The 72089-nt window shown below is 42.3% G+C and overlaps 3 protein-coding genes across 6 annotated transcripts in view; 1 reads left to right on the forward strand and 2 right to left on the reverse strand.

Moving 5' to 3' along the window:
- The first annotated feature begins 6567 nt into the window (after positions 1–6567).
- ankrd33ba (ankyrin repeat domain 33ba) lies at positions 6568–23825 on the forward strand. The gene is made up of 6 exons (XM_012863937.3): positions 6568–7419; positions 18416–18545; positions 18921–19061; positions 20582–20723; positions 21229–21427; positions 22372–23825. The coding sequence occupies exons 1-6, from the start codon at positions 6967–6969 to the stop codon at positions 22912–22914; spliced, it is 1608 nt and encodes a 535-aa protein (XP_012719391.2). The 5' UTR covers positions 6568–6966; the 3' UTR covers positions 22915–23825.
- A 6462-nt stretch (positions 23826–30287) lies between these two features.
- On the reverse strand, positions 30288–47821 carry LOC105927248 (death-associated protein). Its single transcript, XM_012863918.3, has 4 exons — positions 47612–47821; positions 45898–45997; positions 37948–37990; positions 30288–31916 (listed from the first exon to the last, which is right to left on the reverse strand). The coding sequence occupies exons 1-4, from the start codon at positions 47664–47666 to the stop codon at positions 31797–31799; spliced, it is 318 nt and encodes a 105-aa protein (XP_012719372.2). The 5' UTR covers positions 47667–47821; the 3' UTR covers positions 30288–31796.
- A 20039-nt stretch (positions 47822–67860) lies between these two features.
- Positions 67861–72089, reverse strand: part of ctnnd2a (catenin (cadherin-associated protein), delta 2a) — a 210485-nt gene continuing 206256 nt past the window's right edge. For 3 of the 4 annotated variants that reach the window (XM_036124884.1, XM_036124881.1, XM_036124880.1), the window contains 3 exons: positions 69935–70066; positions 69128–69204; positions 67861–68321 (listed from right to left, as the gene is read on the reverse strand). In XM_036124884.1, the coding sequence (XP_035980777.1) occupies positions 67893–68321; positions 69128–69204; positions 69935–70066 (638 nt within the window). In that variant the 3' untranslated portion in view covers positions 67861–67892. The remainder of the gene's footprint in view (positions 68322–69127; positions 69205–69934; positions 70067–72089) is intronic. The other variant, XM_036124883.1, reaches the window with a different exon arrangement.

The raw sequence follows: 72089 nt of genomic DNA on the forward strand, positions 1-72089 counted from the left end.
TATGATCCTCTTAAACAATATATTAATCACTAATACAAATCTTGTGTTACCTCGCAGATAGCTTGTGGAATGTCACACCTGTTAATGAAGTTGCTTTAACCAAGGTTGCATTTTGCTGATTTTTTTTACCCCCCACACATCAAAAGAAGACTTAATTAAAGGCCATTTCCACCTGATTAAAATTTTTTAATTACAACTTGTGGCCTATAGAATGTCTCCTTTTCAGCTGCCAAACAGATGATTTCTGTAGCCTTGAATTTAAATGTTACTCTTAGCTTTGGAGTAGTTGGTGTTCTCTGTGTTGGCCTCACTTACCAATCTAAAAAAAAAAAAAAACAATGCCAAGAGTTTCTAATTTGAGCTTATATAATCACTTTAGCTATCACTTTAGAAAGAAAGGGTGAAAAAAGCTGCATTTCCTGTTGAATCTCAGACAGAGGAGCTTCTGTTGCAGGCTCTTAGATAAACAAATGATTTTGGTCACATTTTTCTCTTCATCACGCATGCAAACACAAACCTAACAGATCTGTGCTTGTGTCCGAGGGAGACTCATAGAAGATCTTTGTGCTGCGTGCCTGCTACATGCCGCGGAGGAGAGCACGGTGTGTTTGTGTGGATGTTTTGGTAGTTTGTGGTTTCGGGGGGGGGGGGGGGGGAAAGATGCATGACTGAGAGAGTGGAGGCCTACAGGAGCTTGTCTAAATCCTGTGGAAATGTTATGCTATGCTCATGAGATGAGAGCAGCCTCTCTGCTGAGATATGCATTTCTGATCAACCAACTGGTTTAAAATGTTTAATGGACCACGTTGATAGATAGATAGATAGATAGATAGATAGATAGATAGATAGATAGATAGATAGAGATAGATAGATAGATAGATAGATAGATAGATAGATAGATAGATAGATAGATAGATAGATAGATAGATAGATAGATAGATAGATAGATAGATAGATAGATAGATAGATAGATAGATAGATAGATAGATAGATAGATAGATAGATAGATAGATAGATAGATAGATAGATAGATAGATAGATAGATAGATAGATAGATAGATAGATAGATAGATAGATAGATAGATAGATAGATAGATAGATAGAATTGTAATACAATTTGGCCTCATTTTTAATAATCGCTTTGAGTGGGGCAGGGAATATATCAGACACTCCACCCATGTGTGAGTAATGTGCAAAGGGGCCATTCTGTGCTTAGCTCACCCTGTAATGGAACAAACACACATAAATCCACTAATTCAGAAAAGAATAAACGTTCTGTGTCTGACTATTTGTCATGCACATCTTGATCTTTAATATTTCAATCAAAAACAGTAGAAACGCATAACGTTTCTAAGCGACCAAAGTCAGCAGCAATACAGAGTGAAAGTGGAATCCTGTTACGGCAGGTCAAATGTCAAGAAGACGAGAGGAGGACTGAAGACAAACAGGTTAGGAGTTAAATTCCGGCAGAGGAGACAGCTGATCTTGAGAAAATCTTCCGAAAAGTTGAGACTGTAAAAATAAATAAATTCTCTACTCGCTCTCAAAACACCAACATCTATACCCCCAAACCCCCCCCCCCAAAAAAAAAGTAAGCTGCTAAGATGAATAGTGTCCAGTTCTTGTCACCTGCAATGCCATAAAGTGATTTGACCAGTAAAAGACCAGAAAACATCCTCACTACCTGCTCAACTCGACCCACCCCAGTTTGCTTATAGGCCAAACAGAACTGCAGATGAAACAATAGCTTTTAGGCATTTTACCGCACTCTCCCTTCTCCCAAATGGATGAGAAGTCGTTCAGTATGTGCAGAAGCTTTGGCTTGATTTTAGCTGCGCTTTAAACACCACAGTTCCACTGACACCCATCATAAAGCATCAGACAGTCATAACTGAAAATCCTCAGGGATTTGTGCTGAGCTCACTGTGTCAGACACAGGGCTGGTGCTTTCACCCAGTGGTCATTGGGTGAGAGGCCGGGTACACCCTGGACAGGCTGCTAACAGTCTGCCACACACACACCTATGGACAATTTAGAGAGACCGATTAGCCTAACAGTCATGTTTTTGGGCTGCGGGAGGAAGCTGGAGTACCCAGGGAGAACCCACGCATGCACAGGGAGAACATGCAAACTCCATGCAAAAAGTGTGAATTGAACCTATGACCTTCTTGTTGCAAGGCTCCAGAGCTAGCAACCGCTCTCATCCTCCCTTTTATCCGATGCTTCTAATCCAGCTCAAAAAAATTGCCTTCAGAAGACGCCTAGACAGAGTCCGGTTGTGTAAGTTAGTAGAAATTCAGCTTTTCTATGAAGCCCTTGGAGATTTGTTAGAGAACATAAGTGATCAAAGAACATTATGAAGGCCAAGGAGCACAGCAGATAAAGGTCAAAAGATAAAGTGGAGAGCACGACTGCAAACCTACCAAGACATAGCCGTCTACTTAAGCTGACAAGCCTGGCAAGGAAACTGTACAACAAGAGAAACAGCTAAGAGGCCCATAGTGAATCTGGAGGGGGTAGTCCACAGCTCATGTGGGAGAATCTATTGGTAGGACAATAATTAGTTATGGAAGAGTGTCCAAAGAAAGAAACCATAGGAGGTTCTAATTGCTGTTTGCTACAAACCGCGCAGAAGACACAGCAAACATGTGGAAAATGGTATTCTTGTCAAGTTAGACCAAAATAAAATCTTCTGACCTTTAAACAAGACGCTATGTGTGTTAGAAGACTAGAACGTATTGTGACCCTAAAAACGCCTCCATATCGGTGGCAATCACATGGCGTGTTGTTTCTGCAGCAGGGACAGGAAAGATGGTCGTACTTTATGGCAAGACAAATGGAGCTGATCCTGGGAATAAACCTTGAAACTGAGGTGGAGTTTTTACCTTTTGGCATGACAATGACCTGAAGTATACAGCCAGAGCAACAGTGGAATAGTTAGACTAAAAGAATCTTCAAACGTTAGTTTATAGTATTATACCCATATCTGTCTTTTACATCTTGCAACACTGCTTACCCGCTCATGCACAGGGAGAAGATGCAAACCCCATGCAGAAAGACCCAGGGCCGGGAGTCGAACCCAGGACCTCTTGCTGCAAGGTAACAGCAATTAAGACCCAGTGCAGCCCCTACATTTAGCTGATGACACTATCGTTTTTACATCGTGGCGTTCAACAGACATAAACCAGGGCAACAACTTGCAGGAAAGCTGTTTGCCATAAGGAGTCAGCGGTAGAGAAAGTAAGTTAGCTGCTTTGGTTCTCAGGTATTTACATCAGCGAGGCCCTGAGCTGGCCACATCACATCAACGTGATGGCCAAATATAGCAAGACCAAGGCTTTTTTCTCAGCGGCGAAGGAAAAGGTTCAGAATGTACTCCCGAATATCGATTCATTTCTACAGGTGCATCGTTGAGAGCATTCTGGCAGGCTGTATCGCAACCTTGTTTGGTAGCGGTAACAATCTAGATTACAAAGCCTTGTAGAGGATGGTTTGATCAGCCTGCCTTTCTGTACCTCTTCAAGTGCAGAACTCTGCCTGCACAATCCTTGGGTATTTTCTTTAAAATTCACACTGGGTGGCCTTTAAATGTAAATTCAAACACCTAATCCACGTGTACTGCAGGCACCATTATTGCAGTAGTAGCAGTAAAAATAATAATAGCAGTGGTACTTCGACTTCGCTGCCCGTTATAGTCATTAACGGGCAGCGTTTTTCAAATACTTTATTTTCCCCATTAACCCATGATTGCCTTTTTCTACTATATTCCAAATTCAGCTATGTGATATAGAGCCGTTCTAATATTGAAGTAGTGATGTTCTATGGATGTAAATCTCCATTTACTTCCATAATGTTCGACTGTTGCTTGTGCATGTCAATTAATCACATCATTGACTGTGTGATACTTCATGCAACACATAAACAAGACTTTGAAATGTGTCTTAAAGCACATTGTGGGAAATGTACAACTAAGAGGGTCCGGAACCACATCTGAATATCAACTCAACATCTGCTACGCTGAAGTGTTCTTGACTGCAGCGAAAATTTCCCTACAGCATTGTTGCAAGCACGGGCTCGGTACTAGAGTGAAAATGCAAGAGCTAAAGAGCTCTTAAATCTAATCAGCTTCCGGTATTAATCAGCATTCAGCATATTCATTCATATTGGGGCCAGCAAAATGGGGCCCTCAAGCCTCAGCAAGTGTTCGACAAGTATATTAGCGTTCCCGATTAATTGCTGCTATTTTATAGACTTACAAAAAGAAAAGAAAAAACAAGCAGGTATATTGCTACCTTAGTGTATTACCATCTACCAGTTTCTATGGACTCCCATTTGCAGTTTCTGTTTTGAGTTTAATCTAGAAGTGCTGGAGTGCAGACTTTGACAACAGAGTAGATTATTTTAGTAGGTTATAGAGGTAGGGAGGGTGACCTCACCTTCCTCGAAACACAACCAATCACAACACACCTTCCCTTGCCCTCCTGTCAGTATTCAGCATTTTCGTTTCAAAGAACATCAAATAAGCACGTAGATTTAAGCATAAATACACACTGCTAATATCACTACATACTAAAACTAACCTTTAAGATAGTAAAAAAATAATGTTTTGCATCAAATCCGCAGTTTCCACCATCTTTTTTATAAACTAAACCATCATTTTTTAAGGGGGTAGAGTCCAAATGCCTATGAATGACTTATATATTACCACGTTCTCCTGTGAATCTTAAAGACGTCTTCTGCGTATGTCTCAGAGAGAGTTAGCGTCACAGCAGCCATCAGAGACCATAGAGAGTAAGATCTGCAGCAGAGTGGAGCTCCAGGGGGCAGTTGAATGTAAAATCATGGGTGTAAACTGTACTGTCTTTTATATCAAATCTAGGGAACGTTGCATTCATACTGTTATTTACTTGCAAGCCAGAGATCTTTAGCATTGATTTGGTTGAGCCCTACGTAAGTAACAGAAATGTGGCCACAACAGAGATACAACTCTGGAAAACCTTTTTGGGAAACCGGTTGAAGGTCTACTAGGTACCATATGAGATCAGATGTTAACCTCACATGAAAGCAAGAAAATTACCCCGAGACATCCAGTGCAGACCGACGCCCAGTGGGCTAAAAATATTAAAATCCGAACTAATAACGACATCTGTACAGTCAAATGTGACACAACACTTATTAGTTTGCTATCTGGTGCTACCGGGGGACCCAATTCATGTCACGTTTTGCTAACTTCTATATAAAACGCTCTTTGGATCACCCCAGATGAATGCTTTTGCTTACAACAGGAAAATTGTATTTTTCCAACAGGTAGTTTTACAGTTTACTCCATAATGTGTCACCGCCTTCATAGTCTCCGTTACTTGAAAATTCCTGGTGGGTGAAAATATGAGAGAGTTGGGAAAAAAAATATGCCTTTACGGAGTTTTAAAAGAAGTTACCTCGAAATTGTGCTAAACATGACCAGAGAAAATCTAACTTGTTATTGCCTCACCTGAAACCAGTTGACCTCATTGGCCTTTGGACCAATGAGGTCAGCTGTTGCTATGTTTTGAGGCCATATGACTTCCTGGCTTGGTACACACAGGCTAGGTGTTCGTGTCCAACTATATCTTTTAGAACTGACCTTCAGGCCACTATTTTATTTATTGTATTGGGGGGGTCATGAGTACAGCTAGTGTGTTAAAATTCACACTTTGACCGATAAAGTCATAAAGTCATTATAGAAAAGCAATATTATTGAGTTTTATTCATCAAGTATGAACTAGGCTACCCAAAATCATTGTTTTCTATATTTTCAGTCGGATCAAGTTTCAGTGGAGCATTAAACTCAAAATAGAAATCTCTATATATTCCAACACAAATACATTATCCGTACTTGTTAAACGGTCTAATTCAGGTTAATGGGGTTTTCGTTTGGACGAACTCTGTGGTTCGTCTTGCACAGGGTTTCCCACGCTTCACCTAGACTGCTTCTAGCCCAGCAGTTTTGTCTGACTTAAGTCGTTTCAAGATTCGATTTAAATAGATTTAAGGGGAAGGCTTCATTTTAAAATATCCTACAAGACCATTTATATCCTCCAGTCCTAAACAAAGCACTCGTGTCAGCGAAAGAAAAAAAAACGCATATCAAATGTATAAAGTTATACCAGAAAATATGTGAAGCAAACAAACAAATAAACTGAACACATGGAGCTGCCAAATTAAAAACAAACAAACAAGTCTTAAGACTAGAATACTCTAAAAATACATGCTTGACAGCAGGGTTTGTCGGGTCTAACCGAATTATCTCTTACTAGAAGACAAACCACACACACACACACACACACACACACACACACACACACACACACACACACACACACACACACACACACACTCTCTCTCTCTCTCTCTCTAGAGAGAGAGAGAGAGTGTGAGAGAGAGAGAGGTCCCAGTTGCGTCTAATCGGATTAGGCGACTATGGGTTAACAGGCTGGCGGCTCTCTCCGTCCTGCATGGGACACATCTTGTGCTCTGGACTTTTACTTTCTGCTCAAAAAAGATTCTTCTTTTTTTTTTCTTTTCCTTCAAGAAGAAGAAAAAAACACATAGATCCCAACCGGTCATCTAGTGTGCTCTCGAAGTACAAGTTTGAAAGAAAAAAAGAAGAAGCGTGCTTTCGCTTTGAGGAGGAGAGACAGGAAACTAAGTTGGAGGGACATTCGCCTCTCCCTCTGTGCCGCCGCAGCATCAAACTCATCTGCGAAGATGATTAAACGGGTTGATTCAATCAAGGCGCAACTTTTTTATTATTATTAGTGTAATGCAAGTGAAAGCCAAAATTTAAGACTTTGTGTATTGAGGCTGTAGTGGGGCGATAGAAGTTAAGTTTTTTTTTTATTATTATTATTTTTTATGGTTATGCCCTGCCACCGTGTGCCAGCCTGCACTCCACCCGGCGGACAGCGCCCTGGGCTCCGGGGTTAGATGGTGCTGATCACGGAGGACAGGGATGGAGGAGGCGCCTCGTCGCTCCGCGTCAAACAGCTGCCGCCGCAGCAGAAAAAAGTTGGGGCCAACGTCGGCTTCGGACACCCGACGATAACCGAGGAGCCCCTGTCCAACTCCGAGGAGGACTACCTGGGCTCCTGCGGCGACGAGGACGGCGAAGACGACGACGAGGGCAGCGAGGAAGACGGCGATGAGTTCGAGGAGGTGGACTTTGAGGACTTGGAGGACTGCCGGAGCATCGCGTCGGACGACTCCTTCTACCCGCCGGACGACGTGTTCGCGGACTCGGAGCGCAGCCCGTCCCCGGAGAGCCCCGAGCCGCTGTCCTTCTTCAGGGCGTGCTGCACCAACAACGCGGCCGTCGTCCGGATAATGATACGACACGGCGTGAAGGAAGAGGAGGTCAAGGAGACTGACCGCAACCACAGGGTATGAAGCGCGACACGCAGGCGTCCGCGCACACGCTGCGGGACAACAGGTTGCAGAGGCTTTGGTTGCTTCCTGTCTTTTTTTTTTTTTTAAGTTTTGCATTCAGAAGTGGAGTTTAGTCCACAAAACTCTTTATTTACGTTCAAACCTGACCTTAAAGTGCAGCATGTGTGGTTAAGGAGCATCAGGTTGCATGCCATGCTTACCTGACTCCGCCAGATAGATTTGCTCCGCATATCCATCTGGAAACCTTCCGTTGAAGTAATTTTGGGAAGGGGCGAAACTACTGGTTAGCTGATTGGCCTATGTTGGTGATAGACGGGCCAAATGAACCAATCAGATTCGTCGTCGCTCGTAACAGAGCGACGACGAAAACACAACCACAAGCCAAGCTACTCTTGCTGCTGCAGGTAAAGGCTCGTTAGCTCAGCAAAGAAACACTCTGTAATTCCGATAAAACTTGCTCGATAGCCACACTAACGCTAGTTTCATCGGCTGAAGCCGCCATGTTCTTTAGACTGAACTGTCGCGCATCTCGTTGCGTCACACCTCAACCCGCCTCAAAGCCAACGCTGATTGGACGTTCGTTTGGTTAACGGCTCCAAATTTTCTTTAACGGAGAGTAGCCAGACTGATCTGCGAGTGAAACCTTGAAAGCTCGCGAGATCAGGATGGTCTCACGAGGCTAATGCCATGCCTAAAGTGTCTACACCTACCTTAACTAAGGGTGAGTCAAGTCATGGGTTGGGTTACTGATATCAACCAGGGTTTTAAAACGCTACTCATCCCAAAACCCCTGAACTTTTTGCATCACTCTGCTGGTGCGGTTTTAAAGGCCTTTTATGGAGATGCAGGAGAACATCTATAGTTTTCTTCTTATTGCTATATGCAGCTCAAAGCACCACAGTGCCCATCCCACACTTTGTTGCTGCGCACTGTTCTTAAGCTGGTCTAAAATAAAAATGACCATACTTTACTTGTTCCTTGCATGCCAGACAGAAAAATTCTGTCGTTTTCTTTTCTTTTTTTTCCCCCTTTTACATATATTCAGAGTTGCAGAAAACATTAACAGTAAAAAGAAAAGACGGCCAAGCATCACTCTTATTGTTACGGTACCGTTTTTTTACAACCGCAAGTTGGCAAGTTTAGAACAGGTTTCGGGTGGTTTAAGCAACAAATATCAGCGTCTTAGATTTACATGGTTCTATATACAGTAGAATGGAAAGAAAGCATCATATAATGTTTAAAAAAAAAAGCACTTAAAAAGTCAAATTATGGAAAAAAAGGAATACATTCTTGAGGGGAAAAATCATACCTTAGCCGCCGGTGGTTATATTACCACATCGCCGTTTATAGGCACCTTATTTCAGCACAAGCTACATGTCTAATCTTCACACCCTCTGCCTCTCCTTTCACCTCCATTAAATCATAGTCTTTCAACAACACCTTGAGGTGCCCAGGCTTGCCCTGCTTACCCAAAGGTTCATCTCATGTCAAGGATCTTCAGAGCTCCAACTTTTCTTGGCCATCCTGCCTCTCACTCCTAGGCTTCATGTGCACTTAGCAAGTTACCACTGAAATCAGTTGGTGGGTGTTCTTTACTTTTGCTAAACTCAAAAATGTTATACATAACTTTATTCTAATGCATCGTTTATGTTTTGAATTCTTAAAACAGAAAAAAACTGTTAAACGACATTTCATTATTTTTGTTCAAGGCTATCATTCCCTTGAATCTCATGAAGGCTCAGGCCTGGTTGTGACTAACTTTCACTGGAGGTATTAAGTTTATTCATAAGAGTTAGTGACTAAAGTAGCACTTCCTCTTTTAAGCTGTCAAGAAAAAACCTGGTTCTCATGTTATGCTCTATGTTTTTTATGCCATGTGGATATTTTTATTTGATTACCGTACTTTAGATCTGAACAGTTTACCCCTTGACAGTCTATTAACTATTAAAAAAAAACTTTTTGCGTTGATGGTGAGTGCGTGTAGGGCAGCTCATTTCAGGGAAAGGAGTCAAACTCACACACTTGAAAAGTGTGTTTCCCATTTTTAGCCTTGACCTAACATCCTCTATATGAGCTGTGGGTTTTCATGCAAACATAATGTGCTCATTGGACTTAACTGCTTAATTAGCATTTGTGTGATTCACATAATGTATAGTAGCTTTTGGGTGAGCACATTATCCATGGCATGGTAGCATTAGAATGCTCAAGAGCAATTTGACAATTTGACCAGTCATGCATTTTAATGCCATAAATCCCACAGTAGTGGTGGACCGGTTTCAGTTGCTGCACACTACATTAGGAAGTCACAATTTTATTAATATCAAGCATTACAAATGCATGCATATATACAGTATAAAGTGCATTGTATCTTAAAAAGTAACCAAATGTACCTCTTCTAATCATCTTATATATAGATCACAACTATATCAGATTTTTCCTTGTCTATTTAAGGTCCATGGTGATGAAATAATAAACTAGAATAGTGAATATTTTACAGGTGGCATCTGAAGTACCCGACAAAAAGCCACATTTCTGGGTAGAATCTTGTACCAGTGGCTGTAATTAACAATGTTCAATTTCTATGCTAAATACTATTTTTCCATTCTTCTCGTTAAACTATTTTTCCCTCCTCTAAGCTATCTCCTTTTGATCCAAGTGCATACATTTGGACCAGTCAGCATCCTTTCCCTATTGTTATCTGTTTGATTTAGTTTTAACAACAACTATATAACAAGTGCTTCCATATTATATGGGGGAAGTGTTGGCCGAGTGGTTAGAGAGGCGTGCTTGCACTCAGAGAAGGATGCAAGTAGCCGGTTCGATCCCCAGTGCTGGCACTCTGGGTCCCTGAGCAAGGCCCTTAACCCAAGATTGCTCCCCGGGCGCCGCACAGAGGCAGCCCACTGCTCCCCAAGGGTGATGGGTTAAAAGCAGAGAACACATTTCGTTGTTTTGTACTTGTACAATGACAATAGAGTTGAATTCTATTCTATTCTATATTTACGAGCTTTAAATAAATCAGTTTATTGACGCTTATGATTGAAGTTTCTTGATATGTGTGCAAGAAAGACTCGTTGTATGATTGCTGGCTCCTCTTTTTCTAACTGTCTTCAGAGCGTTTTCAGATGGTACTTTTCTGCGTTTCAGAATTAAGTTTTAACATCATAGTTTATGGTAGCTTATGTCCACATACTGTCATCATTACTGTTTATCAAAGATAAAAAAATAAGCCTGCTGCACAGTTGCTGTTCTGTCCATAAAATAATGCAAGTACACCTGATATAGTTTCTGGCATATCCTGGACAAGCCCCCACAAAGGGATGCTATAACACTGATGATTAAAACTGTCATCCAACTACACCTCCTATTATATTCAACATATATCTTAAGAAGAGTAGAAAAACACAATGTGAAGTTTAGGATTATTAGAAATCTTATATTTACTGCACCTGAATGATTTCATCTTTCACAATTTACTTTGACATTTGGCATCAACATTTAGCTGATCACAAGTGGACAACGCAAAGAAGTTACGTTTGCATGTGGCAAATGTAACTTGGTATCTCAAAAAACATAAGTGAGCAGGTACTGCTACCAAAGGTACTAAAGTACCTTTCTCTCTGACATTGCATTGTTCCAACCAGCATCTGCAGTGCAATATATTTGAATACACAGAGCCAAAACTAACCATTTCCTTGTTCTTGCCACCCCGAGAACAAGAACAAATTTCTTGCAGACTTTGTGGCAAGCTTTAGCCTAACTGCCAGTCTTTAATGTAGAAACACACACATATATATATATATATATATATATATATATATATATATATATATATATATATATATATATATATATATATATATATATATATATATGCCGGCACACTGACACAGAAAGCTATCAGCTTTAATTAGGCCACAAGTCTGGCAGCTTCTCTGTTTCTCTCACCCCGCATCCTACACACACAAATGTCTATCAGTACACGCTAATGTTTTTTTCTAATGCTTTGAAATCAGGTGACTTATGCTGACTCATACGAAAACCGACACAGTAGGCCTGAGCTGCGAACACTCAGACTACAACAGGCGACAAACGAAAACCACAGCTTGTGATGTGAACTTGAAGATCAGCTGACCAAGCCACAAAACAACCAACTGGCAAAATGGAAGAGAGACAAATGAGGCAAATGCAAACAGAGGGTGAAATCTGGCACAGACGGAAGCAAGCACAATGCTCCGAGCAAATACAGACAAGTGGAAAAATCAAAGCAACAGTCATGCACATTAGATTTGATATGACCGTGCAAAAGCTCCGCTGCAGAGAGAAAGACATTTAACGGGGAGGTATTGACGGAAACGTGGCCCAGTGCATCTGTGTCAGTAGTGCTGCTGAGCTGTGTGATTGAGGACAACAAAGGCTGTGTGTCCATTTCCCTGCATGTGTGTGCCGGCTCCTGAACAGTAAGATGGCCTGTAATACAAATGCAACATTTTAGTCACTTCTGCAGAGTTGCAAGTTCTCGGCCTGAGTATAGCTCCTGACTATTGCTTGATATTCAAAAACTAAATAAGAAGTGTGAGGAAGTCCTTAATGAAAAAATAAAACTATAACAAGGAAGATGTTAGAGGGGTTTGCTGTAGAAGCCTGCAGGGCCAGCAGCTTGCTTCCTCCAGACTGCAGGTTCACAACAAAAGAAAATTTGCAGGGTTTCCAAATATTTTTTTTCCCCCTTTGCTCATATTCTTCTGCATCAAACAATGTGGTTTAACTGACACCTCTTCATTTACAACTTGCCATGTTTTCCTATAAGTAGCAGTACAAGACAGGTGGACGTCGGTTCTATGCATTATTCAAACTTTTAATTAACCTGTAAGTTCAACTCGGGTCTGAACTTACAAATAACACCCAAAATTCAGATCTAAACCACTGTGAGAGAGCCAATTAAAATCAAGCAATGCTTCTGTCTAGGCTAGAACCTCTGTGTTTATAATAATAATTGAACTTTATTGAAGGAAAATATGGTGCTGTACCAGTTTTAGATGACATTAGTATTGGTTCACCCTTTTTTTTTGCAGCTAGTTTAGTGATCCCACATGAAATGTGGATACACAGACCCATCCCTCCCCCTCTCTCCGTGTCATTCGGACTGATAGAACTAAGCCTTTCTATTCTAAGCTCTGGATATTCCCCAGATTACTTAGTGTGTGTGTTTGCGACTTTGTGTGTGCGTGTCTTTTGAGGGTGGGGAGGTGGGGTAATTAGTTTGACCCATATTTGTATTCAATGCATGCATTTGTGGTAGCAAAAAAATCTTCACTCTGTGTTGAAGGTTTACATCATACTATAATTAGAATTAAAAGAAATCTCCAAGGGGAATATATCATTATTTTCATACTTTGACAGTGCCAGGTGATGATAAAATATCTGTAATGCTAGGCAGTATTGTGCTACTTTGCACACAACTTTATTCTTGCACATTTAATCTTTAATGGGACTATTCCAGAGGCATTAACGTGTAGACTCAATTCAGGGTCGCCACCACTTAGTTTCTACTGTGATTTTGAATTGACCTTAGGTAAAACTGCTTATTTTCATTCTCTTTGTTCTAACCTTGTGATAGATTGCTGACGTGAACAAGATGTACCCTGTGTATTACCCTGTGTATTGCCCTGTGGCGGCTGTGAGAGGCTGTGTTCGGGATCAGTGCTGAAACATACCCATGGGAGGATGCTTTAAAACTTCTGCAGTCTAAATCCACTAAATCTAAGGGTTGCAATCCCCTTGAAAACTGCTGTGAGTAATGATAAAAACAACATTAATAATCATGAGAAAAATGCTGGTGAAGATTCTCAGTCATCCAGGTCATGGTCATTCCAAAAGAAGTTAAAAACAAAGCAACTGGACTTGTTTTCCGTAGTTGAAGACGTTTCGCTTCCTCTCCAGGAAGTTTTCTCAATTCAAAAAGTCTGGAGTAATGTGCAGTAACAAGCTTTATACTGCTGCCAACAAAGGCCTTGTAATGGCTTAGATAACATGCAAATACAACCGAGACAGGTCCACCCCATAGTAATGGGCTGCCCATTACTATGGGGTGGACCTGAAGCGAAACGACATGCATATATCTTCCTAGTATATGCATGTCTTAAGATCCTACTTCAAAATGCTGGTGAAGATTCTCAGTCATACAGGTCATGGTCTTCAACTACGGAAAACAAGTCCAGTTGCTTTGTTTTTTACTTTTTTCGGAAATCCTACTTCTTGTAGTGGTCTTCTCTATCCATGCCTTGTAATGTAACAGTGGTAAATATGCCACTAACACTTTAGTTTTAGTTTCATGAAATCAAACAGCATGCTCCCAAATCTTTGTCCCATGATGAATTTGCAAACTGATTTGGAGTAATTACGTTTTCCGTGCTGAGTAGCCTTTCAGCTCATGTCTTTAAAGCAGATAACTACGAATTTAACTCTTCCTTGTTCCAGACAGAGTTGCCAAGTCTGGTTATTTTAAGCGACTTTGGGCGTCTATTTTTTCTAAAGTCGCTTGTAAATTTCGTGAATTGCGGGTTGCATTTTTTTTGGGCTTGTTTCTGAAAGTGAAGTTGCTTATTTGGGCTCTGAAATAAGTGACGATAAACACGTTGGAGACCTGCTTGCACTGCCGCGCTACAGACACGTTATATTACCAAATAAAGTACCCTGGAGTTACCGTGTCGGCACGTTCAAGAAGCTGTGGAAAATGGTTATCTTTCAAGGATTGTAGGCTCCTGCCTCAGTTGCAGGTAAAGTGTAATCACCTGGAAATTTTAAACACTTTTCCAGTCTTCCAAAAAAAAGTGTGCATGCACGTGGATATAAACAGCATACAAAAAAATATGACAATATTATTGTTGTTGGTGTGCACAGAAAGATCACGATTAGATGATTAGATCAGGATTAGATGTGTGTGTGTGTGTGTGAGAGAGAGAGTGAAATAACAATAATTAACGAACAAACGATAATTAATACATAACATCACGTATTTCGGCATGAAAAAACATATTTATTTATACATTGTGTATGTGTCTATGCAAACGGATTGTACTTGTATAGCGCTTTAACTAGTCTTGACAACCTCCAAAGCGCTTCACACAACAGTTCAGTCATTCACCCATTCACACACACACACATTCACACCCTGACAGTGGTGAGCTATGTTAGTAGCCACAGCTGCCCTGGGGCAGACTGACAGAGGCGAGGCTGCCATGCACCGGCGCCACCGGGCCCTCTGACCACCACCAGCAGGCAATGTGGGTGAAGTGTCTTGCCCAAGGACACAACGACAGTCAGTGCAGGGGATCGAACCGGCAACCCGCCAATTGCAAGACAAACTCCCTAACCTCTATGCCACGTCGTCCCGATCTGGGAACACCTGCCCTCCGACACGTCTCGCGTGACTTCAACCTACTATTCCTGTTGGAGCAGAGTTCTTCCGTGTCAACATTGGCATTGTAACCATAAGTAAATACTTATATATTTTGGACCCATCAAAATTCATAAAACTATTATTTATATTTTATTTATGTATTTTTCAGTAAAACCAATACTTTTATTCTGCACCACTCTAGACGTTCTGTGGATGGTTTTATTGAAAAAGGTGTAGCTATAACCTTTAAATGTCTTGCTTTGCTGTATGTAATGCCACTCTCTAAGCCAGGGGTCACCAACCTTTTTAAAACTGAGAGCAACTTCATTGGTGTTGTGTCATACAAGGGGCTACCAGTACTGACCTTTGAACTACAAGAGTTCAAAGGTCAGAGTTCACCTGACCTTTCATGTTTTGTTATAGATATTGTCATTTTTAAATCTATATAATTGCAAGTGTCAATAAACAGGAAGAGTAACTGAATTAAGTAAAGTTTTAGATGCAACTCACTGGGGGATTGTGCTTTTTTGTTTTTTTTTAGAACAGGCTCGTAGGCACCACATGTGGTCCTCGGGGGCTAGCATCTTAAGCCAGCATTTTCAACCTTTTCTGGGATCTATTCACACATTTTGCACCACAACACATACAGTTTATCTATTGGACACATAACCTATCTCCTTCCTGAACTTTATGTTGGATGAACATTTCCATGGTGATAATACTTGCGTATAATCCTTTGAACCGATGAACGTGGCACCTTCAGGCTTCTGGAAACGGTCCCCAAGGATGAACCAGATGGTTCACTGGCTCCTGCTGCTCACACAAGGAAGCAGCATGTGTGAGGTGTTGCTGTAAAATACACCCACAGGTGTACTTTCTTTCTTCTTCTTTTTTTATACTTAAATGTTGTCAACCAGAAGCTTTGTGTAATTAGTGTAATAAGTCTTAGAGTATGTGAAATAAAATTAAAAATCATTTGTTATTTGTCTAGCATTCAGTAAATAGAAATAATTTTGGTAATCCTAGCTGACTTAAGACATGATTGAATATATCTGGTTTAAACTGTATTTTTGGATTACTAGCTAATGTCTCGGCTTATATTTTTCTTCAGAGAAAGGTTTAATTATGCTGGGGTTTTTTTTTTGGAGTGTTGTCTCCAGCTGTGTTCAGTATGGCAAAAACAAATTGTGACTGGAGGTGGAAGCGTTTTTTAGAAAAGGAAGGTAACATACTTGCATGTGTGTTTATGAGAAAGAGAGAGTCTCGCAGGCAGAAAGAGAACCAAGGCAGACGACGGAGATTGCTCCAGACATCCTGCAGGGCATGCTGTTTAAGCACATCGCCGTCCGGCTGGAGGACTGCCAACGCGGCGTGTTGGTGTGTGTTGCTGAGAAAGTATGAAAGGGAGTAAGACAAGAGAGCGTCTAAACAGAATTATTTGAAATTGTGCCAGCGTAGGTAAACGTCTTCCAAGCTGTGCAGCACTCGGTCCACCGAGTCTGGGTGAGTCCCTGCCCTCAGGCTGACAACATTACAGTTTCTTACATCATCTTGCTGGCCGACATCCTCGCTTGTTTACAGTTAAGGTTGCATGGCAGGTGAACCATACTTAACGTGTTGTCCTAAAATAAATCTGGAGGGCGTGTTTGAAGTGTTTCATTCGGACACTCGGTGCCGTCTGCTGAACATAACCGCAAAGGTAGTCTCCCACACATTTCTAACGATTTATCAGAAGCCCTTATATTTACAGACGCTCTGACCTTTTTACACATGCTGTCCTGTTACAGCCATCGACAATTGGTGTATTTTATTGGGGTTTGATGCGATAGACCAACAACAGTTATCACACATTTGCAAAAATAATCCATGACTTCCTTTTTTTATTATTATTATTGAAATCTAAAAATGTGGGGCATGCGTTTGCTTGGAGGAAGTTGGGGCAGAGAATCACTGTCCGGCAGGATAACAATCCCCAACATTCAACTAGAGCTACAATGTAATGTTTAAGATCAAGGCATATTAAAGTGATAGACTGGGCCAGTGGAATAAAAGTGCTAAATTCAGTTCATGATCTCTAGTAAGACTCGAACTTTCTCTTTACAGCTTGTTTACATCTGTACACGGCAGTAAACGGCTGAACCTCAGCTGTTTTACAAAGAAGAGCGTGTAAAAAAAAAAAATGCAGTCTCTTGGTGGGCAAACCTGTTAATACGTACCTCTAAAGACCAGCAGCTCTTGTTTCAGTTTAGTACAAAGTATTAACTCAAAGGACCCGATTACGAAAGTTGGAATCCATTTGTTGAGAAAAAACTGTGGAAAAGCATGTGTTACTTTCTGCTAATCTGTCACATAAGATTCCAAGAAAATATGTTGAGCTTTGCGGCTGTAAGGTGATAAGACATAAAAGTACTTGTCTGAATTTAGTTTAAATTTAGTGCATTTCTGATGTGGATATGTGTCTATACAAACTAGGCACTAAAGTGTTTCCTTTTAGTGCCTTAAATTCAGACACGGGGACACTGTGGGCATCGGCCTAAGCTGAAAACAGTAGCGAGTCTGCTGGGGGAATATTAAAGGTGTTTCTGACAACCTAGATAAAGTTTGTACTTGCACGGTTTAAAACCCTTGCTGCATGGTCTGAACAGAGGCCTCATTGACTCATTCCTCAGTCAAGTCAGGGTTTTTCATAATCAAGCAGTTTCCAATCTGCTTGATTCATTTTTCTTTCAAGGTGGCGACTACAGCTCTCTGATTATCTGCAGTCACGGCCTTTACCAAGATATGACGTTGTAAGGCTGTCAACATGGTATATATATATATATATATATATATATATATATATATATATTATATATTCTTTTTTTAGCTAATCACTGCATTCATTACCTTCTACTTTCAAACCGTGCGATTGTTGTGCAGAGCCGTGAGTCATGAGGCAAAAGTCCTTCTGGGTGTAAGATTCCAGGTGAAAATTACACTGCAGGTTCCTGTATAAAAGGGTATGAAAGTATGTGTTTCAAGGGTAAAAGCACAAAACTCTGTAGGGTGTCCGCTAAGAAACCACTCTGGCGTTCTGCTTGTTTCTCTGCATTTGTCGGAAGTGCCCCCCCCCCCCCCCGGCCGCCCTCCAGAAAGTGCAGAACTTTTACAGGAGTTTCCCTGGTTACCGTGCTCAGAAAGTCTCCCTCAAAAACAAACATTCGCACATTTCGTCCACACACACACGTGTAAAAGGACACCCAGCCACGAAAACACATCATAAAAGTACACGTCAACACGGGGTGACGAGACAGCTTGTTTTTCCATTGACCCCAGGCTCTCCTGATGAAAACACGACACGCGCCAGCTTTAACCAGAGGCATTTATTTCCTGTAGGTGCACCAAAAAGGTCCGCTTGTCTTCCGTGATCGCCCTCTTGCTCGCGTTTTCTCAACGCTTCTCCTTGAAAGTCAGCACTGAACTGTGTTTTCCTTTACCTCCAGAAAATATATATATTTTTTTTTTGCTGATCACACACTTCCAACGTTCCTCCCTCATCTTTCCACCTCCTGTGTCTTCCTCCTCTCCTGCCGCTTTCTGCCGCCTCAGATAGGGCTGCTGGTGGCGTGCTACCAGGGTTTCGTGGACGTCGTCATAGCGCTGTCTCAGTGTCCGTACCTGGACGTCAACTGGCAGGACAGCGAGGGAAACACGGCCCTCATCACCGCGGCGCAAGCAGGTAGCACATAGACACGAACACACACACACACACACACACACAAATGGTGGGCTTCACATTAAGGAGAGTTTACACACACATACACACGCACGAACACGTACTGTCGGGCTGCGTCACAGCTCTGTCTGACACATGCTCGCACAAATGCAACAAATGGCCACTCTGGCACTGATGCTGACGCAGACAAACGCGCCGGCTAGTCTGCTTCAGAAGCGCTCGGGCTAGAGCAGACGTGACGAGTAGGTTCTTCTTTCCGCAAAGCCCTGCTGACAAATGCGATCTCTGGTTTCTAAGCCTCCTTAGGAGACATTAAAGTCTGAGAGCTTGTATCTGTTGAACTAAACCTGCCGTTTTCTTTCCCCCCTGGTGTTAAAGGTCACATCACGATCACCAACTATCTGCTGAACTACTACTCCGGGCTGGACGTCGAAAGGAGGAACTGTCTGGGCTTTACCGCTCTGATGAAAGCGGCCATGCAGGGCAGGGTGGATTGCGTGCGCTCGCTCATGATGGCGGGTGAGTAGTACGTGAAGTTACAGCAGGTGCGCAGAACATGCGTGTACCGCACCATCCGTATTTGCGTAGCTATACACACAGACACGCATTACACACGCTGGTCAAGGCCGCTGCGAAAGGCCTTCATCGTGACATTAAGCTGAGCTGAGTTAAATGTTTTTGTGGCTTTTGTTTCCTGCAGACTGCGTTTTTGAGATTGTCAAACCATTAGTTATGATCAGAAACCTTTCTCAGACGCCTCAGAACACATATCAAAGTATTTCCTAAAGGGTACGGTCTTATTCTGCTTCTCCAAAGCTCAGTAAGCTTCTGAAATGGTCCGTCGTTACTTCAGCTGTAGCTCTCAGACCAGGGGTCTCCAACCTTTTTCAGTCCACTACCCCCTTGAGTAATGGAGTGCCTTTTAAGTGATAAGCTACATCTACACTTTCTTTTTTTATTCCCCCTGAATGACTCGACTTCTGCTTTAAGTCGGAAAGATATTTTTTTTATAGATAGGTTTTCAGTGACATGGGGGGGGGGAATCTGATAACTTTAAACCATTACACAGGGAATTTGCCAGAAAATACCCGTTTGTGGGAACATTTTGCTGCCTAGATTTGATTTTAGTCTACTACTTGTTAACTATAAAATAAGGTTTTTGAAGGTTGACGCTTAACATGAGTCATATGTCTCACAATACTATTTTCTTTCTTTCTTTTCAGTTTTAGAACACTGAATACAAACCATTTTGTTTCATAGCTCTGGCTCTATCACAATATATCCGAAATTTATTGTTATCCAATGTCAGGGACCGCAATGAATTGCCTGGAATGCAATGAGTGTTAGCTAATTCTTAAATCCCCCTGCATGCAGGCTCTAAAAGCCTTGGTGACATTTGTTGTTTGATGTGACACAAAATGTTTGAGAAGGTAAAAAGGCGTCGACAAGAAACTACAGCTAAGTTGTTCCATTGCCAAAACTTCACAAGTTGGACAGAGGCAGCTTTTTCATTCAATCTATGTGTTTGAGGTGGAAATGATTTTTAGTAGCTGAATAGACTACTCATCAGCTGGGGTCTATGTTTGCTCAGATCCTAAAGCAGAAAGACATCAACACTTATATTTCCTCTTTTTTATCGTAAGCTATATCGTTATCGCAATAATTACTGCCATTATCGCATATCGTAACTCTTCCTAATAGCGTGCATATCTGGCTCTATGTTTAGTGTTGAAGGAGAAACTCCATCCATCCAAGTGGCTGGTCTCTATCTAGCCTCCAAAATGTTTATTTCCAGTACTCTCCTGTATTTAGCTCCATTCGTCATCTTACCATCCAGGCATGACGGTGCCACCGTCGTGTTTCCCTGTGGGGAGGGTTTGTTCAGGCTGATGTGCGGTGTTAGGTTTCCGCAACACAAATGAAATGCGCCGAAGTTTGTGGTCGCAGTGTGGCAAAGTTCAAGGAGCATGGTCTAATTCGCAATGCGCTGCACTGCGTATTGTCCACTAACTTGTCCCTTCTTCCTCTACGTCCACCAGGAGCTTCCCTGGATGCCAGGGACTTTGGTCGGAACCTGACTCCCAGGGAATGGGCCTTGTTCACGGGTCGTTACGAAACTGCCTGGGTGATGACGCGTCTCATGGATCGGCCCTATCCCTTCCAGTACTGTGATACATACAGGTAAGACTCGGACTCGCTGCCTCTGTCAAATGTCGAAAAACTTCTCCCCTTTCGTGGATGCAAGATGAGCAGAGTACACCCAGGCAAGAAACTGCCTGGTTGTACCAAAAAAAAACCTGTGTGGACTCGATGCAAATCAGTTCTTCCCTCAAGGAGCTGACTTAATGTGTTGCAGAAGCTTCACCATCAGCATCTTTAGTTGTTTTTATTTTTTTTTAAGAACATCATCAATCCACACCATATGCTTATGGGTAAACGATTGCAATTGCAGAGTTTTAAAGTAGATTCAACCAGACAGATCTCTGCTACTTTATTTTCCAACTGCTTGTGCCGCATTTGCTTAAGGCATGACCCAGAAGGCAAAAAATATAGAACAGAACTAATCCCCAACCATAAGTAAACAATAAAATATAGGGGGGGAAATGTTGTTTAATACATTGCTGTTTAAATGTAAGTCATTTTGTGTGCATGTTATTTGGATTTGAATAAAATATACTCCCTTCAGTCTAGAGTGGCCCCCGCTGGCGTCCCTTGTTGCCAGAGCCCAGGAGCCCCGCGGCTGTCTCAAGCGCCTCTCGGACACGGTGCGTAACGTCTTCAACATCGCAAACGTCACCAACCCGGAGGACGAAGGCGTTATCGACCACCTGGTGTCTGTTACTACTGCCATGAGAAGCCCTTTCATCGCTGTGGCGTGCCGTACCGTAAGTGTTTAAACTGTGAGAGTATCTCATCTACGTCTCCATTTTGTGCTTTTTTACAGAGTATCTAACAATCTTTACTGTATTACATTCTTCCCATTACTCAAAGAAATGACAGAAATTGTAAATTTAAAGGCGAAAACAAGCAAGAAGTAGACCGTTGTTGAAAGAAAGCTATAAAATGTCCTATTTAAAGTTTTCTTCAAGCCATGTAGCGGACGCAGCAAGATTGTTCAGACGAGATCCAACCTGATTTAGATTGAGCTGTTATACTTGCGACAAAATGTGCTTCTGTTGACTCAGTGGGGTTAATAAAGGTTCTTGCCACGCTTTTCACGTTTTTAAACGTACACAGTCGTGCAAGCCACGTGTCGCGTTCCTTCTGCGACACATTGATGCATGGATACTTTGTGCTGGGCTGTCAAATAAGAGCCCAAATAGAGTGCACCGAAGTTTGTTGTTGTAATGTCACGAAATGAGAAAAAGGGCAGTTGATACTTTTGCAAGGCGCTTTAAAAAAAAAAAAGGGTGAAAAGTGGAGCTATTAACTAATGATGAGGAAGCATATATAGCATGCCTTTAAATTGCTGTTTTCCCTCTGCCTGTTTAAAGAATTGAAGTAATTAGAGTTTAAAGAATAAGTGCTGCATTCATTTATCGTTTTTTTTTCTTTTCTTTTGTTTTATCAATAATTTATCTGTTCTTGTAAATGACAGGATAGAATTAATTCTATCGTTATCCGATAAGCAGTTTATCCATGCAGGATTACCGGTACTGCAAAAGGCAAAAGAGTAATGAGCCTCGTTTCCATAAAACAAAAAATAGTACATCCAGAATTATGACTATTGCTGTTGCGGTGGTGCAGAGTTATTCTAATAGTGTAATACCTCTATTTCTACCAATCAGAAAATGCTCTGTTTTATTTTTTTTTATTTTTTTACCCCCAGGTGTGTCCTGACAGTCCTCCGAGCGTGGGCAAACGTCACTACGCAGTCCCAGAGATCGTCCGCAAGCAGCGTGCCAAAGAGCTCCTGAGCGCCAACCCCGACAGGGTGGACGGCCACCTCAAACTTTTCGAAAACTCTCGGGTCACCCTGGTGGCCAAGAACTCGGACAAACGCCGGTCGAGCCTTCAGGTCCAGAAAGCGGCGCCTCGACACAGGAGCTCTAGCCTGGTTGCCCAGAGCCAGGCGCTGGAGCTGCGACGGACCAGCCTGCTGCCGCTGCACATGGTGCTGCGGAGGAGCAGCGTCAGGCCGGGCCTGAGCATCCCCAAGGTGAGGATCTCAAAGGCCCCCTCTACCACCTACGAACCGGAGCCGATCAGGAGGAAAAGCAGCGCCAAGGACGCGGCCGGGGTGAACCTGCTGCAGATCCCCAAGTGGCGCTACAAGGAGCTGAAAGAAGAGCGAAAGAGGGCAGAGGAAGCGGAGAGGAAGAGGCTGGAGGCTGTTACTAGGAAACACATCACAGCGGGGAAGAGGAAATGATTACACGTACCTCAGGGAAGTTCTTCGAAGTTCTCACAACTACAGCGGGACGGGTCAGGAAGCTAGAGCGGTTTGGATGGACTACGTCGGATCAAACAGGCTGTTCATCGAGACAATTCACACTACTTATGAGAGCTTTATCACGCGGTGGGGAGTCAGAGACTTACCCAGAGGAGCGGACACTTTATTTATTTTCTAATATTTATTGCTTTTTAATGGATGGCCAACACTTTGTTTTGCTGAGCTCCGATGCTCACTTCAGCGGTGCACTTTTAGTTGGGTACACTGCGCAAGCGAAGCCTTGAAGAGGCGAAAACCCTGTTGCTGCCGCAGCAACGCGAGAAGCACATTCATCTCCTTCTGCCTCGGAGGAGGAATCGTCTGGATGACAATATTCTGGAATCACGTCTTTGAAACATTTACTGATAGGCGTCCCGTATTGGCTGAGAATATTAAACACGAATATGGGATCTAAATGCATTTGCAACATAGATATAATTTTTAGAATGCTTACTGCTTTAAAGCCTTAGTCTGAATGTATTTTGAATACATACATATATATATATAGAGAGATATATACATAGATATATTTTTTATACTAGAGATTTGATTGCTTTTGGAATGTATTTTTATTCTACGAGGACTTTGTTCAGCAAACCTGTTTGTAAACAATTGTGAATTTTTTTTCTAGTTTTTTGACATTTGAGTCCAAGACAGAAATACAGAAGAAAAACCCCCAACAACTTTAAAACAGTAAGATCAGAAGAAAAATGTTCACATTCCTCAAGTTTACAAGACAAAACCAAATGGATGTCGCTGATAAACTATTATGCAATGACAGATGCTGTATGTGAAATTGGTGTCTATACAGGGTATGGATGATGTGAAATAAACACCTGCGCTCCCTTTGATTGGCTCTAATACATGTTGCATTTGAAAGGAAAGAAAAGGAAACCTTTAGCGTCGATTAGAGTGCGATTATCCAATTCTGGCAAGAAAAACAGGACAGCGAGTGTCTGAAAGTTACACACACCCGTGACGCACATGAATGTCAGAATCATTTTGGCCTTTTAACGATTCGTTTGAACTGTTCTTTTTCTTCAGGGAGGAATGATGTTCCAACGTACAATTTCAATGAATTCCAAAAACAACACTTAAGAGCACCAGTTTGTATTTATGCTGGATTTTCCCTAACCCAAATAGGTTTAAAATTATACGTACAGGCTCAATTATACACACATACCCTCAACTAAATCACCTCCAGTGGCTTTCAGAGAAACCACACACCTTCTGTGATCATCAACAAGGTTCTGGTATGTGTCTGGCTGGTTATCTGACCACTCTTATTCATCTGAAATAGTAGAGCTTGCCTGAATTAGCTTGTTACCCAGCACAGAATTAACCTTAAAGCGAAGTTCCTAATTTTTCTCAATTCGGTTGAGGTCAAAGGTTTTACGAACGCTCGTTTCAGCCTGCTTCATCCATTCCAGAACTGAGTTTATTGTTTTGGATCACTGCGTTGTTGGAACAACCAAATGTGTGCAAATTTCAGTCTGGCTGTTGAATAGATGTGAGATTGAAGAATTAGGTGGCCGTCTTTCATTTTCCTTTTCCCCACCAGTTTGTGTAACGTACCAGCACCACTGGCAGAAAAACAGACCCTTAGCATGATGAAACCACCACTTTTCTTGACTGCTGGGACAGTCAAGAACCCTTTACTCCCTCAAAGGTTCTTCCTGTTATTGTGACCAAATTGTCTCCATGTACCGTAAAATCTTTCTCCAGAGGGCACATGGTTTGTCTATGTGAGGAGCAACAAAATAGTTAAGCTTGAAACTTCTGTTTTTGAGCAGGGTTAGCATTTGACTATGCTTTAATTGGGACATGTGCTTTTCAGTCACGTGGGACATATGCTATTACTTTTTTACATTGAAATAATTCGGCTGTGGTCTATATAAAGTGGAACTGTACTGCTTTGGTCTGAATTCCTCATTAATTTACCTTCATATTCCCGCCTTTTACCCCTGCTCAGAGTTGGGTCTGAGAACAGCACGCGTTGGTGCCGTCTCTTTAAATCTAAAGGAGGCTGTTCACACTCCGCCCCCCCCTCCAGGTCGTAGAGATTTCCGCTCCAGCCTGTGCGGCCCTTTTCGTAGTATGCTGATGGACGGTGTGATGAAAACCGAACATTTTGACTTATCAACTTGTAGCTTTGGCCTCCTTCAGCTTGGATTACAAAATCGCTCTTAGGAATAGAAATGGCGGATACGTGAAATCAGTAAGCCTGACGTCCACGATCTTGTTTTGCAAGAAACGTGACAGAAACTGAAAGGAAATCCAAAAAGAATATAACGATACCTACGCGGCTCTGGGGTCGGTACTACACAGGGACCAACAGGGGCTAGCGCCCCTGTAGAAATGGTCCTGGCCCCTGTTAATGGCCCCTGTACTAAAGACATAACATTAAACACTTATTACGATTATATGCCTTGGCGAAGAAATCATAACTGATTGGTCACTTTGACCAATTTTATTTTTTACCTTTACAGTTTTACTATAACAAGGATTTAAAAATTAGCTTTAGCCATATGGAGCTGGGATCACAGTTTTCATCTGCTAGATCTGAAACCTGCAGTTCCAGAGCCACAAGTGGCCCACTTAATATTATTAAACAATTAAATATTGCCCTGTTTTATTGTTTAATTGTTTTATTCTGTGCCCCGATGTAAAAAACACTGGCCCCACCTTGGCCCCCCTGATAAATTTGGCCTAGAATCGCCACTGCTGCTCCTGGACAGATTACATTAAAAATATTTGCACTCCTACTCCAACTACACAACAACATGTTTTTAAGGGCTAAAAATGTGGATTTTGCATTATATGTCCCCTTTAAGGTAGCATCTGGGCAAGGAAACCAATATGCTTAACGACAAATATATAGGTTTGGGTCTGTGTATCTATTCGACCCAATATGTATAATTCTGAACCCGTGTGTATTCGAGAAAATGTTGAAATGTGTCAAAATTAACATGTGACTCTTTGTTAGGGTCAATTCTGACATATGGCGCTTCTGATGAAGAGCAGCCAAGCCATTACACAGCAAGGGGTCACTTTCCCGTTGGAACGCCGAAACGGAATAATGGGGCGAAAATAAGCTTGATTTAAACACACATAGCCACGAGGAGAGCTGCAATATAACATCGGCTGGAGTTTTGAGAGCACAATTTCACGGTCCTTACTCCTCACGGCGATTGCGGCTTAAGTGCCATCCGAGAGCGTGTGTCTAATATACATGGTGATGAGTTGCTAAGGGGTTACAAGGCCCTTCCGCACAGCCAAATGGTTTCATCAAACAAACTTCATTGAGTTCAGAGTGGCAGCGTGCTTAAGACACTGCCCAAAGGAAATCAGCTGAACGTGACAAAAGATGATTCATTTGCAGAATTAACCAGAATTCACGAAAAGAAGACGTTCTTTACGGAAACGTGACACGCTCTGTGCCATAGTGGCCAGTAAGGACAAGAAATTGTGAGGCGTACGACTTTAACTGACCATGAGTCAAAGCTCCATTCATTTACAGATGAACTGTGATGGGCTTATTGGTACTTTGTCAGTTTTTTTTCTTCTTTTTCTGTGGCTTTCCCCTTTTCTTTTGAGCACAATGCAGAGAAATAAACTCACGACTGTGTGACTCCCACGTTCGTGAGTGAGGCAAAACCTATTAGCCTGTGAACGCATTGGATAATATTTAGGTCATGTTGTCTCGAACAGCTGTTGGCTTAGATTGCAGCCTGGGATTATACGGCACCACCGGCTTGGTCAGCGATCCATCTCCTGTCCTTTCCCCCCCCCCTCTCTGCTCTTATTCCCACCCTCCCACTTCAACCCAAATCTCTCGGTGAAGTCTCGACGTAGCAAAATAGACCTTCCTCTGAACTTGTGACGGCTGTTATGTCACACTGCGGTGGTTCAGGCTGGGGTTTAAACAGGGTGGCCTGATTCTACTGTAGTTGGACACAAACTGAGGGCTTTTGTCCAGGCTTTAAAACTCAAGGGGGGGACGAGGGATCCTCTTTTGGCGCCCCCTGCTGGTTTGTTTAGGTGGAAAGCATTTTCTTTGGATTAAGAAGGAGACACTCGATTTCAAACTTTTGTGCTGTTACAGCCACAAACGTGCAATTTTTTTTGTGGGACATCCAACGCAGCGCTGCGCATATATGCTTTTAAACCCATGGCGCATAAGAATGTGAAAGGTTTGGTAAGCTTAAGTATTCAAACCCCTCTTTTCTCTGATACTTCTAAATAAAATGAATAAAGTTATTCAGTGTCAGCATAAATGAAGCTGTTTTGTAAAGGTGTCAGAGATTCGTGCAAAAACAGCATCATCCTGTCCCGTTTCCAGTTGGCCAAGGCCACGGAAAGGAACGAGATTCAAAGTTTATCCAGGTCAAATGTTACGTTTAGTGAAAAAAAAGTAACATTACTCTGATCAGACTATCTACAAACTGAAGCAGGATGCTGGATTCGTCGTACTGCGGGGATTGGTGTTCTTCAATAGAGAAAGGGAAAGGGAAGCTGGTCAGAGTTGATGGGAAAACGGACCTCAGGATGGGGTGGAGGTTCACCTTTCAGCAGAACCAGCCCAAGCATACAGCCACAATATAACAGTAACAATGTTGAAAACAAGGCACATGCAATGTGCATTAGCATGGCCTAGTCAAAGTCCAGATGTAAATCCAATGAAGAGTCTGCGGTAAGACTTGTAACTTTTTACACAACATCCAAACCCACTCAACTTCAGCAATTTTAGAAAGATGGTCATACAATTGAGTCTCTAGATGTGCAAAGACACCGCAATAAATGACTGGAAGCTGCAAGTGCGGCGCAACGTAGCTCTACCAAACATTGTTTCATGGGGGCTGATTACATTGCAGAATGCAAGCCAAGATTTTACTTTTTAAAAAATAAGGAATCATGTATCCATTGCTTTCCTCTTCTCAAGTGTACACCACTTTGTGTTGTGAACATAAAATCCCAGATGAAGTTTGTGGTTGTAAACGGGCAAAATGAGGGGAAAAGTTCCTGTGGTGTGAATCATTTTGCAGGGAGCTAGGTTACTGTATGTTTCGAGTCTTTCAAATGAGCCGTCTTTGACCTGTTATTATAAAACAATCACTGTTCATTTAAATTAAATATGTCCCTCAATGTCCAATTATCAAGGACAATGTAAATACCCTCATCTAGTTTGGGTAAATATGCGATGATTACAGAAAACGCTGAAGATGAATATAAATCCACGGGGGTATAATCAAACAAAAGTGATGGGGAAATATTTAATTGTCAGAGTATCCGATAATATGCTTTACTTTTACAAAAAATGAATAGTAAATTCTGTTTATACCATCCTTAAATTTATAATTATTTAAAAGAAATTCCTCTTAGAAAAAGAAAATGCATTAATTACATCACACTGCTGAGGTTGGGAGGGTTGATTAATTACAGCGATGCAATCAGAGACGAAGTAGATCTTTCCTAATGAATTGCAGTATGAATAAATGATTGTCTTGCAGTGCAATCAGCATGGGGGGAAGAAAAAAAAAAGAAGTGGATCTAAAATTGAAAGAAATGCAAGCCGTGCGGAGAAAAAGCAAAGGACACTTGGATGAGCGCGGCCCTCTCACTCAAAAGAAAATCTTCCCCTCCGCGTCTTAGAAGATAAAAATCCGGCTTTGCAGCCTCTGAACGGCTGCGGCGCTCCAGGTGTCGCAAGCCCTGGCCCGAGGCCGGGGATATTATCGGTTCAGACGGTTCTGCTAAAACTGGAGCCAAAATGTCACCATAACTTTGACATTTTATCCCAGGTGCCTTATCAAAGTAACAAGCAAATTCGGGGGAATGGTTTATTTATTTATTTATTTTAAATCGCCTGATCCAACTGAATATATTTGCTTCCACCTCAGCCAGGGGAGTAAAGTGAAGCACTTGTGGACACTTTCCAGTCCAGAGAGGAGCAGCCTGGACCAGCTGAAGCCGGTTTTTTGATGATCCTGAGCAACACATGGCCAGCAGCTGGTGGCGTAGACTCTGGACTAATGTAATAAAGTGGCTCTAAATGAAAATGACTTGGAGCTGAGGCTAATTTGAATTGCACTTTAACTTTGTAGCTTTTTTTTTTTTTTTTTATAGCTTTTAGATCGTCGGAGGGAGGGAAAATGTGACATAGCCGGTTTTCTCTGCAGACACATTATCAGTGGCGGTTCTAGACCAAATTTACCAGGGGGGCCAAGGTGGGGCCAGTGTTTTTTCACAGGGGCACAGAACAAAAAAAATTAAAAACAATAAAATGGCAATATTTAACTGTGTAATAATATTAAGTGAGCCACTTGTGGCTCTGGAACTGTAGGTTTCAGACCCCTGATCTAGAAGTTGAAAACTTTGCCCCCTGCTCAATACGGCTAAAGCTAAACGTGAAACATCTGAAGTTTTATATTCTTTTTAGAGTAAAGCTGTATAGGTAACAAATAATATTGGTCAAAGTGACCAATCAGTTATGGTTTCTTTGCCATTGCAAATAATTATGAAAAGTTTATTTAACATCATGCTTTTAGTACAGGGGCCATAACAGGGGCCAGGGCCATTTCTACAGGGGCATGGGCCCCTGTTGGCCCCTGTCTAGAACCGCCCCTGCACATTATCAAACCATTTCACCAGAGAAAGATCTTACCCCTATTTGCACCGTTCAACCGTTTTTAAAAAAGTGATTCCCCATATTCTGAAATGCAGAGAACAAAAACTTTGCATCGCGCTGTCCTCGTCTGACTCTTTTCCTCCAGTAGGGAGTAACGGGGCCTGGCGGAGGATGAGACAGTCGAGGAGATTGCGTCTGCTTTATTGGGGAGTTTGGGGGTGCAGACTGAGGCTCGCCCCAGCTAAGCCTGCGACTGGCTGCTTTATTGGCCTAACGTAAGCTGACAGAACACCTGCTTGCAGATTCTTGTGTAAAGATGGATTACATGCACCAACACCTGGTGCACACTGTGTGTGTGTGTGTGTGTGTGTGTGGAGGGGGGGAAAAAAACAGCTCCGGGAGAGATGATTCTGTTTCATTTCACAGCGCCACCTGAGCCCTAATCCCCGAGTGCAGGGTGCCAATTCACCACAGGACGCCCTGATGCTCCGGGTGAGAAACCTGAAATGATACATCTACTAGGACTCGGCGCTGTCTCTCCCAAGGACAAAACGCTCCAACCTTATCCAGCATCTGGACTTTTCTTTTTTTTTTTTTTATGTGCTAAATGTTGTGAACTGGGCCTGAATTAAAGTTTCTTTTTTTTAATCCCATATTGCAGATAAATAAAAACAAGGAGGTCTCATTCAAGATATTCCAAACCTTTATTTACTACGACAACCACACCTACAACCCAAGTCCACTTCAATGACTCAAGATATTAACACCTAGAGTGATTCACTTAAAAAAAAAAGAAAGAAAAAAAGCACAGAACAAAAATGAAACCTCTTCAACTTAATTACATGAACGCATAATGATTCTTCGCGGTAAGACGGATTCTTCTCTCCTGGAAACCTGAACATTAGTGTTGCATCAGCTGACATGCTATAAGAAGATGAGTAATTAAGGAAAGTGGTGGCGATATGTTTTTTTTTTTTTTTTCCTGCTGCAGATATGAGAGAAAAAAAAAATCCCTATATTCCAGCCCAAACAAATGCGTTACATTCTTGGCAAACCCATGCATGGAATGTTGTGTGATTCACCTAATGTGAGCACATCGTTACCTTCACCCGACACTTAATGCCTCTATGTGACCAATCGCTCCTCTCACGCTTGGACCAAATACTTCTGTTTCCCAGAAGTAGTTGTCTTCAGGTTTTGTCACTTTTTTTTTTGGTATCATTTCCATTGCGCCACAGATAAAACGGATATTATTTGACAGCCTGGAATAGAGAGTTAAAACCCATTTCTAAAATAGAAAGCAATAGGTAAGTGGGAATAAAGTGAATGGCTTTGTCGTGGTCTGAAAGCTACTTATGCTAAGATATCAGAGATCATGCTTGTTATTATTTTTCCTAACACAGAAGCAGTATATAGCATCAATATAGACTTTTTTTTTTAACTGTACTTTTTCTTGCTGCTAAATTTAGCGATCTATTAAAGCATCTCGGATTATTTCTTGCATTAAAATGGCACAAAGGAAAAAAAAAACTGAACATTTGCACAATATTTGCACATGCTGATTGGTTAATACTGTCTATTATACAGTAATTAGACTTTCTGCGGTTCAGGTTTACCGTTGATTGCACTGGTAGACTGACAACAAGCCGATTTGAACGGATCTCTGCTGCTAAACTGCGACGACGACGCGCTGGAGAAATTGGTCTGCTCGACGGGGGGGTTTATTACAGGAAAAGTCTGGCGCGGAGGCTCGTCACACAAACCGGGTGTTGCTTTGCTTGGCCTGTCAGATAGGTCGGCTGTGATTGGCTGCTTTAGCTCACGGGGAGCTAAGCCTGCGATCGGTTTCCCTGCTGCTGGAAAAGCGCTGTTTATTTCAAGTTAAGACTGCGGAGCCATTGAACAATCGCTGTGCCAGAGAAGTCACGAAAGTGCAGGAACAGTAGTGCGGCGCCGACGCAGCGGGGGGGGGGGTGCCGGCGGGTTGGACAACAGTTGCACTGACATGTAGTAGCGTCGACTGCTGAAACATTTCTCAAACATGTAAAGCAAGAAGCAAACAAACAAAAACAAATTACTGGTATCATTAAGCAGAGGTCTGTGCCCCGGGTTGGGAACCATCTTCATCCTACGTGTTCCATTGGGAAGGCTGGCTGGTGGAGTAAAGCAGAGCTGCTGGAGCCCGCCGGCGCGCTCACTTGCGGGGCTGGTGGATGTGCTGGTTGATGTGCTGCGCGGGGGGCAGCTTGGGGACACCAGGCTGGGGCTTCTGGTGGGCCACCTGTGCGGCTGCAGGCGTGAAGTCCTTATCGCCCTGGGGGGGGGAACACAGTCGGTCAGTGACGCACTGAGATAGTAATAACCAGATGCGTGAAAGGTGTATAGCCACAAAAACAGTTTGATCATGATTAAATAAAGGTTACATACACCAAGCGTCCATCCTGTTGATGGTCCTTTTTGAGGCCAAATATAGCCCCACAGTGGGCGTGATGAGCAGATATAAACAAACGTGGCTACTACTATTACTAACAAAGTGAGCTAGAAACAAAGCATAAACCACCAAAATAACAACTAATACGCCAGCAGTATGTGATAATCTTTCATAAAAACATTGTATGCAACCAGAGTGAGCTACTGACTTACACGTTTTTAAAAAGTAAAATAAGTGTGGCTATGCACCTTCAAGCTTACAGTTTATAGAAACGTGTAAAGGCAAAAAAGGTGAAAGGAGTTCTTGCCACTCCTTGGGGTGGAAAGACATGTGTCTGAATACCTCTAGGGAGTTTTGTCTCGACCACAGAGACTCTGTTAAAGTGAAAGAGATTTAACGCAACTTTAATTCTCTACAGGAGTAGCGGGTACATCTCTCCAAAAGATGATGTGTGATAGTCTGTAAGAAAACAAAAGGAGCGCTGTTGGCCTCTTTAGCTGAAGGCCTCCCTCCATTAGTTTATACCAGTGCTTCTTAAATAGGTGGAGGGGGAAGGAACGCAAGAACAGCCTTTCCTTTTCCCTGTCCAGAAGATAGAGGCCTTCTAAATTATTCTAAATGTGACAACAGCACCCCCTGCTGTTTGGTCTGTACATGAGGTCAGTACTATGATGAATTCTATTAATAAACACCAAAAAAAAAGTACAAACTTAATGTAACTGAAGTTTGTCTTTGATATTAATGGCTTGATACCACTTTTGCCATAAGAGGTTCATAGCTAGTTAAAAGTTGACTGCAGGTACGAGTCGGGCTAAAAGCCATTTATATTGTTTTTAATATTCAAATTTTTAATCAAACGCCTGCAAACACTCAACTCATCTCACCTTTTTAGTAGACGTATGCCCTTCCTTTAATATTAAAAAAAGTGTGGCAATGTTGAAACATTCTTTGTTACAAACCATTGTTATGTTATACATAAACCTATACTGTATGTTCTACATTTTACAAGGGATTCTGGGTAATGTTCAGAAATGCGACTTTAATGCATTAAAACAGAAAACGAGAAAAGTAAAATTTTTGACCCATTTTGTTGGGGTGGAGTGAGTGAAAACCTTCCCTTCACCAAAAGGGGGGAGCAACAGAAAACTGGCTTAGACTGGTGTTCGTGACTCCACCAATGGCAGAGTAGAACAAAGCCATGACTGGTCAATAATTATTGACCAGTATTTGACACCAATCTCACTGCTTTTTAAACCAGGATTTGGAGTACACTTGGGTTAGATCAGATGTCATTCCCAGACCCAAGCTCTGACTACAGAGGTAAATGGAAAAACACCTCAGTTTAATCTGAGGTTGGACCTGTTTTGGTTGAATTTGCATGTTATCTAAGCCATTACAGGGCATTTGTTGGCCGGTACTATAAAGCTTGCAACTCCACATTACTCCAGACATTTTGAATTGAGAAAGCTTCCTCGATAGGAAGCAAAATGTCTTCAAACTTTGGAAAAGAGTCAGGTTGTTTTGTTTTTTAACTTTTTTGGAATGACCATGACCTGGATGACTGAGAATCTTCACCAGCATATTTTGGGTGTTATTGGAATTTCTCCTCTCGTTTGAATAAAAAGATGAACGGGCCTGAAAAACTTGGTTTTGGCAATTGGTTCCTTTTAGCTAAAGAATCACAGTTTATTTGTTCATATTTCTCATACATAGTGATTACGTCTATTTCTCCTTAGTAACACTAAAACTAGTTAAGGTACTTGCAGCTTGGTACCACAGCTCGAAATCTATAGACACGGATAGAGCAAGATGCAGTGTGAAAAATGTTTTATGGATGGATGAAAAATAACTAGGGCTTGCAATTTTTTTTTTCAAACAGTAAGTAACATAGAATCCGGCCTTCCGTCTCAAACTATGGGCGTCATGGTTTGGATGCTTTCTGTATGCATCAGGATCACAGCAGCTTTTGTCCTGCTGCTCGGAAACAATAAACTCAAAGTACACCAGAGGGCTTAACGGGAAAAGACTGAACTGAATCTCGATAAAAAAAAAAAAAAAAGATCATACCAGGTTAATAACGTTCAGAAGTCACTCTGTTAGTGAGCAGAGGCCAAATCTAATTATTTATCTTAATTTGAAATCAATGTCATGTATGAACTTGAACTGGCGAAGCAGTCCACGCGAGGAACCCACCCAGCCCGTCCAAATCTAAATTCAAGAACAGGAAAGGGTCAAATATGCTTTCCCTCACTCCCACCCCCCAATATAGACAGCATGGCTAAGCTCTCAGCAGGACACTTACACATAAAGCTCACATGAGAGCTGGCTTCAGTATTTTGGACGTCTCCAACTGTTATGTTAATGGTCTTAAAGGGCTCAAACCGACTCCATAAGACACCCATTTGCACTTTATTTCTAACCTTGGCAGCGGAGAACACTTATTGGCTATTACTGACATTAAATAAAATAAAAAAAAAACAGCGCTGTGCAAGACTTTGCATGTCAGTGAACTGCACTATTATAGACAAAACATCCCCTGCAGGAATGTGGAGGGTTCTTGAGAGGGTGCTTTGTTAAACGTCCTCCGTGTGTCAACATAAGCACTTATTTAGAGGTCTGCTTGCCAGCAGGCAGTAGGTGTGCCGTTTGACCCACTTTTAAATCTCTTCCCTAAAACACACACACACAACTCTGGCGGAGCTCCCCAAAGAGCACGAGGAGCACAATCTGCTCAGCAACTGCAACCTCTATTGTTTTGGAGTAAAGTTCCTGATTTGTTTTTCATCGAAGCAGGAACTTGATTGGTGATCGGGATTTCGGTTGGATTCAATTTTATTTATATAGCGCCAATTCACAACAGATGTCATCTCAAGGCGCTTTACAAAGTCAGATTCAATTAAATCATACAGACAGAATGGTCAAAAAGTTTCCTCTCTAAGGTAACCCAGCAGGTTTCATCAAGTCTTGACAAGCAGCATTCACTCCTCCTCCGAGAGTGTAGAGTCACAGTGGACAGTCGTCTGCATTGTCGACAGCTTTGCAGCAATCCCTCATACTGAGCATGCATGAGGCGACAGTGGAGAGGAAAACTCCCCTTTAACGGGGAGGAAAAACCTCCAGCAGAACCAGGCTCAGTGTGAACGGTCATCTGCCTCGACCCACTGGGGGTTAGAGAAGACAGAGCAGAGACACGTTTTCATGATTTCCTATGACACAGATTGAAGAAAAAGAGATGTAAGAAAACTGCAGAGATTTTAAACTTTCTGGCCAAAATGCTACCTTTGTTCCAGTCCTGTGTACTGCCATCACATGATATACATCTAAAAGTATTCTACCACTGCTGAACTTTTAATATTATTTTAATCAAACATCTGCAAACACTTAACTCTTCTCTGAGCCTTTTTAGTTGACATATGCCCTTCCTTTCATATGCAAGTGTTGGGTTTGGCCTACCAGTGTGGCGGTGCTGTAGTTTTACTCTGTAGGTGTTCACGTAGCGCTTCCCGTGAGTATGTGCAAGTTCTCCTTCAATTAGAGGTAAGACTGCGTTGACCACCGACTGCGCTTCTACTTTTGTCGGATGCTCAAAGCTTTCTTTTTAACTCTCTCTTAGCGGCTGATGCCGGGAAGTAGGTGGGAACAAAACAAATTAAACGCACCGAATGAATACAAATCTTTCAACTGGAAGGGATTTCAGTTAAAGTGTTTGAATGTATTAATATATATATATATATATATATATATATATATATATATATATATATATATATATATATATATATATATATATATATGAATAAGTGACAGAAACACATTTCCTGAACATTTCAGAGCTGTGCAACCCAAAGGGAAAAGACTCAGCATTCACACACACACGCATGGCGGCGGACCTTTCCAAACACGTACGCTGAAGTGTTTCACTTAGCTCCTAAAAGGCTTTCCTGGGGCTTTGTGCACGGCTAGCCAGCAGGTTTGATGGCAGCGATATGGGGCGAATGGGAAAGGCTCGGGGAGGATTGAGGGATAAATGGGATGCCTGCCACATTCTGATATCGCCGCGATCTCCCGCAAACAATCCGCCTTGGTCGGACGGAGGAGCGCGCGGAAGGCGGGGACCGGAGCCATCCTGGCTGTCAAGGACGCTCCCGCACAAAACGAAGCAATACAAACCTTTACCGTTAAAAAAGAAACAAACAGCAGCCAAACAATACAAACAAAGACTGGCTGAGTTGCTTTTTAAAGCGTGTTTACACCATGGGTAGGAGGAAGGCGGCAAGGTTTAACATTCACACTAAACGCCACTGCAGAAAACGGACGGATGGATGGATGGATGGCATTGCGGAAAACCAAAATGAACTTTGGGGTTTCTTCAAGAAAAGAAATTGGTGCTGTTAGAAGATTAGTGATCCCATCCCATCTTCATTTTATCACATTCTTTGCCCCATATAAACACTGATAATCTCTACACTTCCCTTAAAGCTCCTCCTTTTTCCCGTCACGATCCATCCAAAGCCTTTGGGCTTGCCTGGGTTCCTGTACAGCTCCTCCTGCATTAAAACTATCAGGTGAATGAAGCCCACAGAAAAGCCCACTGGCGATAAATGTGCATTTCATTCATTTCATTTTTGACCACATGGCATCTAATAGAGCTCAGACATTAAAAAGAAGAAGCCGAAGCTGCTGGCATGACGGCAAAAATATCAGATTCTTACAATTTTATAACCTTGATTAAAAATAAGGTTTAAGGAAAATTGACATTAACATACGACAGGATCTGACTGCATTAAAAAAAAGAAACTATTAGAATTTCTGCTGCTAAAATAATCTCAGATGTCGCTTCATATAGTTAAAATAACACTATTGATACATTTTTATTTTATTTTGATACATAGACTTACAAAAAGCAGAGTGAGCATGCTTATTGTGGAGAATGTTTTTTTTTGTCAGTCTGCTCTGACTAGACTAACCATTACAGCAAGCCAATATACGCTTGGATTTTTGCTGCTTTTTGCAACTAGAATTATTTTCAAAGCAGCCAAACGTGTCTTTTAGGTTTGGGGAAAGCATTTCAGCCCTTTTTCATGCGGCTGATCAAGAAAGCTACAGCAACAGGTAGGGGAGGGGCACTGCTGGATTTACCTTTTGCTGCATACAGCTGGTAAGGAATCCAGCCAGCAGTATCTCTTTAAAAACTGCTTTAAGCTGCAGAAAGGGTGTGAAGGGAAAGTCTTAGCGGTTAAACTGGTCCAAGCCTACACAGAACCATCTTTTAAAGTCCACAAACGTCTGTAACCGTGTCCGGTTTCATCCACAGCACCAGGTTAGACTGACACTGGGCCACTGATAATGATCTGCGCTAATACATATTTCTGTCCTGGTCTCCAATAGTCTCTCTTTACTCAAAGTGCAAACTCTCTCCTCCTTGTCCATCACCCTGAGTCTCCCGTTGCTCTTTGAGGCAGCCGTCAGATTCTCATCCTTGAACCTGTAAAGTCAGGTATTATCAGCATGTTCAACCCAGATGTAAGAAAATCCACATTTATCCAAATAGTTCCTGACATGATATCCACAGCGACCTACCAAGTCTAATATTTTCAGCCGGTAAACTATTAGATATTCTGTTAATGCTTCTCGTTTACCGCTAAAAAGCGCTGCAAAGTAGGCCAATCCCCGTTTTTCCAACATCCATACATAGCAGGAATCGTGCAAGCTTTAAAATATAATTTAAAAAGTTTCATCGCAATTCCTGATCCTAACACCTTACATGTTGATGATTTTAAACAGGAGTCACTGCTCAGTAAAAGTCTCTTCCAATCATTTTTGCTCACCGTGAACATCTCTTTACCTCCTTTATGTAAATTAAACCCAAATGCTGTCAGATTAAATTTTGGCGCTTTTGTTGTCACAGTCTTACCTTTGTCACGACTCCGGAAACAATCACAGGGGCCTTTGGAGGACTGAAAAGCAGAAGAAGAAGAGAGATTTTATTAATGAAAGTGCTTTCAGAAGGAGGACATATAGGTTTGAAGGTTCCAGGAAAAAAAAAAAAAAAAAAAAAAAAAACGATCCAAACACTAGCGGGCCCATCGGCTGGATGCAGAAAACCCCACAGTGACGCGGTGCCAAAACACGGACATCCCAAGCTGTCAAAACACCTGCAGTTTCACCCTCTCTGGCAGCACACACACACACACACACTCAGACACACACACACACACACAGCGGATGGACCTGCCAGCAGCTTAAATAGCCCCCATTCATTCTGGCCAAACACTGCTTCTCACAGGCTGCAGACGGAGAGCAGGACAGGAGAAGCAGTGGAAGACCAACGGCATCGGCGGGGAAGGAGAATTAAGCCGGTGGACGGTGATGGAAGGGGGCGGAGGATCGAAGACGAACAGTCAGGGAAGGAAAGAAGGGATGTGAAGGGGGTAAACGCGGGTCGGGGGCAGATGCAGGAGGCAGCAGAGAGGACAGGGAGAGGGCAGGGAGGACGGCGAGCCAAATGCTTTTATAATAACTGGCCGTCAGGAGATGGAACAGGCTGAAGGGGCGGGTGGGGCGGCGTTCGCTCGCACACACACACACACACACACACACACACACACACACACACACACACACACACCGAGGGAAAGGATGGAGGCCGGGAAAAAGATGAGGAAGAGGAAGGCGGAACCTGGAGTGAGTATCGACCTTGGCGTGACAAACGAGCGCAGTTTGCCGTTACGGCAGCCACCTTCAAAACTCCACTCAAAGACATTAAGTACTGCAGCAAACATCTGCAACAAATGTTTTGCCTATTAACATCATCGTTCTGTAAAAAAAAAAAAAAAAAAAAAAAAAGCTTCAACATCTCTGACTCTCAGGCATCTGCTGTGGAATCAACTTCTTTAAAATCACTCTGTATTTCTTGTACGGTTAAGCGTTTTCCTCATATTGGTCTAGCGTGGATCCCTGCAATTAAAGTCTTTGCACAGAAAGAAACTCAAAAAAAAAAAAACACGTCTCATGGTACTTGTCTTAATGAGAATATTTACCTCCTGGTATAAAAACGGAATCCTTGCATATGCTTGAATTTCACAAACCTTGCGCTGGCTTGACACTCAAAAGCTAACGTTGAGAGTCTCTCCATTAGCAAGTCAATTAACTAACTACACGGCGTTTCAGCAGGTCGAGTGTTCCCTTAGCCTGCTGGGCGTTGAGCGCGTAAAATAAAAATCCCAGGTTGGAACGTTTTTAGGCTAAGGCAGCTACATCAGCCGCTGCCGGAAAAATAAGCGCACATTTGCCAATTTACTCTGTTTATGCGAACAAACGTGTCGGCGGGGGCAAAAGGAACATGCTCGCATTGCAGATGTGACAGCCGAGTGAAAAAGGCGGTATTTTCACACCGATCAAGGTGTAAGGAGACAATCTCAACTGCGGTACATTGTCCGGAAAGCCTGAAAACAAGCCAGAGAAGCAGTGGGTGCGTACTTGAAACTATATTTGGGGAATAAAAATTTCAAATAATGCTTTCCAGTTCTTTTTCACTTCCTTACTGAGTCAATATGATACAAAGGATACCAGGGAGGGAGAAGGCAGGCAGAGAAAGTTGCAGTGACCGCAACCTCTGCTGTGGGTTTGTGATCCCAGGGAGACGTGGCAGCTTTTCTAAAAAAAAAAAAGGGTGCCAGCCTGCAGGGGGCAGCAGAGAGCCGTGCAGTATCCATTAGGAGTTGCACTGTCACAGTGGATGAGGACGAGTTTACGACAAAAGAAGAAAAAAAAGAAAAGAAAAAAGAGAGAGAGCTACACAAAGCAAATCTAAAGCAACAAGACAAAAAAAAAAAAAAAAAAAAAAAAAAAAAAAAAAAAAAAAAAAAAAAAAAAAAAGGTAAAATGATCACCGGTTTATTTGTTAGGCATTCATCTCCCTCTGCTCTTAGCTCTCAGAGCCCCACCCACCCCTCCCCATCTCTCTCTGCTTCAGCAGAGCAGGAAGTTTGTTGCCGTGGGCGAGGTGATGGTTGCCCTGGAAACAGATGCCTGTTGCTTGTCCTCCTTTCTCTTCTCCTCCCCCCCCCCCCACCCCCCTGCCACTTTTCTTTCCCCAAACCAAACATTGTACCATAGCTGCTGCATGCCGTGCAGGCCTGCTTTTTGTTCTTCAGAGTCCAAAAGCACAGGATAGAAAAAAAAAAAACACCAGATTGCAATCCGTTTGCCCCCGAACGAACGACACCAGATTTGTCTGATTAGCTCTTGGGCCTCGTCTCTAGTCTACAGGCAAAACTGTACAGGAAAGTGAAGAGGCGCTTTGGCAGCAGATCTACCGCTGCCGTATTTGAGGAACAAATTCAGCTGACAGCCAGTAAGCAGGCTACCTCTCCTGGGTCTCCAGTATGCGTTTCCCCGCGCCTCTTTAACCCATCTCCTCCATCACTTACCTGCCGTGTTTATCTCTACCGTATTTTCACGCCGCTCCCTGTGCCATCATAATAATCCTCCCCCTCACCTTAATCCCTCATCTAGCCGCCGCTCCCTCTGCGGCCTGTCCGTCCGTCTCGGTTAGATTGGTTACAGCAGGTGTTCCCCTGACTACGCCGCCTCGCTGGCAGCTTTCAGCGCAGAATTTACAGTACAGCCACCTGCTAGGAGCCCCCCCCCCCCTCACTGATCAGTGCATTACAGAGACGTTGCACATGTGTTTCAATGACCGAGATGACAGGCAAAGTGGTGAATTTATGTGAATTTATGTTTCCGACAGGTCATTTTCAGTTAAAAATCTAATTTTTTTGTCTTTTTTTTTTTAAAATCAATAAGAGGTTATCAGGGAAATAGATGCGTAAGAAGGAGCCTCCCCTGTGATTATGACCCACTGCATATTTAATTTATCTACGCGGCTCAGGGAGGGGTGTCTCTCCTGGGCTGGGAGCTCTGAGCAGATCTGCTAGGAGGAAATTAAAAAAGGCAGAAGCTGAGCTGGCTGCGTTCACCGACAGCCCCGCTAAAGGTGAGGAGACGTTCTTAAAATGGATCGATCTCTCGTGGCAGCAGAATATTCTCACAATAAATACTGAGAAACAAAAAAATCAACCTTTGATTTGTGTCATTTAGTCCCTACCAAATAAATGTAGCTGGAGTTTCTACCAACTCCTTATTAGTAATTCACGACTTTCTGTTACCCTGGGGTATAAATATGTTGTTGTTTTAGGCATGTTACTAATTTACCCTACTATTCTTATTTTTTGTTTTGTTTTATATTTTTACCTTTGTGTGTATCAACATGCATCCATTTGTGTTTCACTTTGCAGCTGGGACCTGTGAGTTTCCTCACTGAGGGACGATAAAAGCTCATTCCTATTCTATTCTTTTCCACTCAGCAAAAATATAAGCGCAACACTTTTGGTTTTGCTCCCATTTTTTATGAGATGAACTCAGATCTAAAACTTTTTCCACATACACATAATCACCATTTTCCATTGAGCATGTTTTGGGTGCTCTGGATTGGCGTATACGACAGTGTGTACCAGTTCCTGCCAATATCCAGAAACTACGCACAGCCATCGGAGAGGAGTGGACCAACATTCCACAGACAACCTGATCAGCTCTATGCAAAGGAGATGTGTTGCACTGCGTGAGGCAAATGGTGGTCACACCAGATACTGAGTCCCCAGATCGCCAGCAAACCCAAATAAAACAAAACTGCACCTTTCAGAGTGGCCTTTTATTGTGGGCAGTCTAAGGCACACCTGTGCACTAATCATGGTGCTTAATCAGCATCTTGATATGGCACGCCTGTGAGGTGGGATGGATTATCTCAGCAAAGGAGAAGTGCTCATTGTCACAGATTTAGACTGGTTGGTGAACAATATTTGAGGGAAATGGTGATATTGTGTATGTGGAAAAAGTTTTAGATCTTAGAGTTCATCTCATAAAAAATGGGAGCAAAACCAAAAGTGTTGTGCTTATATTTTTGCTGAGTGGAAAAGAATAGAATAAGAATGAGCTTTTATCGTCCCTCAGTGAGGAAACTCACGGGTCCCAGCTGCAAAGTGAAACACAAATGGATGCATGTCGATACACACAAAGGTAAAAATATAAAACAAAAACAAAAAATAAGAATAGTAGGGTAAATTAGTAACACGCAAAAAAAGTTTATATTTTTGTTGAGTATAGATGCCAACTATATGACAACTGGTTGTTTGAGAGAGATGCTGGGGGGAAAAAAAAGGTAAAAGTGGAGTTTTTAGAGAGTACAGGGTCTTTGACTGGTACTTTGTGCTGTGGTTTAGCTGCGACACGGGCCGAATATTACGCCAACAACACTGCTGGTGGGTGTGGCATACAGCAAAAGGACGAATATGAAAGCACCTCGTGCCCACTGTTGTGTGTAGCTATGGGTTTTGTGATGGTAAGGGAGCGTTCTTCTTCCAAAAGCCAAGGCAGCCTTGTAAGAAAGCATGTCAACACAAACTCTACGAGAACATTTAGATTTAAAAAAAAAAAAAGTCTAATGGACCAAATACACACACAAAAAAAACTGTCTTCCATGGCCGTAGCAGTCCACAGGCGTAAATCCTGTAGAAAACTCAGGAGAGGAGAACACAGGAGAAGAACCAGGGTTCTGGAGCATCTAGATAAATTATGGAGGAGGTCTTAGATTGCTCTCTTTGTATGCGTCTACCTTACAAAATGTTAGAGATTACCAAGCGCTGTCCTGAAGGCCGTGCGATGTTTCATTGGCTACTTCTATTACTTTGCAATCACAGAACATCGTCACCACTCTCCAGGAGATTTTGCACGTCAGCCACTAAAGATATACACCAGGCATGGACGTTAGGAGCAGTTGGAGTCCACCTGTTTAGCTAAATACACAGCTCAGAAACTGTAAAGGAACACTTTACTTTGAAAACACACCAGATCTTGATAAAAAAAAAAAAAAAAAAAACATCCTGTTGGAGAGCCATGCTGATGTGGAATGAGTAATGTGTTAGGAATGTTTTCATCATCAGAAAGAGGTCAGGCATCACCATGCACCAGGAGGAACTCAGAGCCGACTGCGCCAGCTAAAGGTCTAACAATGGATCAAACGGATTTCCTCCCGATACGTAAATGGCAGCTTCTCCATATCTGTCACTGGAGCTCAGGGTGAGCCGGCTCTCATCTGGGGAAAGAACAGGGCGTCGGAGCCGAACCTGCAATTTCCTGTGCTCTCTGCCAAATGCCAGTCGACCTCCGTGGTGCTGGACGGTGAGATCAGAGCCCACTAGAGGATGCAGGTCCTCAGGCCACCCTCATGAAGTCTGTTTCTAATGGTTTGGTCAGAGACATCCACTCCAGTGGCCCCTGGAGGTCATTTTCAAGGGCCCTGGTAGTACTTCTCCTGCTCCTCCTTGCACAAAGGAGCAGATAGCGGTCCTGCTGATGGGTTAAGGACCTCCGACAGTCCTGTCCAGCTCTCCTAGAGTGACTGGCTGTCTCCTGGAGTCTCCTCCATGCTCTTGACACTGTGCTGGGAGACACAGCAAACCTTCTGGCAATGCTGCTATTGACAGGCCATTCTGGTGGAGTTGGACTGCCTGTGCGACCTCTGCAGGGGTCCAGGTATCGCCTCCTAGCTACCAGTAGTGACCATGACCCTAATCGGAACAATCGGAAAAATTGTGACATTTTGTACATATAACCATAGCAACTGAAACGTGTGTGGGACTCTGGTGAGTTACTTCACAATGACAAGACAAAAAAAAAAAAAAAGAAGCTATTTCCCAGGTCTACTTGTCTTTAAGCCTGATTCCATTATAAAGGGGAAAGAGATATAAAAAATTTTTTAAAAAGCAAATTCATAGAGTTTCCAGCTTTTCACCCACTGTATAGACAAGCATGCATTCATGCTTAATCGTCTTAACAGTTCAATACATAAAAAAATTGGAATAAAACAACCAGAAAACCCAACAATTTCCCTCATTTTCAGCTCCTTCTTTTGGATAAATTTAAGCTAATATTTTGAAAGCCGACCTGTAGAAACTGAAAATTATAAGAAACGGCAGACGGCCGTTTTCGACAAGCTCCGTGCGACTTCATGCCCTGTGAAGCGGCATCTCAAAATAAGGAAGTACATATTTATAGGAGTGGAAAAGCAGCCACACCCTGAACTGAGTCAGCTCCCTTCTGCAAATTTCTGCCGGCAAACTTTTTTCTTTACCAGGCCGGTAAAAAAAAAAAAACAGAAACCAACTGTGCCGGTTTGATTCTCCCTCTCTACTCAGGTACATTTTTTAATCCGACATCCATTTCTCGCTGCTGGTCATGCCTGCTACAAAGAAAATCTGGAATACCGACCTTCCCTACATCCCTGTGCTACAGGAGAGAAAAAAAAACATGTGCGGTGGCTTAAGAACACGTCAGGCTGGCTCTGTGAAGTGCAGCCCCAGAAGATGTCACAACAGTTGGCAGCGTTCTCGAGCCGCGCTCTCCGCTGCGCACCGCTTGTCACTCGCCATTTATCGTCACTCATTAACGCGCGCAGACACCACAAACACGCTGTGCGAAAGGCAGCACCTGTACCAATGTCCACAGAGCTGACGCCGTGCCTCGTCAAGTTGACTAAAGTCCACACAGGAGGAGTTCTGGGGGGGGATCAGAGGGGGCCCTTCTCGACCGGACGCCCAGAACAGAACGGGGACGGATTCGCCGTGATCTATAGCATCGCAGGCCGAGGCCGTCCGAGGCCAACGGCGGCGGCTGCCGAACGGGCTGCTGGTGTTTATGCAGTAATTACGCTGTAATCACGTTGTTTACTGAATTAGCAGGCAAATGAGCAAAAGGAAAAACAAGTCCTGGAGCGGAACGCGTGCAGCCCCGCTTATAGAAAAGAGAAAGCAGCTAAATAGCTCGGTAGCAATTACAGGCCCCGTGTTTGATTAGCAACGTACAAAGCACCACTTTTACACCTTGCTTGAGTGTGTTCTCAGTCGACCTGTTCCACATTCACCAACAGGAAACAGTTTTCTCATCAGCGGGAAACTGCAGATATGTGGATGTTTTACATTGCTTTACGGCTGTGTTATGGGCAGCCCTCGCTATATCCCCCTCGTTGTTTTCTCTTTATTTTGCATCTTACAGTACTTTTTTTGTTCTGTTCCTGCACTTATTTTGCATGCATTTCCTATTTCCAACTGGCTGTTTGGAGTTTGTTCTTATAGAACGTTTTTTTTGGTGTTATTTTTGACCACTTTTGGAAAAGTCAACATGGAAAAGTCAACATTAAACACGATAAAAAAAAAACTCCCTATCTATTGTGATTCTCAAGGTTTATTATGCAAAGCCTAAATGGAGATAAAGGTCACTTTAATGATTCCTGGCATCAGAAAATGTTTGTGGAAACGGCAACTTACAAAAGCGTCCTCTATGCTGGAGAAAAAAAAAATGAGAAGAGAGGTTTCTCCATTCTATAGCGAATTATACAAACGGTTTCTAACGCTGTGAACTCTCAGAGGGATCAGAGGAAAAACTGTTGCCAATTTATCAGCAGGGTCATTAGATACTGCATGTCCCTTTAGTGACGTGCAGAGTGGCGGCAACCTTTGTGAACAGCGATTTATTTTTTTCATGAAGGTCAGGGCTGGCAGCACCTCTGAACGAGGTGAAACACACACCCTGGTATTCCTCTGCCTTTTGCCGCGTAATCAACAACAAAAGGTTGTCGGCGGAATCGAACGTTCTGTTGTAGCATTTTCTTGTAGCCTAAACGCAGCTTTTAAAACGTAAAGCTGTTATACGTGCAGTTTGTGGAAATACATTGTTCCGAAAGAGGCATCGATAAGTCAGAAAAAGCTCTTGAAAAGCCTCGCGGTCCGGTCCGGCCCGGCCACGTTACCTGGTGCTGACGTACTCCTCCTCATCTTCCTCTTTCTGAGGCGGCTCTGGCACAGGAGTCGGCTGATGTTTCTGCACTATCCTCATCCCTCCTGCTTTCACTGCAACACAAGCATGCACCAAAAAAAGAAAAAAGGATGTGCCGTCAGCGGGTCTATGAATAATGCGTGCGTCTGTCTGTGTGTCTTGCATTTATTAATATCAACACACGTCCTAGTCAAAGCACTGAATTTAGAGGAGTTTTTCAAAGAAGCGGTAAAAGCGTGTTTCTAATTGCTTTACGAGCCGGCTTCAATCGGTTCATTAAATTCCAGCGTTGTCGTTTTGCGCCTTAAAAGTTTTAGTTTTGAGAATTAGCAAGAAAAAAATACATATATTTAAAGCAAAAAACTATATATCAATAAAAATATATCAATAAAATATTAAAAAGTAGTTTCTGCGGGTGTCGCTCGTGCTACTGCGGGTTTTAGCGTTGAGAATTCTCGTCGACAACATAGACATACCTCGAATGTCTTTCAAAACATATGTTGCTTATTTCTGCAGTTTTAAGTTTAGATTTTTTTCTTTTTTTTAAAAAAAATAAAAAAAAGCTCTTAAGAAAACAAGAAACATTTTCTAAGTGAAGGAAATACTTCACAATTTCAAGTATCTATATTGCAAAAAATCTACTTGCAACAAGAGAACATGTTCAATCATCCGCCAGGATTAAATTATTGGACTTATCTGTATCATAAGAAAATTTTAGAACAGAATTTTGTTTTTATTGTAAATACGTATACATACATGATGTACACACCTCCAGCCGGTTCTTTAACTGTACTTACAGACGTTAATTTTTCCATTACTTTAACATACACACATTGTTTTTTTTGGATCTGTGATGTTGTGGGTTCGATACATTTTTATATTAGTTACCCCATAGGGTTCATGAAAAAGGTTATTACTATCCCTTCTAAATGCAAGGATGCAACTTTAGCATCATCCAAAAGCTGTTGGCTGTCTGAAGACCGATCAAAACTAAAACACCCAGAAGTATATATATATATATATATATATATATATATATATATATATATATAAATAAAGCAGAACAGCTGCAGCACACGTCGCCCTTTAAACTTTTTAAGACGATCATGTTTAAAGCTTCGCACCACATTATTGCCACAGTTTATGAAAAGACACTGCGACATGGATGTCCTTCATGGCGCACCCAGTGATCACAGATCGGGTCCGAGGGCCATCCTTTATCTCTCTGTGCCTTCGGTCAGCGCTGCTGCTGCTGCTGCTGCTGGGGCCCACTGCCACGCTGCTCTTGTCCACGTATGCTTAACCGATTGTTTGTTTTGGGGCTATTTTCTTTTTTTCCCCTCCCCGCCAGCGTACCCTGCAGCCACATCCTTACAGCACGGCAACGTGAAGCCATACAACGGCGTGCACTGATTAGCCTCCTCGTTTAATGGCTCCATTCGGAGTTATCCCTGCGAGACATTAGGCCAATCAGGAAGTAGCGGGGAAATGTGCAAAAAAACAGGGGAAATACGGCAGATCATCGCAGCTCGCAGTCCGGACTCGCAGAGGAGCTGGGATCCGGCAGCCCATCGACTGCGTGCATAACACTCTGGGAATCATGTGATTCTGGGTACGCAGAAACACGGGCCCTCGGGTCTATACGGAGCGTTTGCAGAAAAGCAGCCCAACCAGACGGGGAAGTTTACCTGCAGGGAGATGTCCGCCTTTGGTTTCCACCTTCTCCTTGGGAGGCGACGACATGCCTGCTTCTACGTGCTGTCTGCCGCGAGCAGAGGCCGAACCGAACCGAACCGAACCGTCCAACAAAGCAGACCGCTGCTTTATTCTGCCTCAAAGTGTGCACTACTCCTCAGTCTGGATCGTCAACGTGGCTTTTTCCTGAGCATTGTTTGGAAATGATGCGCGGTGACGTCATTTGGTGGCCGTAGAAAAGCGTCGTGACGTGTGGCCGTACGTGCCGGCGAAAGATTAACAGAGTGAGGCGCTCTTCCAAAAAGGCAACTTTTTTTTCTATTCAAGAAAAATTAGGAGTCAGTTTCAAAATCCCTAAACAAATCCCGAAAAAAAAATTCTGGACGGATTTAACTCAGTGTTATTGACAGATTTGACTGTTGTGGCCAAAATGTTTCAAATTCATGTTGTTGTTTTTTCATCTTGGCATTTAATTATCCTACTAAAGTATCCAGTTATTAATACAATATTTTATTATCTCTGGCAAGATCCATGTAAATGAAGTAGCCACAAAGAATGACTTTATCTTGTGTAAAAATAACTATTTTTACTATTTTTTTTGTTGTTGTTAATAATAAACTCATATTTGGCTTTATTAGCTATTACTGTAGTACAATGCTTTTAAAAGTTTTCATACACCTTGAATTTTTTTCATATTTCCTTACATTGCATTCTTTTTGCGGCTTTATCCGCTAGGCCAGGGGTTCCCAATATGGAGGTTGTGGGGGTCACAAGAGGCTCCAACTGATGATCCAAAATTCCAGACTTTACAAAGTAAGAGATATACTTGATTTAATATAGCAAATGTATGCCTTTAATCATGGAAAAACAAATTCTGAATTTGAAAAAAGAAATGTGACTTTTCAATCCTCTGTGGCAATATCTAAAATATCTATATTACAATTTTTCTATTTTTAATTACAAGAATTAAGTCATAATATCAGGTGTACAAGAATAAAGAACATTACGAGAATATAGTCAGTCATTTGCACAATTGTTTCAAAGTCCTTACACCAATTTTTTTTTAATATTTCCTTATTTGTGAAATCAATGCCAAAGTATAACTTTGCAAGATGCTCAACATACCTTGTTCTAACACAGGCGAAAGACTGAACTTTTTGTTAGAGTTCTCATAGAATGTCTACTCTATTCTCCCAACTTTAGGACTTTATACCTGTAATCTCGAAAAAGAAAAAATCCCGGCAAAGAGCGGGTTGCTGGTCTCTGGTGTTATTTTGGGTGTTGCGGGCCGATAAATTTGGGAACCCCTGTTGTGAGAGGGCCCACGCTGCCCACCGTCAGACTGAAAAGCAATGTCAAAAAGCAGGTCTCTTATGGCTGGTTCACACGGCAGGATAATTTTCCAAAATTTTCCCCCGACTTTCTTAAGATGTGTCATAGTGATCTGGTCCGCTCGGCAGAACCTCAAATCGAGGATATTCAACATGTTGGATTGTCTAGACCCGGTGTTCCTTGAGGACAAACGGGCTGTTGAATGTGATGTCTAGCCAATCAGAAAGCCCGGTGAGGGAAAACCCCGGGAAGGAGGAAAAAAACAGCTCACAGCAAAGTAAAGCCCCCTGTTCGCGGTGTGTCCACTCCTTTAACGCCTTTTCTTTTTGCAATGTTTTTGTCGTCATTGTTCTTCTTGTTTGTCCATATTTTATATACTCTAAACTCACGTTTAATCTTGAGAGGTTTAGCGAGATTTCCCGCCTGACATCCGAATGATCCTGAGTGAAATCTGTTGGTGTGGGGTCTCTTTCAGGAGAGCTGCATGGGTGTGAATGGTAAGTGCACTGCACTCTGGGGGTTGGAGAGCGGCCTTTCAGCACCTGGGAGGGAGGAGTAGTCAGTCTCCCCTGCAGGGTACAGCAGAACGCAATGCTAGGAGTCTAAAACAGAGTATTGGCCAGCTGTCCTTGACCAGGAACTATTGGATTGCCACGGCGCAGCACTACGCACGATTGTATTTGACCATTTACAGGAATCAAAGTAATTGCTTCACACCTTGTCACAATAATCTGTTGTACACATAACCCTGGTGCTATTTAGCGCAAAATAAATACAAATTGATTTTCAATTTTATTTCATTTTTTTACTCAATAGTTATTTTTTACTTGGCATCTTTAACGCAGATAATTGGCAGTTATCTTCCTTTACATAAAACTATGCGCCACCTAAGAAATGTCAAGATAACCTTGCAGATGCTAAAATTCCCTAAGGCAAACATAGCAAATTAGGATAGAAATGTGACTGAGCTCACGGCAAAAAAATAAGGAATCAGGAGGAGGAGCCCCTCTTGTAAATGCTACCTATATAGCAAACAACGATTTATCCCAAGCCACATGGCGTATAGAAGTCATTAAAAGTAGAAACGGCTATAAGCCCACAGCAGCTCTCTGGTTACACAGAAAGAAAGCAGTCCTTGAGGAGTGATCTCGCTTAATGAAGCAGCCTGTTCCCCTCTCCCACCAGCAGCACTGCTGACATGCCAGAGCAACAGCGGGACGAGCGGTAAAAGCCAAAACGCAAAACTGTCCTGCGTCTGTGGGACGGACAGACCGGGGTGACCCCGGCGACCACGTACTCTCCGTCTTAACACCGCGACGCCGCATTCGTTCATTAACTGGCCGCTGCGAGAGCGTGGCGAAGAGATGGCTCAACGCTTAATTAGGAAGGACTGAAAAAATGTCTTAACAAGCCCAAATATAAGCGTCAAGGTCTGTGTCCGACCATACGTGGAGGAAATTCGGGCCCTTTTGAGATATTCAAATGGTTGCAACGCGTCTGAAGAACACTGGGTCTTAAATACACGTGCATGCGTTTGCATACCTACGTGACTGTTTGGGGCTGAACGTGCGTGCACGGGTCTCCACAGTGCTGGGCGCAGGCCAATTAGCAGCTCTACGATGACATAACTGCTGCACCAAGAGGCAGCTGCATGCTTCGCCCAGACCGTCAGTACAGAACCTTCAACGCACACAGAAATGTTCATTATTCATTGACGTCCACAGAGATAAAGATAAATAAATAAAATAGATGGAATTGGAAAATGCTTCAACTATTTTTACGGCAGATGCAAGCGGCCGCATGCATGCCACGAGAAAAGGGACTCGGCAGCGGACAAGCAGCAGTCGGCACTAATTTGCCCCTGCAGTGGAAGAATCTGTTGCTGGGCCGCGAGTCTCCGAGGAAGGTGTTGACAGCCAATCAAACGGGCCAAGAGTTCACCCTCAGGTCAGCCTGATTTGTGCTTACTGAAAGATGGATTGTGATGTGTTATGGAAACGTTTCTGATCGTCCTCTAATTCAATAAGACGTGGCGATGGAGATTAGACGTCGGCGCACCTTGGAGGATGCATTCGAAAGGAAGCAGTTGTTCTTTATTTATTTTTTTATATTACTCCCTATATTTGAGGTATAGTGCCCAGGGGCACCACATTGTCTTAATACAGCCCTTCTTCACAGGTGCCTACAAGAGTTAGTTTTGTTGACCTTTACCAATATCCGTATTGGAAAACTCCTAACCCTTCAGTAATATGCTGTTGAGAAATGCTATTTATATTATCTGAGTTAAAATACATCACATACTTTTGTTTTTCAGGTCTGAAAGAAAAGGGACCGAAGGATCCGTCTGTGGGGTTGGTACGTGCGACAGAAAACCGTCCTCACCACAAGCCGAGTTTCTGACCACCGCACACTTTCCCAAACACCACCAGGATGTGCTGCACGGATGGCCACTAGGTGGAAGAATGCAGCTTCCCTTTACAGCGGCTGCATGTGTGGGAGTTTTTTGTCCTGCAGATTCGTTGTCCCTGTCGTTCAGACAGAGCTCGGGGCCGTGATGTCCCAGAAAAAAAAAAAAAAAAAAGTAGAAGCTAAGGAGTCACCGACACAATCCGCTCGGCTCAAAGGGGAAAAAGGACAAATATCAGGGCCTCCAATTCAGCTCATTTTTCCTCCCTCTTGACTTTTGGGATTTTCCATCCACCCTACTTTCTATTCCAGGCCTTTTTTTTTTTTTTAAGTCTTTCTGACTTTACACAATCGTACACGCATTCGGAGAGAGGGAGAGGGAAGCGCGTTCATTACCATTGCGTGAAAATAGATGGCACGGGTTCAAACAGCCATAGGGTGAAATCCTCTTCAGAAGTCAGTGATCTCAACACCTGCCCATGGCTGATATGACTCTCTCCTTCCCTCTCTCCCTCCCTCTGTGTGGCCTCGCCCTATGAGAGGAGCACTCTCAGTGACGGCTTACAGAGACAGAATGAGGACGTCACAGGTGAGTGAATTTGTTCAAACTGACAGATGTGCACGCACGTTTTTTCTCTCACACACACACACGCGCGCGCACACAACCTACACACACACACTCGTATCTCTGACACACACGTCTGGGTTCTCTGCTTTTCCACACACGGTTCTGAGGTAGCTCTGTGGGAGCCAGCTGGGGGCTTCTGCAGCAGCACTATCACACATGAATAACCAAGGCTTTTCCTCTGCTCTGCAGCATTGAGTATTCAATACCTGACAGGGTGCCTTATGGTGTGTAGTCTGTGTGTGTGTGTGTGTCTTCCCACATGTGTGTATGGGCTTGCTCTTAAGTTGCATGTGTCCATATCAATCACTGTCACGTTAAAAAAGGGGAAAAAGTGAGGAGAGTTAGCAGGGAGGAGTCAAAGAGGCATCCCGTTTGGTTATCACGTTCACCTCAGAAGTCCTTTGTCAAACTGCAAACGAGGCTATGAACAAAATACTCACATCTACGTGTTTTATCAGCGGTATTACTGGATTCTTGTAGTAAAACCGTAACCTACGAGCAGGAACCTGGAACAGTTTTCATACACCTTACCCGTTTTCCATTTGTCCTGACACAATTATGTTTTTATTGGGGTTTTTTGGGGGGATTCTTCAACACATAGACGCACGTAATTGTGAAGTGTAGGGAAAAAGATACACGGTGTTTGGCTGCCACTGCTGTGACTCCCCTCATTAGAAATCCCAGTGCAACCAATAGCGTTCGGAAGTCACTCAGGTAGTACAATAAACATTTCATTCGGACATGTGATGCAGCAACAAAAGGTAGAGGAAAATAACACCTTGTTTGGTTAAACTCTTTTATGAGTAAAAATCTGAAAAGTGTGGCATTCATTTGAATTCAACACTTTAGAGTCAATACCTTTTAGATGCAGGTGGCAATGCAGCTACATGAGGTATAGCTTTACAGGGTTTGCACGGACTGAACTTTTACGTTCTTCTTCAATTTGACCATTTTAGCACATGGATATGTTTTGATCTGTTCCGTTACAGCCCGGCCAGGAATGTGAATCTCAAGTGTTTTGCAGCCTCTTCTTCCAGGTTTCTTTGCTGCATTAAAGCAATAGTTGGTAATCCTGCTCAGAAACACTTTTGGTTACATTGGATAACATGATCCTTCTATTCTGAAAGTAGTAAATATATTATGTATTCAGAAAAATTAGGTAAAAAAAAAATCAATCTCTATGGGAGCTGCAGGCCTGTAAAAAACTCTAACCAATCCCTGCCGTTCGCACTGTTTGTTCTGGGGGATCACCTCATCTATCTAGTTTCCTCTTTCTGGCTGCGCATGCACCCTTCTAGTGTTTATGTATCCGGTTAGGAAGCAAACCGGATACATAAACACAAGTTTATTTGGAAGAAGAGGAAGGCATTAGTAGAAAGAAATAAGACAAGAGTGGATTTGGGTTGATTTTTTTTTTTTTTTCACGCGACGCCCCTGAGGAGCGGAAGAGCAAAGTAAGACGGTCTTGCATCCAGTTATTCAAAAAGGGACTTGGGGAAACATCCGCAAAAAACACAGACCCTAGCTTCACGGCTTGTGCCAAACTGCAAACAGGACTTCTTATGGCAGAGGCTTCCAAACTGTGGCCCGAAGACCATTTGTAGCCTGCAGAATGATTTCATGCGTAGCCTCACTGCAATTCAAGAACGGTATATATGTGGTCCCCCAGCACAGACAGTCGAACCCTAAACCCTAAACCCTTTCTTTTGAAAAAGGATTTAGAACAATATTTTTAATCTTAAATTTAATCTTCTTAGAATGGAAAATGTTAAGTACAATACTGAATATTTGTCTTTTATAAATCACACTTCCATTTTATTTTCATAGTAAAGAGGACCAGAAACATATGAGTTCTACACATTCATTAAACGTGCCTACATATGGTAAGCGTTTTATGATCATATTGTTGTTGCTGCGAAAATACTAAAAGGTTTATAGAACAAGAACATAGAAAACATGAGATATAATTTAGTAATTATATTTATGTAAGGCAGGATGTCCGATTTTATAGTCATTTACAAATCCTCTTTCCAAGAAATCAGATTGTTCATTTCAATTAAAATATTTAAACTTAAATTTAAGAACTTTTTATCTAAGTACTTTTAACTTGATGATTTTGGAACAAGTGGGAAAATATTTGGAAACCACTGTCTTTCAATAATTACGTTTTTGTTTCCACTTTACCCTAAAGGTCAGATCTTTGGAGTTTTCCTGTAGACAGATCTTTGCATCTCCTTCGCTCTGAACTTCTCCAAAACTCAGAAATAGGGGGTTGTAATGTGGCAAAATGTGAAAAACCTCAAGGGATATGACCACCTCTGACGGGCGCTGTACATCTGTGTAGAATGGACACCTGCTATCACCATTTTGATCAAAAAGGAAAAAAAAAGAAATCACAACCAAGCTTCTGTGAAGAAAATAAACGAGCCTTAGGTATAAAGCACTTTCAAAGGCTTCAGACAGGTATTTATATACAGTTGAAACCAGAAATTTACATACACCACAGGCAAAGACACGTAAGCTTTTTTTCTCCTCACTGTCTCCTCAGTGTCAGCTGTTCCTTCTCATCTTCTCTCTTCAGGACCGAGTGTTCCACATAAAGCGCTCCACACTGCTCCTCCATGCTCTGGGAGGAGCGTGGGACCCTGCTCCTGTCACCACAGCACAGACTCTTAGTTTGTTGGTTTGTTTGATTCATCCACACTACCACTCTAACCTGGCCAGCCAGATGGATAATTAGGAGCAGTCCCAGATTGATAATGTGCAATTACAATTAAATCTGTTTGGGGAAAGGAGCAGAACTCTATAAGCTTATTGGGCTGAGTTAGCCCCCCTACTAAAGGTTTGTTTTAACCAATCAAATGACACCGTAAGCAGCAGGTGTCATGCAAAAAACCACAAGACGGTAAGGTTGTCAAGGCGCTTGTTGCTCTTCTATCAAAGAAGAAATCGGGGGTTCTTAGAAAACAGATGTGACAGCAGCAGCTACGCCTGCGTCCTCCTGCGCTGCCATGTTTGTGTTGGTTCAGCTGTGGGCTCAGCCGCTCTGGCTTTCATGGCACCAGTGCATCCCGCCTCAAACCCCAGTAATGCAACGGGGTCGAAGCCAGGGAGGAACAAGATGGATTCTCGTGTGTTCGTTCTCGTGTGTTCGTTGCTGCTCGTGAGCCAGAGTAGCAACAGGAGTAAAGGCTTCTTCCCGGCAGGGTAGCCGTTCAGCTAATGTCCGTACAGAACTCGTTTCACTGTGGATGATGACACGCTAACCAGCTTCAGCCAGGATCTTCCCAAGATCTCTTTTGTTCTTGGGTTGGTATGCACGTTTCCTCTCTGGGACGCAAAACCCGTCTCCTTCCCGAGCGGTATGACTGCTGGACAGTCCCATGGTGTTTATACTCGCGTATAATTGCTTGAACAGATGAACATGGCACCTTCAGGCATTTAGACATTGCACCCAAGGATGAACCAGACTGGTGCAAATCCACACTTCTCTTCCTGATATCTAGGCAGATTTCTTTTGACTTTGCCATTATGTGACACAAAGAGGCAGAGAGTTTTAGGTGTGCCTTTAAAACATGCGTCTCAGATCAACGCAAACGTTTCATATTCAGATTCAGTTTATTTGCCATTTGCAGCATAAAAAAAAATACACTGGAAAAGAGATGCAAGTAGCTCAAGTGCACGGTTTGACATTTACACAGACAAAGGGACGGAAACCATAGCCATCCAATCTAATACGACGAGAGGGGCACATAAAAAAAAATGAAAACAAATACTAAAACCATAATAAATAAAATAAAACAAAAAAGCCAAAGTGCTTTTAACGGTCATCGTAGAGTCTTTGTGTTTAAAATCATCACAGCTTGTATTGTGGCATGGTGTCCCACATTTAATTGCTCGATAGCGCCTCCCTGAAGGTTCAAGCAGGTCTCTGGCAGGATCCAAAGGGTCCTTAATGTTGGCTAATGCATGAGACCTATGTCTTTGTTGATAAATGTCCTCCAGAATTAACAATTCTTCACCAATAATCTGCCTGGCAGAGCAGGCCGTTCGGTTTAAAAATGTCCTTTCTTTAGCAGAAACATTTCCAAACCACACTGTGACAGCATTAGTGAGAAGGCTTTCTACTGCCCAGCGGTAGAAATATAAGACAATCTGCTTATTTCTGGTAAAATCTTTCAATTTGCGCAGAAAGAAAAGCCGCTGTCGAGACTTTTTGACAATAAAAAGCCTTAGACTTCAACTTCCAGCAGAGGTCATTTGACAAAGAAACACCACAAAATGTATACATTATTTATAAACGTCATCAATAAACCTATCAGACGCTTCCAAGGACATGACATTATTTAAAGGCATAGTGATCTTAGTGTACTCCTAAATATGAAGAAAGTAATAAATGAAAGTAATAAATGAATAATCCTTCTCTCATTATTCTGGCATTTAGCCAATAGAAATAATTTTGGTCATTCTAACAGACCCAAAATAAGAACAGTCAGACAACATGTCTGACAGTGAGAAGAAAAAAAAAGAAGCTTTTGTGTCTTTTTATATAGTGGACATAAACTTCTGGTTTCAACTGTATTTTTTGCAACGAATCAGACTAGGACTAGGTTTTGGCTGCACACTGACCATCAGTGTGGCTACACAGAAAAAACTACTTTTGGAAAAGATTTCATATTCACACTGTTTGTGTTTTTGTTGTGCATATATTGTGTCAGTACAAATGTCTAAAGAGTAAATAAAACCAATAAACTGGCCCTACTGATCATTCAACAGTGCGTCCTACAATTTGCATCCCTGACTGAGTCTGATTTAGCATTTAAAACAAATCATCTGCAGGACTTTTTTTCAAAGTGCCTTAACAGAACAGTCACTTACAGACTGCATTGCTGTATGATCTGGGTTTATCGCACTGTTACGCGTCTGTGCCCTTGCTGTGTTTCCGCCTGTTCCTGAACGATGGCGTCCAAAATCAATTAGCAGTCTGACAGGAGTTGCCTTAATCCACCAAAATAAGCCAGTCAGCAGCAATTTTGTTCACTGTCACCCAAAAACGATGATTTTCCAACAGCATAAATAGATGTGTCAGACATGTCTGCACTTTTTAACTCAGCTACACATGAAGAATTCAGATGGGGTATTTTTCACAGCTTTTCATTCAAAATCTATGATCCAAAAGTTTTCCACGACTACTATGTTCAGCTGGTTTATTAAATCCTTTAATAAATGCCCTGGGGGGGAAAAAAATGACGTAGCAAGAATCTAACTGAAACATCTTGCTGTTTCCCATTGGTGCAAATGAACCATGATAAAGCCTGTGGAAAAAGCGAGGTATACAGCTTGGTGTGGAGAGGCTCACAAATGTGTTTTGTGATTCAGCCAGTAGACACAGCCCCATTTATGACAGCGGAGCAAATGAAAAGCGAAAGCTACGCAGACACGATTCGAATAGAAGTGGATTTGGGAAAATTGTCATTTATGCTTGTTTTTCTGTCTGCTCTGCTGCTCTTTACTCACCGTAGAGCTGGCTTATTTTTTTTTAATATTTTATTTTCATGTCTTAACCCTTCCCTGCTTTTCTTTGACGCCAGTGAATCTGTGTGATAGTCTAAAGCACTCAGGAAACGCAACACGACTATTCAAATACAAACATTGCACTTAGCCAGTCATTTTATCAATAGCGTGCGGTGCAAAAAGCTCCTTCTAGTTGAGTTTAGCCTAGATTTTTTTTCACTCAGAAAAAGATGCGCACACTCTTCACAGTCAATGTAGAATAGTGAAGTTGCATATTTAAATCAAATATGACAAAAAATTTGAAACTTTCCTCAATAAAAATCAAATTTGAAAACCTTTGTCAATACTCCTTTGGATTCAGCTGATATAATTTCTGTCCTAAAATAGCAAAAATAACAAAGATATCTAGAGAAATGGGGCCACTGTGATAATGGCTGCAAATGTTTATTTTTCCTCATTAAAATTGACTATCAAAACAAAAACAAAAAAAAAAAATCCTGGTTATTTTACAGTCTGATCTTTTGGAAACTAAACTGGACTCTAAAAGAGACATGAAATGTTAATGCACTTGTAATGTATTAAACTTATAATAAAAAGGCATTTCCTGTATATATATATTATGAGCTACTGTATCTCTTATTCACCATAATATTATAAATGATAATATATAGTTTGGGGGTCTAACTTTAACGCTGTACTTTATAACATGACAAACATGACTAGAAATCCCAAGAAGACAGTAAACTCAACAACAAGAAATGAAATACATTTAATCTACTGGAACATCCTGACAGAGCTGTTCTGCTACATGGTCTGATGAGCAAACCTCATACGACCTCCACTTCACCGCATCAACAACCACATTTGGAGGTTTGAACCTGTTAAACGTGATTAAACAGTCCAATAATCAGATTTAGTTGCATGCAGGCCAAGATGCTGTTAGTGATGAAGTTATTGCTTTTGAGACTGGAAGTTATTGACAACTGCTTTCACTTCCATCCATCCATCCATTTTCCGAACCGCTTTATCCCTCATGGGGTCGCGGGGGGTGCTGGTGCCTATCTCCAGCGTTTGCTTTCACTTTTAAGACATTTTATAACTTTTATTTTTGTGAAGAACTTTTTTTTTATTTTTATAGATTTACATTCTGTACGTTATATATTTATAGATACATTTTTCTAATGTTCCAGAAAGACAGTTTTTATTTTCCACAGACAGAATTATTGGCACCTGACTTGCTCATTTTAATTAAGGTAGAGAAGATCCGAATGTCCTTAAACACCTGGATTACATCAATATTCTCAGGGAGAATCAGATGTTCTTTGACTTTTCAACAGATATTTCTGTCAGCTACCTGACACTGAAATGAAAAGCCAAAGTGATGACAGAAGATTTTTTCTTTCACAGGACGATGTAAATGCTTTGGAGATCTCCAGCAATATACTGACCTAAAGCCCCCCGGGCATCAGCGGGAGGAATAAAGTGGTTTCTGTAAACGGAGCCTTGAGAGCTGAGAATGACTGCAGAACAGCAGTGGTTCCAAATACAAGGGAAGGGTTGCTAAAGCCTGGCAACAATTAAAGAACCCAGCGGTTTTAAGCATCTGTAAATACAGTTTACCACTGACGACAAGGAAAGGGTTTCTAAAAGGTTAAACAAGATATTTCCTGAAAAATAAAACAAACCATAAAACAACAACATGCAGTTAAGTACAAATGTAATAACGCTGCAAGCACAAAGTCTGTGCATCTGACATTTCCAGTTCTTATAACAGCACTTTTAATTAAAATTAGCTTGAAGATATTGTGTTTTGTGGTGACTAACACAAGATCATGCTTCCCGCTTTTTCCGGTTAATATTGTGCCTCATCAGTTTAGACTTACATTGGACCGTGTCATCACAATCTTTTTATGGAAAAGTCCTCTGAATTGTCAATTTTGCCTCATTGTGAGTCAATGTCGTAGACCATGGAGCGCAGAGGAGGATTGAGAGATGACAAAAAGGTGTGTTTAATACAGCTAAGTAGCTGTGGTAGTAAAAAGTACTTCTGGACAGGTGACTTAGTAAACCGACTCTCGCTAGATGGATTTCGTTTCGCAGAGCTCCACACATCCATCTGGGATCGCTCCATGGGAGATGTATTTCAGAAGGAGGGGCTTATCAAAGATCCTTGCACGTGATTGGGTAAACCACTTCTCTGTCATCTTTACTGACGTGCTACTTCAGCCGCACACATTGAAACCAACCCGTGATTTTGACGAGAGCAATGTCGTTTGCTGGTGTTCTTTTAAAGAATTAATATTCGGTAGATTGGACAACATGAAATAGCAGTATCAATGTGATCACTTGCTTCCTCGCTGTGAGCCGCCATTGTTGTCTGAATCCAAACAGTGGCTTCTCTGATACGTCACATCAACGAAAATCCCACCCGCCGATCCTGATTGGCTCGTCCGTTTTATGCGGTATTGAAATCCCTCCTGATGGCAGCGAGTCCAGATGGATGTGTGCAGCCGTGTGGAGCTCTGCGGAATGACATCCATCTGGCAAGAGTCACGTTAGAAATATCAATCCAGCCAACCTTCAGTGTCGGAGGTTATTCCCCAGCCATGACCTTTTTGCTGACACATGCAGTGCCTTGCATTAGCCGCGTATTTTAATTGTGACTGAATGGGGTAGACCGTGTGTAACTGTTAAATGGAAGGAAAATGACAGGAATTTTTTTTCCCCCCCAATAAATACCTGAAAAGCATGGAATGCACTTGTATTCACACCGTAACACTGACAGACCTAAAATAAAATGCTGGACAACCACTTATCTTCACAAAGAATCAAATTAGTAAATCCAGTTGATGTGTGCAATTTAATCGCAGTATGATTGTGTTTTTTTTAATGCCTCAAAGGTTTGTTGGGGGACATTAGAGAACAAACAGCAGCATATGGACAAAACACAGACGGCTCAGAGATACCGTCGTGGAGAAACCTGAAGCAGGGCTAACCTGCTTGGTTAACTAAAAAAAAACACCCCAAGCACGGAGCTATCCTCCTAAACTGATTAGCCAGGCAAGGAAAGTGTTAATCAGTAAGGCAGTTAAGAGGCTCATGGTAACTCTGGAGCAAACATAACAAATACAAACAAAATCAGATCTTTGAAACCACGCACACGGAATATGTTGTGCGTGGCTGAAAGGCAGCACTGCAACTGGACATGAACACACCATCCCCATGGTGGGACGCAGTGGTGGCAACATAATGCTGCAGAGATGGCTTTCTTCAGAAGAGGCAGGAAAGCCAGTCAGTCGATAAGAAGATGGACTGAGCTCAATAAAGGGCAACCCTGGAAAAAGAACTGCTAAGAGGCCACAGATGACTTGAGACAAGTCATCTGTTAAGAAACGATTTTTCAAGGGGATTATGGCGTTAGAAAATAACGCTGTTAGTAAAGGCGTTATTTTTTTTTTTCATTTCCGTGACGCTGTTACGTCACCTACAATGTAACGGCCCACGTTGCTACAACTCGGTCAATTGAAGCGACTTTTCTCAAGGGCAAGCGCTCTGCTGTGGGAGCTTTCCTTTTAGGTCAGGGGAAAGTGTGGAGAGGGGGTGAGACAGAGGCATATGTGACAGTGTTTGCCAGAGGAAGCTTAAGGTGGGCGGCTGTTCATGTATTGCACCCACAGATGGACTAGACCAACAGCGCAATTATTATCAAGTTCTTGTTTGTTTTTATGGTTTCTAATTATAAAGATTGACCATAATGATAATCATATCAACAGAAATATTGAAATTGATAGGGGTCTTGACTCTAGAGTCCCTTGTCCTGCCACACACATTAAAATGGCATAGATCAGTGTACAGCGTTTTCAGATATTTAGCCTATTTAATGAATCACTATGCATTTTATATTTGATAGTATTTAGAGTTTCAATAACAGGAAAGTCCTCCCAATTAACTGACATTTTAGGTTGTAAAACGTAACTTCATAGGAGAAGTATTCTATTCTTTTGTATTTTTATTCTTATTTGTTTTTCTCATTTTCTTTTTGATCCACTGTATATAGGAAGATACACTGTATATAACTGATGCACCTTTTCCTACTTTCGGCACCTTCTCCTAAATATTGACTGACTATTGAGCTGATGTGACAAGTGAATTTCTCCAATGTGAAATCAATAAGGACTATCTTATCTTAAGTGACTAGCAGTTCTAAAGTAACTTGCCCTAACACTGATTATGACCCTAAAAATACCCCTATAGCTATAACGAAGCAAAGTCATGTGTTACAGAATGGCCCAGTCAAAGTCCAGGTTCAAAACCAAGAGGATCTGTAGTTGGACGTGCTGTGAAGGAGCGGCCATCCTGTGACGGACTGGTAACTGGGCCAGGGTGAACCCTACCGCTAGCCCAATGACGACTGGTGATACGCACCTGCCCCCATCCACACGGGACCCTGGAGCAAAAAAGCAAGTACAGGCAACAGATGGATGATGGGTTGATGTTTAAAGGCCGTCTCAAGTCTGGTTGCTCTTGAGCCATTTAGTAAATAACGATAGGCAATAAAGTTCACTCTCTAAATGTGCAACGCTGTTAGAGACATACTTTTGTAAGACCTGCAGCTGTAACGAAAGTGAAAGTGGGAAGCGGTTCTACAAAGTATTGACTTAGTGGGACAGAAAACGAATGCATCCAAAACATTTCAGATTTAAAAAAATAAAATTCATTGACCCTGATGTTTTTACGGTGACAAAATGTGAACACGTTCAAGAGCTAGTGGTACTTTTGCTAGGCACTACAATTTCAAAAACAGCCTTTTGGCTATAGTCCACTTTCTCGGTGGTTAAAAGTCTCTTATACCTCAGACTAAAAGATTTGTCAAGTTCCATCTGTGGCACACGGGAGATCCTGGTTGTTTCCCGTCTCGTTAAACACAGACTGATTTCATACTAAACCTTTCATAGTATAAATTACAGCCCAAACCAGCTGGTCCCCACTCTGTCTTCTCCTGTTTCCTTTACATCTCACTTCGTCTGACCTTCCCCCCCACTCAATCGAATCCTCTCTGACTCTTTGCTGACATGCAGCTGCATGAATGTGCACGAGTATACACAGACACACACACACACACACACACACACACACACACACACACCATCAAACCTCGGAGCTGGAGTTTTGCCATGACTTAATGGGCGCGGGTGCTGTGAGAGTAGAGAGGGAACACTGGCAAAGACAGAGAGAAGCAGAGAAGGCCGGAGGCATCTGCGGGGTGGAACAGGGCAGTTTTCTCGAAAGGCTGTGCACAGGAAAATTGAAGAGCTATTTTCATGCCACATTAAGTCATGCCAGCCTTTCACTGTGGGACTACATTCAGGCAGAGAAGCCGTGCCTCTATTGTAAAGGCTAATAATCAACGCAATGGACTTATTACCCAACACCGCATTTCACAGGCTGGGCTAGACAGCATCAAAGAAAGGAATGAGAGAGGAGGAGAAGGAGGGGCAGACATGAATACCAATGAATTGTAACAAATGTGGCTACCTTCAGTTCAAACTCATTCATTCCATTTGCTTGAAATTTGACCCAATCCAAATGGATATCTGGATAAATGGAACCCAAGCTCCGGGGACAAAGTGAAAAATTGAACATAATGGTTGGGAAAATGGGAATTTCCATTACCGAATCTTTTAAACGCTGTCCGCTTCCAGTCAGGTGAACGCCGACGCTGCTGGACGTGAAAGCCTTTGCATCTTCATCTTTACGTCTCTCAGTTGCGGCGCCTGAGCTCGAGCAGCATTCCACTGCTGTCACTCACATGGACTGTAAAACCGCCCATCCTGCCTATCATGTCCGCAGCGCGTGAGTCCATTCACTGTACGGTATCTGAAAGGCATCGTTACGAGCAGGAGCGTCAACGTGCCAATTATCCGAAGCCTTCTCACGCGTCATGCTCAAATGCTGTTGTCAGTTGAGCCTCCAGGAAATATGTCGTGTGGCAAAAAGGATATTAATATGTAAACACGGCTGTTTCACACATGCGATGCTGGTGAATGGTCTGCGCGTGGGAAAGCCATGTCGAAGGAATAGACTGTTTGAAACGATGCGGTCCGCAGAATCCGTACGAGAACGAAAGAAGCTGAAACGAGTTCAAAGTTTGAGGCGCGGGACGTCTCTCAGGTTTGCCAATACAAATGCTTTTCTGTGACACCTCAAACAGTCCCGAAGTTTCTGAGATTTGGAACGATACGAACTGCAGCGGCAGGGGGGGAAAAAATCCAATATCTGTAAATGTATGCGGTGGAGAATCAATACCAAAACATATTGACATCGCTTTGGTCTTCACATATCATCTAATGGCAAAATGGGCATTTTAACCCCCCCCCCCCCGTCCCCCCCTCCTCCTCGTCACTGAAACATTTAAAAGAAAAGATGCGCACAGACAAAACATTTACAAAGGTGAAAAGGTACAAGGCCTCTACAGGTACCATTATGGGAAATAAAAAATAAAACTACATCTTATGACAGTCTGGTGCTGTATTTTTACATTCATACATTTAGTTTGCTTGTTTCTCCTGACTGTTGAAGTGCGTGTGAACATTGTTAAAATCAAAAGTGCTGCGTGAAGCCTTCAAGAAAAGGACTGTAGCAGGTTAAAGGCCTTTTATGTGGGTCAGAGTAGCTTTACCTGTGACACAAACTATGTGGAAAGTACTAGGAGTTGATCTGATTTCTTACCGAACATTTAAAGCTGTAACATTTTCCCAGCAGACCATCAATCATTTGATCACAGACCTGTAGCCAGGGACGGATTTAGGAAATTTGGGGCCCTAGGCAAAGAAAGGCATGGAGCCCTCTGAATTGGGAAGACAGCACATAACAGACCCATTATACAGATACAGACATTTTAATAGAATAGATATATATATTTTTTTCTCCTTTTTTCCCTCTCTTATCCCTTTTCTTGTTGTTTTCCTCTATGTTTTCTTTTGTCCCTTTTTCCAGTAGACAAACCATGATCTGCTTATCTGTTCTCCGTTTTTATTTGAATGAAATAATAGCTGGAAGTAAATCTGCGCCCATCTCCATTTCTTGGCAAGATCCTGTTCTTCACCTGGAGCGGTCCTCTCAGTACTATTGAGCAGTGTGCACGATCAGACAGCTGATTGGCCAGAGCTGGGTCATCTTCAGGAAGTATACTGTGTTGACTGCTTACCAGCAGAGTGGATGATGCTGGACTCTCTCAGTCTGGTGGAACAACATCATTATCAAAGCCTGGCTGGATAATCGGGGCCCCCAGGAACTTGGGGGCCCTAGGCAACTGCCTAGTTTCGCCTAATGGTAAATCCGCCCCTGCCTGTAGCCCCTAAAGCACGTGGTCTTTTGCACAGTTGGGTTCAAACTACTTAACTTTTAGAAAAACTGACTAGATTTTCAGCATCTTTATCTATTTTTTTTTTTAGATGATCACATGTAAGTTAGAGCAGTGTGGGTAAAAGTCCCAATCACTTTGTCTCACTTCTGTTAGACGTTTCAAAGCACTTGAATCCCGAGTAAGAAGCAGAGGTGTGGGTTAGCATCAAACGCATCAAAGCGTCTCAGATCCGCCAACACCGTCACCCCGTTACGTCCCATTCACAGACTTGTGAGTTCGGAGAAAAACAAGTGTGTGTGTGTGTGTGGGGGGGGGGAGAAAAACAGGTCTTACCGCCAATAATGTAGCTAAGACTCAGACAACTCTGTGGGAAAAAAAAAGAAGATAAAAACAATTGTAAGGATCCAGACAAACAGAGACAACAGTTTTTTGATTGAAAAGAGTCTTTTATTTTTTTTCCCCCTTTTTGTTTCAAGTACGGTCCTCTCTCAGCAGGATCATCTAAGAAGCATTGACACACGATAACACACGACTCGAGCCAGAGCATCTTCAGGTGGAACTTCTGTTTTGTCTTGATTAGGGTGTGTGTGTGTTTGTGTGTGTGTGTGTGTGTGTGTGTGTGTGTGTGTGTGTGTGTGTGTGTGTGTGTGTGTGTAGGGTGGGGGGGGGGGGCAGGGGCGATCAGCACTTTTACTGTTTGGAATCAAGTGAACAAGTATCCTGTTTTACACCACGTCATAATTATTATTTTTTTTTTTTTCCCGGCAAACATTTGTTGCAATTAGTGACATCAACATCAGCACATAAAAATTATATATATCTATATAATTATATATTTATATTTATGTTCATGTATTTATAGATTTGTCTTCTGTCTCAACAATCATTCTAGTGATTTTTTTTTTAAAATCTTTTTACCTTTAGTGTTTAATGCTGTAAAACCGGACGAACTGTCAGTAGGAATGCCTTGTTTGGACATTGATCTTTTTTTTTTCTTCTGTTTTTTTTTCCTTTTTCCTTTTTTTTTTTTTTTCAACAGGAACGCTCACACACATACACCCAACGGGAGGCACGCGCACACTACTACACACATGCATGCATAGATACACTCGCTCATGGTTGCATGAGCAACGCTCACAGGCCATCCACTCCGTCACACACATGCACGGATACAGAAACACACACGTGTCCCAAGCGCGCGCCCACACACATGCTCAGCCGGAGCGGAAAGAGGCAGGTCTGTACAACTACGGGGAGGGAGACGGTCCCCCGGATCCCCCCCCCATCCCCCAGCAATAAGGAACGGCTTCACCTGATTCAAACACAAGGAAATCAAAGTTACGAACAGAAGAGACGCCCATCGACTCAAAGTCTGTGAACCTTGATAAAATGCCCCGTCTAGTGCTCTAGGACCGGCCCCCCTGGTCTGTCAAAGTTTGGCACGTCGTCATGTCTCTTTGCTGTCCTCGTCTCCGCTGTACACTGACATGAACGGGAATCCTGGCGGATTTGGCCAAACAGACCAGTTTAGATGCAAAGGTAATGACTGAATTATAACACTGTCGAATATATCACGCCCCCATCACCCCCCTCCCCCACCCTGACCCCAAAGTCAAACAGCAGTCCTTTCCAAAGACATAGAGTGTGCTTTAAACATACATCTATATCCTCTTTTGGCAGTGAACAAAAAAAGAAAAAAGAAAAAGAAAAGCACTTTTCTTGATTGGGACTCCGAGCGCCGCAGCTCTGCCAGTTCGATGCTCTCGCAGCCTTAAGATGCTCTTGACGTTTGATTATGTCCACTTGAGAAATTTCACTTGATGGAGTGAGCAAATCACAAACATTGCAGGGATTCCTCTCTGGCTAGAGGTAAAAGAGGAGAAAAAAAAAAAAAAACACAGAACCAAAAAAGAAAAAAAAATCCACTCACAGCCAGCCTGTCTTTCCTGATTTGTCGTGTTCATGGTTCTCTTTTTTTTTATTTTATTTTTATTATTTTGTTGTTTCAGTCGGTTGGAAAATAAAAATCTGGATATTCATGAGCTGTCCGTCAAAAAAAAAAAAAAAGAAGTGTAATATACACATTACATCCCCTTTTTTAAGTGTACACGGAAACTAAAAATGTACCAGAAAGTGTAAATATAAAAAAAGTAGAAAGAAAAAAAGGCCGATGTAAAATAATGACGACTCAAAGTCTCTTGAAGATGACGCTCTTTGAAAACGAATTCCAAAAAGACACTACACGCAGCAGAGGTCTTGACAACAAGAAATATTGAATAAAAGCAGTGCTACGTTTGTCACTTTGGTGAAATGGTTAAAAAACAAACCAAAAACCAAAAAAAAAACACTTTATCCCTTGAGGCTGGTGTGCTTTCATCTATCCCTGTGCTTTTATTTTTCCTCACCTCCTTGAAAAACGCTCACGCCATCTCGGTGTCTCGTCTCTCTTTATCTCTGACTGCAATAGAAGGTCAGACCACTTCCTGCTCCTACAGAGTGAGAGGCTTTCCTCATCAGCACCCCATTATTTCTTGATCCCTCCGCTAAAGGCATCTACATACACTCTCGCTTTTTTTTTTTTTTTTTTTTTTTTTATGTTTTCCCTCCCACTCCTATTACACCCTGTCAAACCCTCTTCTTTATAACTCCCACTGAGTCCACATAGGGATGAAATAAAGCTAACTTTAAAAAAATAAATAAAAAAAGAGGATAAAGTGGTCTGGAAGAAATTAATAATAATAAAAAAAATGTTTGCATGCACATGCAGAGTCTTTCTTTGTCACCCAACCTGACTTTCCTTCTAACCCCATCAAGCTCAGTCACAGCTATTTTAAAAAGAACACAAATTTCCTATCGTAGGCAATAAGGTCTTTTTTTTCTTTTCTTCAAACTGCCACTTAGAGTAACCTTGTCTGCTAATAGTCACCTGCAAAAAAATAACGCCTCTCACACAAGCGCGCACACACACACAGACCGTGTCCTGCCCCCTCCCTCCCTCCCTCCCTCCCTCCCGCCAAACATGGTCAAACTACACCCAGGAGTCGGGCGAGGCCGGGTAGTGGCTGGTCTCGTAGTTCAGTTCGCTGTACGGCCGTGAGGCTGAGTAGAAGTCTACGTAGTTGCCGGTCGACTTGAGGCCCAGGTGCATTCGGAGGTCCTCCCGGGGGTCTCGCGGCGGCCCGGCGGCGTTCGGAGGCGGCTGGGGTTGGGCCTGGGGCTGAGGCTGGGCCTGCGCCTGGAGCTGCGGCTGCTGCTGCGGCGGCGGCGGAGGCAGCGGTCCCGGGTCGTCGTAGTAGGCGTCGTCGAAGCTCCGACTCTGGCTGTGAGGCGGAGGCGGCGGCGGCTGGGGCTGGGGGAAGGAAGGAGGAGGGGGGTAGAGATCGTAGTCTTTTAGCACGGCCGCTGAAGGGCTGTCCTGCTGGGGCTGAGGGGGCACAACGCAGGGCGGGGCTGGACTCTGGTGGGAGTGGGGGGGGGTTGGATGTGGCAGTGGGTGAAGTGCAGCAGGCAAGGACAGAGTGACAGGAGTTTAAGTAGTGAGAGAAAAGTGAGAAAGAGGTAAAGGAAGGTGGGAAGTGGAGGTTGGAAGGAAAAACAAGGAGAAGAAGGTTTAAGAAGCAGGCAGTAGGACAAGAACTCAGATCTGGGGCTCATGCTGGGAGTGCTCTATCACATGCAGGCAATTTATATCAAACACTAGCTCTCAAGTCACGTTTGTGCATGTCAGTGTTGCGTAAAAAAACCTATCGCCTCCAAAACCCCATTACACTTATTCACTTAAGTTCAACCAGCAGCTGTGAAAGTTGAACAAACTCGAGCGTTAATTAGAATTTTTACGAGATCCACCCAAATATTCGCTTTTAATCCCCTGATTCAAAGGCCGCGATGCTTTCTGCCATCCCTCCCTCTTCACCGGCAGAGGCATTAAACAGAGGCAAATAATTAGCGCAATCAAACGGGATAACGGCTTTAATTGCCGGCCGGGTATTGTTCCCGGCTTGCCGTGGTTTAGGAACTCCTGAGCTGAGGGCGAACATCCGCCGTAACACTCTGCCAGGGCATCTCTTATCACAGCGAGACACCTTTTTATTTTGATCTGCGGTGCCTCCTCCATTCTGCTGCAATCTTTCCTAATAAGTACCTTATTATGACAGCATTTGCCAATTTAGGGGAGCCACGGAGAAACACATGCGCTGCTAGAACACCGAGAGACAGCGCATATAAATAAGGCTGCACACTCATATTTAAAAATGAAAAGCTCACCTGGTTTTGCTTGATCTCGTCGCTGGCCGTCAGGTAAGAGTTTCGGAACAACGTGGACGACCCACAGGACACTTGGACTTTATGGATGAAATAATAAAAAAAAGAAAAGAGCACCATCTTTTTGGTTAATGAGAGCCAACATAATCACTGCTAACAGTTAAATGTTTTTATATCTATCTATCTATCTATCTATCTATCTATCTATCTATCTATATATATATATATATATATATATATATATATATATATATATATATATATATATATATATATATTTCTTTTTCTTTTAATTTGTATTGTTTTTAGAGCAAAAAGCTGCATAAACTAATTATAAACCAGCGGGGCAAAGCACTTCAGGCAGCTTAAATAACACTCTCTCCATGCAAAAACATAACAAGCGAAAAACAACAGAGATATAGGAGGAACAAATTAGTGCAAAAAACACGAGAGTGACAGAGAATGGAAGACAAAGATGATGAAGAAAATAAACTAACGGAGAACAGAGAGAGGGAGGGATATTAGTGGTAATGGTAGCGGGTTGGAAGACAGACTGCAAATAATTTATGGGTGTAGGGACAAAGCGAAGTGTATTTAGGACTGAAGCGGAGAATAAGTCGAAAAACAATACGAATAAAAAAAAAATACGAGGTTAAAAAAAAAAGAAAGATGGCTGATAAGTGAAAGGGGAAATGGAGTAAAAAGATGAGAAAGATAAATAGGGGAATAAAACAGAATCATTTCATTTGACTTTCTCTCCCTCCCTCTCTCTCTCTCTCTCTCTCCCTCTCTCTCTACGTGCACACACACCTGCCATGCCGTCTTTCCGGGATGTATGCTCTCCTTTGTTGCTATGGAAACCAGCGTTGGTTGCCGTGGAATCATAGTCCATCTTGCGTTCCTTCAGACTCGTCATCTCTCTGGGGGAGGCGGGAGCGCTTGCTACGCGCGCACGTGCGCACACACACACACACACACACACACACACACACACACACACACACACACACACACACACACACACACACACACACACGCACACACACAGAAAGAGGCAAGCGTTAATGAGAGCAATAAACCGAAAACAGCAGGGGCATTCGCATTTCGCCTGCTTATGTTTGCGCGTTTGCGTCTTTTCCTGGTCTTTCAAGGTGCACAGTCATTATTCATCATTTAGCTTGTCAGCAGAAAGGGTCACCTCCAGCACGTTGGGGGACGTCTGGGAATTCAAGCACACTCATATGGCCATGTTGGAATATCAAATTTTGCATCGGGTGTGCAATACTTCAGTGCATGCAATATATTCAACTTCCTTGTGTTGTTTATGCGTGTAGAGCCATTGTGAAATATACAGATCTGACACTGGCGAGATATTGATCAAGAAAACAGGCCTTGGAGACATTCGGGTCAAGTCTTGAATTTACAAAATACCAAATGATCACATAAAGAGGGCTTGGACACTATCTTGGCAGGCCACAAACAGGACCCAAACACTGGCAACGATAAAACAGACTTAAGGCAATAAAACACACCAGGATGCAAGCCAGCGATGTTGTTTAGACACTCACGGAAACTTAACTGGAAGGCGTAAGCATATACTTCATTTATTATGCACAAAATACCCCTTCCAATATGATGGTTAACATAATTTAAAACAAGGATCATCATATTATCAACATTAAAAGGAATTTATGCAGTGTGACGTCTTTACACATGAAACTAACTGTGAATCTTGAGCTTGCCACTATATCAATAAAAAAAAAAAATAATAATTTCTGTGCAAAGTTTACAAGGTTAACATGTTACATGCATTTTTTTTAAAGGGTGCTTTTAGCAAAGCACACTGAATAACTGTCACAATCCCCAGGAAGTTTGTTGGTTTTGTGGGATTGCGTGTTATTTTGTTTTTTTCTACCCTTTAGCTTTTGTTTTATTAGTTTGTTGACTCTGTTAGTTTCTCTTTGTATCTTGTTTCAGGTAGACTTCTGTGTTTCTCCCTGTCTGCCCCGTTTATCATTCACTGCTCTCACCTGTGTTCCATAATCATAATCTGATTAACTCCACCTGTTCGTCACGCTCTCTCTCTCTCTCTCTCTCTCTCTCTCTCTCTCTCTCTCTCCCCCCCAGTATTTAAGCAGTCTGCTTTCACCTCTCAGATGCTGGTTTCTCCTGTTTGCTGCCTCCGGCTTTGTTTTCTGGCCAGTGCTCCGAGTCCTGGCCTCCCTGTAGTCTGTTTTTTGTAAGTTTTTTTTTTTTTTTTTTTTTTTAAAAGATTCACCTTTTGTGTTCTACTACATTCTGCATTTTGGGTCCCCTTTCAACTCCACCTGAAAGTTACTTTTTGGAATAATTGTGTAAACTATTTATTGTGGTAATTTATGCTCTTAAAACGGCCATCAAAGACACAAATCTGCATTTTCCTGAAGACATGGGTGTTACAAAGAATAAGAGTAGAGATTCACAGACCTCTGTAAATATAGATAGGTGCTTCCACTATATTTTCATATTCAATACATTATAATATTATAGCAAAGCTTTTACTTCATCTACTTACTAACTGAAAATATATATTAGTTACACAGACTCATTTTCATGCCATCATTTCTGTTAATTGTGATGATTTTCTGCTTACAGCTAATGAAAATATAACATTTAAGGTTAGAATATTACATCAGACCAATAATAATAATAAACAAAATAAATAACACAGATAATGGACTTACTGAAAGGTGTGTTTATTATCTGCTTAATGGTTGTTATTTTTCACAAGGCAGGCTACTTTGTTCTGACAAACAAGCCTCACTTGGACGCACATTCCAATGTATTTAGAATGACTGTAGCTGAAGCAGAAAATGTTACCCGATATATTTTGTATTGAAAACATACATGCTTTTCTATATGTGCACACATATGGCAGATTTTGGATGTATTTCTTGTGCAAAAACCTTTTATGTTCTAAGACATT

The sequence above is a fragment of the Fundulus heteroclitus genome, chromosome 21, assembly GCF_011125445.2.
Source record: "Fundulus heteroclitus isolate FHET01 chromosome 21, MU-UCD_Fhet_4.1, whole genome shotgun sequence".
Classification (NCBI taxonomy): domain Eukaryota; kingdom Metazoa; phylum Chordata; class Actinopteri; order Cyprinodontiformes; family Fundulidae; genus Fundulus; species Fundulus heteroclitus.

Coding starts and splice junctions, on each gene's coding strand:
- ankrd33ba (XM_012863937.3), top strand. CDS start 6,967: ATGGTGCTGATCACGGAGGACAGGGATGGAGGAGGCGCCTCGTCGCTC. Junction 18,546..18,920: donor CATCACCGCGGCGCAAGCAG/GTAGCACATAGA, acceptor CTGGTGTTAAAG/GTCACATCACGATCACCAAC. Junction 21,428..22,371: donor TCGCTGTGGCGTGCCGTACC/GTAAGTGTTTAA, acceptor TTTTACCCCCAG/GTGTGTCCTGACAGTCCTCC.
- LOC105927248 (XM_012863918.3), bottom strand. CDS start 47,666: ATGTCGTCGCCTCCCAAGGAGAAGGTGGAAACCAAAGGCGGACATCTC. Junction 45,998..47,611: donor AGGCGGACATCTCCCTGCAG/GTAAACTTCCCC, acceptor CTTGTGTTGCAG/TGAAAGCAGGAGGGATGAGG. Junction 37,991..45,897: donor GAGGAGTACGTCAGCACCAG/GTAACGTGGCCG, acceptor TCTGCTTTTCAG/TCCTCCAAAGGCCCCTGTGA.